The following is a 72,089-nucleotide window of genomic DNA, read 5'->3' as shown; positions in this document are numbered from 1 at the left end:
TTGTTCTATAGGATCTAGAGTTTGAGATTTATTAACTTTTGGTGGTGTACTTTCTTGATTTTTTGTATTTCTGGTATCTTTTTTTTGATGTTTATTCATTGTGGCAGGGGGTTTCACAGTCCACTGGTTTGAGACTAATGACTAACTAGGATGTTGCTGTGGTTGCCAATTTCGTATGGCTCCCTCCGTGGCTGCTCAGTTGGCCTCTAGTGCCTTGTGTGTGTGCTTGCCTCAGGTCTTGGGCTTCTCCGGGGAGCCACCTTTCTGGTCGGCTTGGACTCTGCTGGGCTGGTGGATCACGTACCACAGGGTGTGTGATCACTGTTGAGCTTTCACTTCCTGTGCAGGACTTCTCCCTGTTCCGTGTGCTCTGGCCCAGGCTGTTGGATCGTGCAGTGCCGACCCCACAGGGTGTGTGGTTTCTGTCGAGTCTCCGCCTCCCTGGCCACACGTCTCCCTACTCTGTGCGCACTGTGCTGGGCTGGGGCGTGTCTTCTGCAGCCCTCGTCTATCAGCTGGGCCTTCAAGACCCTGCTCGGCACCTCCTCGCCCAGGAAGTCTACCAGGTTTCTGCTAGGCACAGACGACCGGTCTCTCTGGGTGCCTTTGTAGCACTGTGTAGATCTTTCTCGGGACTTGTTCACCTTTGTATCTCCCCGGTATAAACCGAGTCTAGCGCCCGCCTGCAGCCAGCTCTCCGGCAGGTTCAAGCGGACCTGGGAACTCTCCTGCCACACTATTCCCAACCGGAGATTGGTTAGGCTTTTTTCCGAACTGGTGGCCACAGAGATGGTAACTGCCTCCCAGTAACAGGAAGTTTACCGGGGGCCGGAGTCCAGGGTGTGGTGGAGTGACAGTCAGCCCGCCCGTACTTCCTTGCCCTCCCGACACTGGCCAGGGACGCCCCACGCCACCAACCCGCCAGAGAACCGCGGAGGGAGTGGGAGGGGAGGCCAGCCCGCAGGCTCCGGAAAGCCCCGTGCCGGGCCAAGCAAGTGGGAAGGCTCAGTGACGGCCGAGCCGGGCGGAGCTGCTAGCACCTGGGAAAATGGAGGCAGCCCCAGGGTGGTGAGTGGCCTGGTGATGCAGGCAGGAGCCGGTTGGGCGTCAGCTCCCCAAACAGGGCTGGTCCAGGGGTCACTCACAGGGTTGTGCCAGGTCGGGTGCTCACTCTCTGCCTCTGGTTTGCCGCCTTTCCTGTTCTCGGCCGCTGCCGCCTCGGGCTGTTCAGTCGTGGCGCGGCTCGGGCACTCCCAGGGATCTTCTTTAATGCCGGCCTGAAACCTCGAATCCTGAATAGGGCAGCTGGCCGCCTTCAGCGCGGCCCCGGCCTCCAGGATCCTGTCTGCATCCACAGCATCCCTGGCGCTGTGTTCCCTGTTTCGAGACTCGCTTTTGCAGCTAAGAAACAGTTCTTTTCCTGCTCCACACTTCAAAGCTGTTGCCTGTAAATGAGGCAGCCTCTCCTGCCAGGGGGCAAAGTGGCAGTCACCCCCACGACCGGCCAGCAGCTGCGGTCCTCCCTTAAGAGATGGCAAGAGGAAGGTCCACCAGTTTCCCGGCTGCCTGAGGCCCAGTGGCCGCCTTTTCCACCTCAGCTATTCCGCGCCAGCTGCCACAGCCACCGCCATCTTGAAACGCCCTCTAATTTGTTCTTATATAAAGCACAGCTTCTTTTGTAATTTAAACTTTTTAAATAATAGAGAAAGTTAAAATAAAAATTAATTGAATATTAAACAAAAGCAATAAAGATGAGAATGAAATAAATCAAAATTAATCTAACATTTAGAAGAAAACTGTGAAATCTTTTTCAGATCATACCAAAAGCAGTAATTCATTAAGAGAAAGTGGCATATTTCAAATAGAAGCAACTAGTAGGTGCTTGGATTGTTTAAAATCTAAATGATGAGGGAAAATGAATTATTGGAAAATGTTTTCAATTTTTTTTTTCTGATTCAACATCTACAAAGGTATAGCAATAAACCAATATAATGAGGACATACACATCAAACTAGTTATAATGTCAATGACTGAGAGAATTTAAGATCAATCACTGCACAGGGAAAATTTTGACATACTGAAATCTTTCAACTCATAAATGAAAACAATTGGGGACAAGTTTGTCCAAATCTGACACAATGTTATGGGCTGATTTGTGCTCCTCTCCCCTCAAATTCATATGTTGAAGTCCTAATTTCTAGTACCTCAGAATGTGACCGTATTTGGAGAATAGCCCTTTAAAGAAATAAATTAAAATGGGATCATTAGGGTGGGTCCTCCCAGTATGACTAGTGTCCTTATAAAAACAGGAGATTAGAACACAAACAACACATACAGAGAGACAGCCACGTGAGGGCACAGCAAGAAGGATGACATCTGTGAGCCAAGGAGAGAAGCCTTGGAAGAAACTAAACCTGCTGACACCTTGATCTTGGACTTCTAGAGTCCAAAATTTTGAGAAAATGAACTTCTGCTGTATAACAATCTGTGGTATTTTGTTATGACAGCCCTAACAAACTAATAAAGACAACAATCCAAAAAGTTTAGTTGAAATTTCCAATAACAAGTCATGAAGCCGGAAGATACGTCTAAACCATCACCAATAAAGAACAAGCTCCAATCACCCATACTAAAGGAAAGACCATCTCTCAGTGGGTCCCAATCAGCATTGTTTTAATAGGATGGAACAGGTTAGCATATATCACAAGGTTGGTGTTCCTGTTAAACTTTTCAGTATCTGTGATACATACAACATATACATTGCCTTGGGGGATCCAGTTCTTAATACTGTGATCATTAGAAATTTCACAGCATCAGTGCACGTGGAGCAGGGAGACGTCCAGCAGGGGAGGCGGAAGCTCCACAGAGACCACACGCCCTGTGGTGCTGCCACGTGACCCAGCAGCCCGGCCGAATGCATGCTGACCAGAGAGGTGGCTCCCTGGAGAGGCCCAAGTCCCGAGGCAACCACATACACAAGGCACTACTGACCAACTGAGCAGACACTGAGGTAGGCATCCCAAAATGGCAACCCCAGCAACATCCTAGCCAGACAATAGTGTCAAACCAGTGGACTGTGAAACCCCCGGCCACAACGACTAAACATCAAAGGAAAGATAGCAGAAATATGAAAAATCAAGAAAGTACCACCAAAGGGTAATAACTCTCAAGATCTAGATCCTATAAAACAAGAAGACCTTGAAATGTCTGACAAGGAATTTCGAGTGATAATTCTAAGGAAACTGAATGAAATACAAGAAAATTCAGCTAGACAACACGATGAAACAAGGAAAAGTATACAGGACCTGAAAGAAGAAATGTACAAGGAAATCAATGCCCTGAAAAAGAATGTAGCAGAGCTTGCCGAGCTGAAGAATTCATTCAACCAAATAAAAAACACAACAGAGCATTTAACCAGGAGGCTTGCAGAAGCAGAAGAACTTCTGACCTTGAAGATAGGCTCTTTGAAATAACACAGGCAGACAAAAAAAAAAGAAAAAAGAGTTAAAAACATTGAAGAAAATCTAAGAGAGATATCAGACAACCTTAAGTGCTCAAATACCGAAGTCATGGGTATACCAGAAGGGGAGGAAAAAGGAGATTGCATTGAAAACATATTCAACAAAATAGTGGCAGAAAACTTCCCAGGTATAGGAAAAGGCACAGATCTTCAGATTCAGGAAGCTCAAAGATCCCCAAACGTATTCAACCCAAAAAGGTCTTCTCCAAGACATGTTATAGTCAAATTGGCAAAACTCAAAGACAAAGAGACGATCTTAAAAGCTGCAAGAGAGAAGCATCAAATCACCTATAAGGGAGCCCCAATCAGACTAATGTCAGACTTTTCATCACAAACCCTAAAAGCCAGAAAGGAATGAGATAATATACTCAAAATACTAAAAGACAGAGATTGCCAGCCAAGAATACTCTACCCTGCAAGGCTATCTTTCCAAAATGAAGGGCAAATAGTATATTTCTCAGACAAACAAAAACTGTAGGAGTTCACTACCACATAACCACCCTTACAGGAAATTCTCAAGAGAGTACTGGGTTTGGTACCTGAAAAATAACTACCACTGCCATAGAAACTCAAGAAAAATCAAAACCCACCAGTAAAATAAAAATGCCAACAATGAAGAGAAAAAAAAGTTTATCTACAACCCAAGGAACCAACAAATACAAAATCAACAGTAAATCAGAAAGAAAGGAAAAAAAGACACCTAAGGCATCCAAACAATAATCAATAAAATGCTAGGATTAAATCAACACTTTTCAATAACAAGTCTTAATGTAAAAGGCTTAAATTCCCCAATCAAAAGACACAGACTGGCTGACTGTATTAAAAAGGAGGGCAAAACTATATGCTGCCTTCAAGAGACCCACCACACCCATAAAGACTCACATAGACTAAGAGTGAAAGGATGGAAAAAGATTTGCCATGCAAACAGAAATGAAAAACGAGCTGGAGTAGCTATTCTAATATCTGATAAAATAGACTTTAAACTAAAAACCATAAAAAGAGATAATGAGGGCCACTACATAATGATAAAAAGATTGATCCATCAAGAAGACATAACAAGCATAAATATATATGCAACCAATGTTGGAGCAGCCAGATTTATAAAACAAACTCTATTAGACCTAAAGAAGGAAATAGACACGAATACCATAATAGCAGGGGACCTGAACACCCCACTGTCAATATTGGACAGATCATCTAGGCAAAGAATCAGCAAAGAAACACAAGATCTAAACAATACTCTAGACCAATTGGACTTGGCAGATATCTACAGAACATTCCATCCAACAACCTCAGAATATTCATTCTTCTCATCAGCACATGGATCATTCTCCAGGATAGATCACATGTTAGGTCACAAATCAAGTCTCAACAAATTCAAAAAAATTGGAATTATCCCATGTATGTTTTCAGACCACAATGGATTAAAATTAGAAATCAATAACAAATGAAATTCTGGAAACTATACAAACACATGGAAATTAAACAGCATTCTACTTAATGACATATGGGTCCAAGAAGAAATCAAACAGGAAATCAAAAAATTTATTGAAACTAATGAAAATAATGATACATCATGCCAAAACCTGTCAGATACTGAAAAGCAGTACTAAGGGTGAAATTTATTGCATTAAATGCTTACTTCTGAAGGATGGAAAGATAGCAACTGAACAACCTAATACTTCACCTTAAAGAACTAGAAAAACAAGAACAATCCAAACCCAAAGTCAGCAGATGGAAAGAAATCATTAAGATCAGAGCAGAACTTAATGAAATAGAAACAAACAAAAAAAAATACAAAAGATCAACGAATCAAAAAGTTGGTTTTTTGAAAAGATAAATAAAATTGACAAACCATTAGCAAGGCTAACTAAAAAAAGAAGAGAGAAGATCCAAATAACAAAAATTAGAAATGAAAAAGGTGATATTACAACTGATACATCTGAAATACAAGGAATCATTCGAGACTACTATAAACAACTATATACCAACAAATTTGAAAAGGAAATGGATAAATTTCTGGACATACATAAACTACCAAAACTGAGCCACGACAATGTAGAAAATCTGAACAGACAATAACAATAAAAGAGATTGAAGCTGTTATCAGAAGGCTCCCAACAAAGACAAGCCCAGGACCAGATGGATTCATAGCAGAATTTTACCAAACATTCAAAGAGGAATAGACACCAATTCTTTACAAACTATTCCAAAAGATTGAAACAGAGGCAAATCTCCCAAACTCATTCTATGAAGCAAACATCATCCTGATACCAAAACCAGGTAAAGATACAACTAAGAAAGAAAACTACACGCCGATATCCTGATCAATATAGATGCAAAAATCCTCAATAAATACTAGCTAACAGAATACAGCAACACATACGTAAAATTATTCACAACAATCGAGTGGGATTCATCCCAGGGATGTAAGGTTGGCTCAACATATGCAAATAAATAAATGTGATATGCCATATTAATAAAATCAAGCACAAGGACCATATGGTCATTTCTATAGATGCTGAAAAAGCATTTGATAAAATTCAACATTCATTCATGACAAAGACCCTCTATAAGTTAGGCATAGATGGAAATTATCTCAACATAATTAAAGCCATATATGATAAACCCACTACCAATATCATCCTGAATGGGGAAAAGTTGAAAGTTTTTCCTTTAAGAACAGGAACTAGACAAGGATGCCCACTCTCACCACTCCTATTCAACATAGTGTTGGAAGTACTAGCCAGAGCAATCAGAGAAGAGAAGAAATAAAGGGCATCCTGATTGGAAAAGATGAAGTCAAACTGTCCCTGTTTGCAGATGACATGATCCTATATATTGAACAGCCTAAAGGCTTTACAAAAAAACTTTTGGGTTTGATAAATGATTTCAGCAAAGTAGCAGGATACAAAATCAACACACAAAAATCAGTAGCAATTCTATTCTCCAATAGTGAACATGCAGAAAGAGAAATCAAGAAAGCCTGCCCATTTACAATAGCCACAAAAAAAATAAAATACTTAGGAACTCAAACAACTTTACCAGAAAAAAACTAGCAACCCAATTAAAAAATGTGCTAAAGAGCTAAAAAGGCATTTCACAAAGGGAGATATATGAATGGCCAACAGATGCATGAAAAAATGCTCAACATCACTCAGCATTCGGGAAATGCAAATCAAATCCACACTGAGATACCATCTCACCCCAGTTAGGATGGCTAATATCCAAAAGACTCTGAACGATAAATGCTGGCGAGGTTGTGGAGAAAAAGGAACTCTCATACATTGTTGGTGGGACTGCAAAATGGTGCAGCCTCTATGGAAAATGGTATGGAGGTTCCTCAAACAATTGCAGATAGATCTACCATATGACCCAGCTATCCCACTGCTGGGAATATACCCAGAGGAATGGAAATCATCAATTCGAAGGTATCCCTGTTCCCCAATATTCATCACAGCACTCTTTACAATAGCCAAGAGTTGGAACTAGCCCAAATGTCCATCATCAGATGAGTGGATATGGAAAACGTGGTACATCTACACAATGGAATACTACTCAGCTATAAAAATGAATGAAATACTGCCATTTGCAATGACATGGATGGATCTAGGGAGAATTATATTAAGTGAAACAAATCAGGCACAGAAAGAGAAATACCACATGTTCTCACTTATTTGTGGGAGCTAAAAATAAATAAATAAATAAATACCAAAAAAAAATGGGGGGGTGGGGAGGGAAGAATACATAACAATTGCAATTCCTTGAAGTTGATACAACAAGCAAACAGAAAGGAGATTGTTGGAGGTGGGGGAGAGGTAGGAGGGAGGGAGGTTTGGGTAATGGGCCACAATAATCAACCATATTGTATATTGACAAAATAAAATAAAATTTGGAAGAAAAAAAAAAAGGAAATTTCACAGCATCAATGTCAGGGATACTAAGTAAACTTAAACTGTTTTAAGTCAATAAAAGAATGACCTGGTGTTTAACTAATTGTAAACAGCCTATCTCGCTTATGCCATAAGGATAACTTTGTTACGGGAGTTGAGGGAAAAAACTTCAGAATAGAGGAATCATGACCTCACAAACTTTTTTTTTATGAGATGGTGACTGACGTGTGTGTGTTTTCAAATACTGGAAATACTGAAATCGTTGTAGAAGGAGGAAAGGTAACTTGAGATTTTTTTTTAAGTTACTGTTTTACTATGGAATGTGGTGGGGAAAAGAAATAGAAGTTTGGGAATGTTTCCTTCATGCAAGCAAAAGTTTCTATCTGTGTACTTTAGAAGGAAATAATAACCGCAGACAAAGAAACATGGTATGAAATCAAACTGTGTGACCATTCGTAGGGCACAAAGACCAAGTTCTTCATACTCAAAATAAAGTGCTTAAGTTGTGCTGTCTGGTGTAGCCCACTGAGAGTTTGTGATGTGCTTGTACTTGGGTATCTTTGTTTCCTGGAGTGCCTAAAAATAAAAGGATATATTCTATGTGGCATTTAGATTCAGACATCAACTAACCCAGGACTGTTTTCAGTAAGAACCCGCTGCATTTTAATTTGGCCAGCAATGAATCATCTTTTCTTGTGGCATACATAAGCATCAATCATGGATTTGGAAGACCTGGAAAAATTCAAGGTAGCAAGTTTTTCAAAGCATTTTAACAAGAAACTTTAAACTCATGGGTCAATAAGTACTTCTACACTTTTCTGTCAGACAGTTCTAGTTTCATTACTGGTGGGTGATATTAAGACATTGTTCTATTAATTGTGTTGGTATTTACTGGACATAGCACTGCAGATGAATTAAAGCCACAGGCTCAGGAAACAGACTGCCAAGGGTGACAATCCAGCACTGTACTAACTAGCTGTGTGAACCTCTACCTTAGTTTCTCCATTTGTATGTGGGAATATTAAGGAATAACTCATGAGATGTTGTGAACATTAAATAATATATACAAAGTGCTTAAAGTAGTTCCTGGCATGTATCAAGCATTCAATAAATTAATTTTAAACACACACAGAAAGATCAAAAAAGAGACCTTTAGGTTAATTCAGTATTCATCTAACTATTTTGTTCAATTTCAGTTCCAGCATATGGGAAACAAATAATGCCAGGAAAAATGGAGCCATTATTAAAGAGGGTCAAAAAGTGATTTTAAAACAGACTCTAACAATATTCTTAAGTTAGAGCACTAAGGAAACTGACATTTTATTTAACAATCCTACTGTTTTCTATTAAATGCTCTGCTAGGTTGTCTTTAAATATGTTACCAATATTTTTAAATTAAAATTAACATTTAAATTAAAAGTTAAAATTATAAATATTTAATTAAATACGTTATCAATAATTAATTTTATTTATTACTTTGTTAAAAAATTATAGCCTGAGATTATTTGAGCTACCCTAGGATAACCAAACTAGGAATCACTGCTGTATACAGGAAGTGTTTACTGATGGAGATGTGTGGGGTTGGAAGCAGGAAAAGGAGGTAGATTAGAATTGCTTAGAAAACTTTTTCAAAGTACAAATGCTCCTTCAGGTTATGAACGACCGATACAAAAGAAGGTAGAAAAAGAGAAGTATATTGGCAGTGGCCGTGAGTTCTCCAAAGTTTGGAACAAACTTTTTTATAAATTTACAAATTAAGTGAGGCAAGCCACATTCATTTTTGTTTTTTTAATTTTATCAATATACAATGGAGGCAAGCCACATTCTGTATAAGGTGGGAAATCCAGAGCCTTCTCCTACATTTTCCTATAAAGGAGGCCTTTGTTCTCCTGGAGGCCTTTGCTCTCCAAATCCCTGCTTCTGCAGAATTCTGGATCTCCATTCACTGCTTCTCTTCCTGTGTCCTCACCACATTCTACGGGTAGCTATCCCTGTATTTGCTTTCTCTTCATTCACACCAAATACCACTAAAATAAATCACTTCCACTCCTGGCTCACCCCATCTGTGCTTCATTTTTTGCCATAGCATTCAGTATCACCAGCAAAATTATACATTAACTCCATAAAGACAGCGAGTTGGTCTGTTTTCTTTGCTGCTATATCCCTAGTGTTGTACCCTATGTGGCAGAAACTCAGTAAATAAGTGTGTAATGAACAAGTGATTGAATGAAAAGACTTTTGTTCTTTATTATGTATTTCATTTATGTGGCAGAGTTTTACTGTGGGCTTTTGATAATGGAGGTTACTTACACCAGAGCTCAGAACAGGAAACAACTTAAAATGGACCCCTAGACATCTCTTTTCCTAGCTCCTGAACTATCCCCTTTCTCCTTAGACCACTTCTGTGATTTTCTTGGGATTTCTTTCCCCTTCTCTTTCAGACCCCACCCTGTCTCACCTCCTGTCCCAGGCCCAGGGCTCTTCTTGCACCCAATCCTGGTTCAACCAGAAACATCTCTGCACAATCAAAAATCCATTGCTTGTGTTTCTAAAGCCGGATGCCTACAATTTGATTGAACATTATGTTTGGTCCATGGCACAGTCCCATCCTTGGTTCAGGCGTGGCCTTCTTTTTATTTATTTACTTACTTATGTTTTTGTCAAACAATAAATACCTGTGTACACACCACCCAGCACAAAAATGAGAACATTCATCATTTCTAACATCTACCAATGTTCTCTCCCCTATCTTGTACCCTGCCTGCCTCCACCAAAAGTAACTGCTACCTTGCAACTTGTACCACTCTTCCTTTGCTGTTTGAGAACCACAGTTTTACCACAACATAAATATTTCTTAAAAGTATATTGGTAGTTTTAGTTGTTTGGAAATTTTTAAAAGGGGTATTGTGGTACATGTAGTCTTTGATGGTTTACTTTTTACTCAAATTGTATGAGCATTCATTTATATTTATTTCCTTTGCAGTAAAATATCTTATTATATGAATGTACCACAATTTATCTGTTCTCCTGTCATTGGGCATGTGGGTTTTTTCCTAAGTTTATGCTATTTGAAACAGGAATGTTTCTATAAACATTACTGTACATTTCTCCCAATGTACATATGCAATAATTTCTTTGGAGTATATGCCTAAGAATAGAATTACTCATCAAAGAGTATATAAATCTCCAACTTTAAGAGATAATGCTAAATTGTTTTCCAAAGTGGTTGAACCAATTTATACTCCTACCACATGAAAAAGCCCATCTGTTGATCTACGTCCTCTCCAATATTTGGTGGTATTAAACTTTTTCAACTTGCCAATAGATTGGGTTTAAAATAGTATCTCATTGTAGTCCTGATTTTTGTTTATTCATTTTACTGGTCACTAATGAAAGTGAGTGTCTCTTCATATGTTTATTGATAATATGTTTTATGTCTTCTGTAAAATACCTATTCATGGCTTTTGTGCATTTTTAGCTCATTTTTATGACCATTTCTTATTAGCTTGCAGATGCCCTATATATATTCTTGCTATCAATTTTTTGCCAGGGTGTTGTGAATATTTTGTCTCAGTTCATTTTTTCACTTTATTAAGGATATCTTTCAATATACAGAAGTTTTTGGTTTTCATAAATCAAATGTATTGTATGAGAGACATCTGCTATCATAGAAGTTCAAGGGATGGCCTTAAAAGGAAATCCCCCCAGTGGGTAGTTTCAGACTGTACCTGATCATCCACTTGTGTGAAAACGGAAGTGAACCAAGGTTAGAATATATGAGCTTAGGGACAGTGGCAATTGCCTGGCCAGCTGGTCTAGGACCATGCTAGTTTCTTAGAGCTACCATACAAATGACCACAAATTGGGTAGCTTCAATTTATACCCTCACAGTTCAGGAGGCCAAAAGTCTGAAACAAAGGTGCCAGCAGGGCTGGTTCTTCTGAAGAGTCTGAGGAAGACAGCATCCCATGTCTCTCTCCTATTTTCTGGAGGTTGCCAGCAATTCCCGGCATTCTTTGACTTGCAGATTCATCACTTCAATTCTGCCTCTATCGTCACATTCCCTTCTTCTCTGTGTCTGTCTTGGCCTCTTTTATGAGAACACCAGTCCCTGGATTTGGGGTCCACCCTAAATCCAGGATGATTTTGTCTCAAGATTTTTAACTAATTGCATCTGCAAAAACATTATTTCCAAATAAGGTCACATTCTGAGGCTCCAGGTAGACACGAATTTGGGGAGGGGACACTGTTCAACCCACTCCAGAGGCCTAAAAGGAAAAAGACTGGAACATCAGGAAAAAGGAGATCTTGGAAATAGGCATGTAGTTGGACATTAGAGGACAAGGATGAAGTACGAAAAGTTTCATAACACGTGTTAACACACATCAAAGAGCACCAATACGGAAGGCCACCCAACAACCATGTAGACAAAATGAGTCAGCCGGTTGACATTAGTCTCTGCCTTCAGTGACCCCACTGCTAGCACAATGGCCAAGTGGAGGAAGTAGCCATTGAGGCAGGGAGAGAGGCTATGCATGTATCCAACACAGGCTTCCATTTGCCAAGGCTGATTTAGTTGCTGCTCCAGCCAAACATACAACCTGCAAGCAAGAGAGACCAATGCTGAGTGCTCCATACTGCATCACACTCCTGTGCTGCTTGTTTTCCTCACTCAACAATAATTTGGGGAAATGACTTGGATAAGCTCTAATTTATTATTTTTAATGGCCACATAATATTCCACGCCATTGAGATCCATTCAAGGCTTTTCCTGCTATGGCTTCCTTTCACATTACAGCATCCTATAAATTTCCTCTTGTGGTAGGAAAATGGGCCACATTGCCAAGAGCAATAGATCTGAGGACACCTGAGAAGATCCTGTCTGACCTGTCTCCGGCGAGCAACATACTTCCTCTCCTCCTGCTCTAATTTTACATTACACGTTGAAATTTAACAGTTCAGCAAAGAGTTAAATTTCTGCAACTGACAAGTTTAATTCTGGGAATTGAGTTCAATTTTTAAAATCCATTTCTGGCCACAAGCTAATAAAGCTACTGTTCTCTCAAATAAATGATAAAAACAGAAAAACTCTTTGAAGAACTTTCCAGAAGACTTGGCAGTAAGATAAATGGCATTGTGAAAGCTGCAAAAACATTCTCAGAGTCACTGTAATTAGAGGAAGGTCAAAAGCAGGTATCCAAAATTCTGATGTGAAAGTTCATTTAGGTCCTTTTGAGGATTGTCATATACACACTAATTTTTTTAAATGATAAACTTCTAATTGATTTAGGAAGAGGTAGTGGAAATGGCAAAAGAGAACATGTCTTTCCAGTTGTCCACAGAAAAGCAGCAGCTGCTGCGGGATGTCCTTATACGGCATTTGTTTCCTGTTGTCCCTGAGTAAAGTCTGCCGGGACACACCAGGGCAAGTGGTACTTGCCATTTCCTGGAAGACAACCACAGGGCCAGCTCTGTAATTACTCAGACGCCCTGCCTAGGTACCACAGCCATTCTCAGGCATCAGTCACCGGAAGAAGGGGAGTATTGGGGTCTGGGTGGGTCTGCTGGACATGGAGAACGAAGGGTCCAACTGCCCTTGCACAGATCCTGCCAGGAAAGCTTTGCCTCCACAGATGCTACAGGAAACATTTCTACATGAGGCGGTGGACCACCACCTCACACAGCTCTGTGGTGCAAAATACCTGAGTGGGGGCAAAATTCCATGGAAGCCAACAGAGATTTCTTGAATATTTAGAGATGCGGTTTATATTGGCAACAAATCCTGTGTTAGGCTAAGCTAAATACACTTGTAACTGTCTTGTCTTGTGCATGTGAATCTCAGATCGAAAAATCACTGTTCTGCCAACTAACCACTAGTTTTGAATGATTTCTAGGGAGAGTCCACCAACAATTTCATTTTCCTGCAATGTAACAAACCGTATATCAGATCAACATCTGTAATTTCGTATCAAACAAACCAATTCTGATCCCATGTTTAAAATATGTGGCTTTTTGCAATCACTTTTTGGGGGATCTATAACACCTTCTTACAATAAACAATATATCAAATCACCTTCTAAAACATCTACTTTTCTTGATTAAAAATTAAATTATTTCACATGATTTCATTTTTATAGTCTCAAGAAGTTTCTACAACCTTTTAGAAGTAGTTTTTTTTTTTTTTTTTTTTTTTTTAAAGATGACCGGTAAGGGGATCTTAACCCTTGACTTGGTGTTGTCAGCACCACGCTCAGCCAGTGAGCAACCGGCCATCCCTATATGGGATCCGAACCCGTGGCCTTGGTGTTATCAGCACCGCACTCTACCGAGTGAGCCACGGGCTGGCCCCTAGAAGTAGTTTTTAAACTTTATTCCAGGAACTTTTTCTTTGTAAGAAATACTCCCAGAGGGATAAACAGATAAAAGCAGAACCATTCTGATTAGCAGTCTGGCATTTTCCCTTCACACTGCACTACCGCGCATTAAATCCATCAACCAATCTGTCATAGCTGATGAGCTAACGCAATCATTATTTTTAACTTATATATTTTGAAATAATTATAAACTCACAAAAACTTGCAAAAATAGTTACAGAAAGATCCTGTGAACCCTTCCCCCCTTCCTTTAAAGGTAACATCTTACACAATTGTAGTGCACTATCAAAACCAGTAATACTATTATCTGTGTTACAGACTTTACTCAAACTTCACTAGTTGTCACATGCAGTCATTGTTTCATACAGTTCTATGGAATTTTATCACATGTATAGATTTCATCACCATGAAGAAATTCCATTGTGATACTCTTTTTCAGTCACACCGTCCCTCCATCCCCATCCCAACCCCTGGCAACCTCTGATCTGTTTCCACTCACCACATCTCTGTAATTTTGCCATTTTAAGAATGTGATATATGTGGAATCATACAGTATGTAACCTGTTGAGATGGGCTTTTTTCACTTAGCATAATGCCCTTGAGATCCATTCAAGGTGATATATGCATCAAGAATTCACTCTTGTATTTCAGAGTAGTATTCCATTGTATAGATTTACCATAATTTCTTTATCCATTCATCTTTTGAAGGACAAACTAGGGATATTATTAAGAAAGCTGCCAAGAACATTTGTGAACAGGTTTTTGCATGAAGGCAAGTTTTCATTTCTCTAGAATAAATGCCCAAGGGTGCAATTGCTAGACTGTATGATAAGTGTGTAATTTTGTTAGAAACTGCCAAACTGTTTTCCAGGGTAGCTGCCCCATTTTACATTCCTACCAGCAATGTATGAGAGATCTGTTTCTCAGCATCCTCATCAGCATTTAGTATTATCAGTATTTTTTTTTCCCATGTTAATATGTGTGTAGAGGAGTAATGATTTTTAAGATCATTACCTTTCCTTTCTTTGTATGTCTAATTTAAAATTGAGACCTATTTAAATAATTATGAATAGTGCTTCCAAAACATAAAATTAGCATAAAATACATGCAATAATATGAACGCAAGGATAGCTATTCCAGACTGAATCTTGATGGATGGCTTACACCAAGGTCAATGATCTACTTGCAGTTTTAGCTATTCAGGAACTTCATTTTATTCATTGACCTAGAGATAAAAAGATATACAGGCATTGAGACCTACCAAACAAACTCTCAGGAGACTTAATCTACAAACTAGCATATCAGGTATAACAGCATCAGACAAACCTGGACGAGAGAAAGAGTATTCATTTCCTCTGGCTTGGTGGGTCTACTCAAAAGCCCGAACTTCAGAGCAAATGTTTACAGAAGTAAAGTACAGGATGTGGGTTGTTCTTACAGGTGTGTTCATGAAGCTATGCTAGCCTCATGGAAGGCTCCCTTCATTTTAGATATTCCCTGATGAAGCACAATCACAATCTATAAGAAGAAATCATCCTTTGGCCATGACAGTGCTGCAGACCAAGACCTACTTTTATTTCCCTTTGTACGAAAGGTTGCTTGCCTTCTTTTGGACCTGACATTGCAACATGAATCTTCTTTAAACTTCCATTCACATGCTAATTCCCAAGTGAACTAATTTTTATTGATTATATTTTAAAATGCCAACTTCCTAAGGACAATGTGGACCCATTTTTTTGATCACTAGACCTGGGCCTTCATCACGGCACAAAGAAATATGAGAAAAAGACTTGGGGAATGCTTGGAAGTGCAAAACTTAATGTGTTCTCTTAAATTTTAATGGATCTATCTCAAAGTCTGATGTATTTCCTTTCTGAAAATGTCTTCGTTACATTTAAACTATTTGAAATTATCTTTCTTTATTATTGTGGTTGAATAGAGTGCCATTTTTATTGAGTTAATTTGGCTGTATTTGTTATAGGTGAGATTAAGAGATCTCAAAATCCAGTAGCTAACACAAGGTACATATTGCTCTCTCACAGGTTCAAGTCCGGAGATAGATGATCGAAGGTTAGCAGTACAACTCTGTCATCTCCATTACACACCTTCCATTTCTGGCTCCACAGTGACTCTCCATCACATCTGAATCTCCGGCAGTAAGAGGAAAGAAAGGAAAAGGAGTGTACATTACCCATTTCTTTTAAGGGCACGGCATGGGAGTGGCACATATCACTTCTGTTGCTGTTCTGTTGCCAAGAACTTAGTAGTAAGGGTACAGCCAGCTGCAAGTCAATCAGACTATCCAGCTAAAAAGCAAAGTGACCAGCTACGACTCAAGAGTTTTAATAGCAAAGAAAAAGCAAAATAGGTATCGGTAAACAACTCTCAGTCTCTCCCACAGTGACCAGTTATTTCTCATTTATAGTCAACTCCTCATTGCTTCCATTATTTTCATTATCTCACCAAGTCCAGTTACAATTGAAATGAACTGGAAGACAGGGACTTTTGCCCTCAAGGATGCTGTCCAAATCACAATCCAAGGAACTACATGACTGCTGCTAGAGGCAAGAGCCTGAAATACATTCCCTCCCCTTACTCTAGTACCTTGACAGCATTCACCACTTTCTATGGAAAAGCGATTGCACATCATAGATAAACAAAAAAATATGGATAGGAAGTGAGAAAAGTTTTGAAAAAAAACTTATAAAAACAAGTCTGAGAGTAAAATTATGTGGGGTTTTTTTTTTTTTTTTCAGTCTTCTCACATTACCCAGTAAATGTAGGAGCAGCAGCAGTGGTTGTATAGCAGTAATAGAAGTAGTAGCAATTGTAGTTGTAGATAAGAGTAATGAAAGTTACCACCTCACACCCATTAGGATGACTACTGTCAAAAAACCCTGGAAAATAACAAGTGTTGACGAGGATGTGGAGTAATTGGAACTCTTAAGCATTGTCGGTGGGAATGTAAAAAGGTATAGCCATTGTGGGAAATAATATGGTGGTTCCTCAAAACATTAAAAATAGAATTACAATATGATCCAACAATTCCACTTCTGAGTATATACCCAAAATAACTGGAAGTAGGATCTCAAAGAGATATTTGTATACCCACATTAACATTTGTATAACCATGTGTTATTCACAATAGCTAAAACGCGGAAGCAACCTGCCTATCAACAGATGAATGAATAAGCAAAGAGTTGTGTATATATAAAATAGAATATTATTAAGCCTTAAAGCAGAAGGAAATTCTGACATATGCTACAACATGGATAAACCTTGAGGACATTATGCTAAGTGAGATAAGGCAGTCACAAAAAAACAAATATGGTATGTATGGTTCCACTTATGTGAGGTATTTAGAGTAGTCAAAATCATAGATACAGAAAATAGAGTTGTGATTGCCAGGGGCTGGGGGGAGGGGTAAATGGGGTGTTATTGCTTAATGTGTTTTACAAGATGAAAAGAGTTCTGGAGATGGACGGTGGTGGTGATTGCACAACACTACTAGTGTATTTAATATTGCTGAACTGAACTTAAAAAATGGCTAGGTTGGTAAATTTTATGTTATATATATTTTACCACAATAAAAATTTGGAGAAAAAAAGAGTAATAGGAGTTGCATTTTATTGCCATGGACCAGGTCTTTCCTAAGTTATTTACCTAAACTATTTCATTGGATCCTCCTAATAGTCCTATGCATTAAGTAATTTGCCTCTTGAAAATGAGAAAGCTGAGGCAATGTGAGGTGAAGAATCTTGCCCCAAGTTGCACAGCGAGTAATTAGTAAAGCCAGGACTTTAACATAGGCAGTCTGACTGCCCATGATAGAGAGCATGCCAAATAGATAGCCTTTCATTAAGGCACTGTGCTTTACACTTTACATGTATGTTAGTTCATTTTATCCTCACAATAATCTCCTGGTACTATTTACAGATGGCAAAATGGATTTAAAAGATTAGATAAATTTCCTTAAGTCACACAGTTAGTAAGTGAGGGAGTCAAGATTTAAACTCAGGCAGTCTGATTCCTATCCCCCAAACTAACACAGAACTCAGGCTCAGAGTCACACACATACAAGGTCCTTACTAGCAGCATCTGCAGAATGGGGGAAGAGAGGGAGGGGAAGGGAGGAGAAAGTATTAACTATAACTTTTTTCATCTTCTAATAACCTTTCCATTCTTTCTGTTAATTCAGCAGGAGCAAACTGGACTATTAAAACATCTCTACAATGGTGAACAGGTGGGTTTGCAAAACTAGATTTGTTTTTGTCTGATGAGTCATCTTTGTCTTGTGTCTGGTAAAAATGAAGTTGTTTTGTCTCATTGTGGCCCTGAGAGGTATTTAAGGCTCTGCCCAGAGATATCTTGAGTTTGTCATCTTTGTGTGACTATAAAAATAAAACCAGATGGCATGCTGCAGGTACAGCACAAAGGTTGAGTGTATGGAGGTGGAGGTACAAGAGATCGAGTGATGGGAAATTTCTTAGCCACAATTCTGTAGTCCCTTCCCTTCTTCCTTCTCCCTCTGTCTCTCTGTCTCTGTCTCTCTCTACCTTTGTCTCTGTCTCTGTCTCTCTCTCACAAACACACTCTCACATACATCTAAAATCCACCTCTGAGCACCTATGTACAGGCATTTTCCTATACCTCAGACACCTGTCAGCAAAGTTAACCCATGAAAAAATTGTCGAGTGCAACATATGTTGCCCCCATCTCTACTTTGTCTTCCTTCTGTCCTAGTTTTGTGGTATCTTCAGGCTATCCTCTTGACAGCCACAAATTCCTCATAGAAGCCCCTGCCCTAACTACACCTCTCTGTCCCTGCTCATGCCTCAACAACCCATTGGTTTATTCAGGAATTATGTATGGAGAGGCTACTATGACCAGGCACTGCTTTAGGCTCTTGAGATACATTAATGAACAAAACAGGCAAAAATTCCCACCCTTGAGAAAGTTATATTCTAGCAGGGGCAAGCAGAAAATAAACACAATGCCTTATAAACGAATACATTTGTTAGAAGATCATTAATACTATGTAAAAAAGAAAAAATACTGGGTGGGGAAGAAGGATCAAAAGAGCTAAGGGGGGAAAGGAAAGGTGTGGTTTGCAGTATTAGTTAGTATGGTCAGAAGAGGTCTCACTGAGGAGACATTGGAGCAAAGACTTGAGGTTGCTGAGAGTGAGCCAAATGGATAAACTAGGGGAGAGAATTGCAGGCAGAAGGAAGAGCAAGTACACAGACCCCAGGCTGGAGTGTGTCTGCAGGCTCTGCGGCACGGCAAGGAGGCCAGCGTTGTGGGGAGAGTGAGTGATTGAGGGGAGAGTAGTAGGAGACGAGGTCAGCAAGAGCATGGTGGCCACAGCCTCTAGACCTTGCAGACCAGTGTAACGACTCTGATGTTACTCTGAGTGAAACTAGGTGCAGATGGAAGGTAAATTTCATTTTCTCTTGAATTTAATTAATACAGGTAGAATATTTCTCCTCTTTTAAGAAAATATATAGAAGTCTAAGAAATAACATAATGGGAGGACCAATGACCGATCAAACTTAATCTTCTACTTCTAAAGTGTTTCCCCCTTGCTGAGTGCGAGACCCTTCCCTAAGATCACCCTCAAACCCTAGTGCTATATCCTAACTGTTGTAGAGCCAAACTTTGGGTCCTCTCACCCATGCAGCCAAATCTGACACAGGATTGCAGTGGGAGAAATTACACATTTAATTACAAGGCCAAGTAATTAGAGAACAGGCAGCTAATGATGAGAGGAGGGGGAGGGGGAGAAAAAACAAAACAAAAACCCTAAGCTCTCCCCTCACTTACAAGCCAAGAGATTTTTCAAGGGAGCAGGTGGAGTATGAAACTGCTTGAGCAGCCAATGAATGCTCCCGGTTGGTTGCTCCAGGTGAAAAAAAGAAAGAGCTCCAGGACTCTGCTTATCACTCTTCTGACTCCAATGAGACTGAGATCCGTGATTAGTTAAATGAGAAGACAACTACAGGTGAAACAAAGACAACCCGCATTGGTTCAGCACATCCCAGTAGCTAGGAAAGTTAGATCACCGACTATGATTCCCAGGTGCCCGTCCTGTTCTACTCAGCTGCCTCCTTTATACTCCCTCTTTGAATTGCTAATTGTGAATCACAACTCTGCAATTAGAGAGCCTAATTCCCAGACTCTGAATCACCCCACATATTAGGGGAGAGGCCAGGCCAAAGCTCGATTCATTTTTCTAAAAATTAATAGAGGAACGGAACCTGCTCAATGTCATAACCATTAACCTCACCTTCAAAACTATTAGGGAACTTTGTAGAAACGCACATAATTCAATCTTAAGACATATCCCTTTAGGGGCACAGGCTCCTGTGAGAAGATGTTCTGTGTGTTAACAATAGGAGTTCCGACCCCTCAGGCTTGTCAGTTGGGCCCTTCATTGATGTAGCAGCAACTACCACCCTGCCAGTCCTAGGTCCTCAAGAACCCAAGACTTCTATAAAATTAAAAACAAACACAGTTTATTCCAACAAAAATTGGGGGATTTAGGTGTCTAAGAGATCGGGAATCTAATTTAAAGCCACAAAGTTCTCTTTTCAGCCCTATATTCATATTTAAATGAAATGATTCTTTTCTTTGGTTCTCATTTTTTGTACTCATTATTATTTAGCCACTTAATTGAGACAGACTAGGTGCAATAAAATTATCAAACATCAAGGGAAAATATATTAAGATGGAGAACATTTTATTCATTAAAATTTATCTTGTAACGGCACTGTATTTATTTGGAAAAATTGTTGAAAAGCGACTTGGGTGAAGTGTAAGACCACAGGGGAATGCTTGAGTAACACAAGATGGTTGATGAAACACTGAATCAAGCAAATTAAGCAGGAAGGAATCAGAGGCTGGAGCAGGGATATCCTTTGGGATAAAGGCAGAAGCCAAGGAGGCCAGATGATCCGCAAGAGGACAAGGATGGAGAGAGGGAAGGGGGACAATCTGGAACAGGAGAGCCAAGACCAAGAAGAGCAAACACAGCAGCCATGGATTTTTTAAGAGGATGTCTGCAGCCTGTGTTCTGTGACCCCACAAAGGGACAGATGACATATAGGTTATAGGCTTCCTTATACTATTTAATATTTTTAAAGCAGCTCTGAGGAAATATAGCCATGAAATACGGAGGATGTAATTCTTTCCTGATAAATAGTAATAACACTTTTTCTTAGGCATTCTAGTGCTTGGGTGGCTCTCAGTGCTTTAGGTCATTATCTCCTCCCAGTGAAGGAGGAAAATGGGCACCATTATCAACCCCAGGGTGCAGGTAATGACACCTCCAAGGCAACAAGAAAGCAAATGACTCAGAAAGGAAAAGGGAGCGTGTTAACTACATCACAGGCAAGATTGCTTGACCTCGGCACTACTGACACTTTGGACAGGATCATTCTTCATTGGGAGGTTGGTGAAGGGTGGCGTGGGGGTGGGGCAGCACATCCTGGGCACTGTAGGATGTGTAACAGCATCCCTGACCCTCCACCCACTAAAAAGCCAGCAACATCTTCCGGTTGTGACAATCAGAATTCTCCAGACTTTGCTCACTGCAAAATCATTTCCAGTTGAGACCAGCTGTCACAGGGTGACCCAGTTTGCCATACATAACTCTTAGCTCATGCTCACCCTCAAAAACTACCTAAAAACAATAAGGAGGCTGGTGTATCTGTACTTTTGAAAACTACGACTGGAGAGCATGAAGTTAGCAGAAACAAAACATAAATTTCAGAATTCTGTTTAGATGCTATCCAACCTTAATGCTTTTGCAAGTGATTATGTGGATATTTCATACAAACAAGAGATTGTTTTATATAAATTGTTTTTTGTTGATGTGATCAAGAAATATAATCCATATGAAAAAGTTTTACCAATTGCTGAAAGCAACTGGAAGGCTGAGCCTTTTATTTCCTTGGTCAAAAGGTGAGCTTCTCCTTTCCCTTCTTCTTTTAAGTGAAATAAAGACACAGTTTGTAAACAAACCTGCCCATTTGGCTCAATAGCTAAGTCTTGTCTGGCTGTCGTGTAAAAATAGACATTACTCTGTCTGAACATAAAAATAGCACTTCCCCAGCAAAAGTCAAAAGTTTTAAAGCTACAAAAGATGTTTACTTTCATAAAAAAACCTTTTCCTCAAGTTTTTATTTTGGAATGGTGTAGGTGTTCTAGTAGAGGTAAGCAGGTATATAAGTCTCAGAGATAAACCTGTGAGAGCATGCTTCCTGCAGTAGCTGAGAGCATTGTGATATTCACAACTTTCTACATGTTAGGTTGAGAATGTATGCTGTGCTAATGCACATTTTTCTCCTTTGAAAAGTTGTGGTTATATTGAAATAATAATGATCATAACTAACCATCTAATCTTTGTGGAACACAATATTTATTCATTCAACAAATAATTATTAAAGACCTCCCAAGTTATGTTCTAGACTCAGAATTTATTGATGACCAAATAAAAAAATTTTTTAAATCTCTTCCCAGTGGAGATTTTAAAAAATAAGATATATACAGGTAGACATATATAGGTATATGCAATGGATTGAATGGCCTCCGCAAAGTCATCGTAGCTTAATCCCAACTGTAACTGTTAAGGAAGTGGGAAATCCTTTTATAGTAGTTGAAAGATGGGGCTCTGAAGAGGTGATTAAATTGTAAGGACTGTGCTGTAGTGAATGGATTAATAATGGTGATCATGGCTGTTGTTCAAGGGCTTTAAAAGGAGAGCACATGAGAGTTCTCTCTCTGCTCCACCATTTTCTGCCATGTGAGATCCCTGCATTGCTGTAAAGGCACCACTAAAGAAGACCCTCACCCAATGTGTTCCCTGGACTTTGGACTTCCCAGCCTCTAAAACTATAAGCAATAAATTTTGTTTTCTTATAAATCACCCAGTTCTGAGTATTTTGTTATGAACAACAGAAATGGACTAATACTATACACACAAACACACACACACACACACACACACACACACACACACAGTTAGATGGTTATAAATGCAACAAGAAAAAATCGAACAGGGCAGGATTGGCAAATTTTCTGTAAAGGACCAGCTAGTAAATATTTTAGACTTTGTGCTTTGTGGGCCATATTGTCTCTCAACTCTGCCATTGCTGGGCAAGAGCAGTCATACTCAAGACATTAAAACAAAAATGTAAGTGTCTGTGTTCCAATAAAACTTTGTTTACAAAAACAGGTGGCTAGAGGTCATAATTTGCCAATCTCTGAAATGGGTAAAAGGAATCAGGAGTTCTGATTTTAAACAGGGTGATCAAGGAGAGTCTCAATGAGAAGATAATATTCAATCAAAAACTAGGAGAAGGTGAACAAGTCAGACCTGTAATTGTAGAGAGGAAAAGCATTCCATGCAGAGGGAGCAGCCAGTGCAAAAGTCCTGTGGCAGCAGCATGTCTGGTGTGTTTTGAAGCTCTGAGAAGGAGCTCTGTCTGGCTGAGGCAGACAGTGAGTCACCCTGTCTGTAACCACTCTTGACTGGTGAATCCCATCCTTTTTCCTCTTTCTTCCTTCCCCTGGCCCCTCCTGTTAAATGAAATATATGTTACTGCAATGAGTGAGGACTCAGAAATAGGATTTTTCCTGGCCTAGGAAAGGTAAGAGGCATTGATATGTTTTGTTTTGTCTCCACTAAGGCCTTGGTTCAACTCAGTACCATGAACAGAAATGACAGACGAAGGTGAGAATACCTAACCACAGAAATTTCCTCTAGCAACCTTTTATCAACACATTCTAATCCCCAGAAAAGCTGGTCGAATAAAGTTTTATAATCAAAAAAGCAACTATAAAATACTGCCTTAATACTCACTTGATCTATTTATTATTCCCAGAGTGTTTTTAACAGGCAACTGACTGTAACGTTTTACAGGACCAGAAGGTAGGGCTAAATGATCAATAAACCCATCTTCTAAGAAGTATTTTATAACCTTGGATTCTGATACACTGTGAAGGAAGAATTTGAGCCTCCATATACCGTCAGAGCAAAGCCAGTCCATGTTCTCAAATTCACAGGCTCACCCAGGACAGTACACCTTGAGTCTACGAGTGAGAACCCATGCACTTGAGGGAGCCCTGGTGGTGGTGGTGGTGGTGGTGGTGGTGGTGGTGTGAGTAAACGGCTTTCATTTAATTCCAGATGCAGTCTGCTTGTAATGCAATTTGGAATAATAACTTTTCATTTATATCCCATTTTGTTCCACAAAATATGTTTATTAGGAAAGAAAGGAATATAGGGTAAAATAAGAACCTGAGTAAGATTAGCAAGCAGAAGTGCATATACAGGTCACCTAAACCTCACTCCCCCATCAAACTTTATTCCATACTTCCCCCACCCCCACAATGCACTTCAGCTCCCCTGGAATTCTCCAGTTGCCAGAATGCACGGTGCTCCCTCCCCCACAGGTGGTCTCCGTTCAGGTCAGGAGTGCCAGTGCCCAACCCCTTTCCCTTGGGTAACTCCTGCACATCCTTGGGCTCAAAGGACACTTCTTCAATGAAGTCCCATACTGTTATGCTCTCATAGCAAGGTTCCTTTCCTTTGTAGCATTTTTTAGTTTGTAATTTATTTGTTCATCTAATAAATAAATACCTGTTTCTTCCCCTAAACTGGAAGCTTCATGAGGACAGAAATCCCTCTCCTTTTGCTTCTCATCGTATCTCTAGCAGCCAGCAGTGCCTGACATACATGAGCGCTCCATACATATTGTCTGAATAAATGAAGCCCTCAGCAATCAAGGAAATAGAAAAGCATAAGTTAAAATATTTACAAAGTCAACACATAAAAACAAACAAGTTTTCCAAGGTAAGCACAGCTTTTCCTACATTCTAAGTTTAAGCAAAATCTCTTGCATGGATTCTCAAAAAGAGAACATTGTGTGAATTTGTAGATGACATCCATTCATTGATATAATAAAACATTTTAGATTACTGTTTCTCAAAGTGTCCCTCAATACAGGGATTTAGGGATGACAAATCACAATTCAGTATAAATAATTCTAAAGGAGCCAAAACGATGTGATTCCAAGGGCACAGTATTCTGCTTTAACGCAAAGGTGAAATAATGTTAGAGAAATCGAGGGAGAGGGATGGCATGTCATTCAGGCCCTTCTTGATAAACATTTCTTCCAGTCAGGGTTATGCTATGAGAGTTGAAGGTTATATTCTCTGTGAATACAGAAAGGGCAGACCACATTCATTCTTTGACAATCAGCTGGAAAGAGTATGATTATTCAATTGACTTGTTCAGGATCCAGCTTTCTCCATTCAGCTGGAGAAAGAATGACTCGTTAGTCCCATTCATCTGTAAAAGATGACTGTGGTTCACACTCCCCTCTTGTGGCCACTTCCAAGTGTACTGGCCCGTACACAGGAGCATTGTGAGGCAAATGAGGAATCAAATTCCTTTATTCAAGTCAGATAACCTGGGAATCGCTCATTCTTTAGTCCTTCTAGAATGTCAGACCAATTTTTTAAAATAGGCAGATGTTTAACAGCATGTTAAAGTAAGTGTCAATAGACTGTATTAAATCTTCAGTGATCAATGTTGTAAAATGTCTAAAAAGCTAAACATTTGAGCCAAGGTGGGTGGAGGGATTGGTGCAAATACATGAGAAACCTGATCCTTCCTTGTTCATTACCCTTCCTTAATAATATTTGCCTTCTCTCAATTTTGTCCCCTTCAAGTATATTTGGAACTTTTGGGAAATGTGAGAAAAAATGATCTGGTGAATGAAGCAATCAATGGAGTCGCTCATTTTACAAATATTTAAATTAAGTACTTTCTGCTGTGGGGAATCAAGGTTATATAAGAAATGATCCCTGCTTAAAAATATTACCTAGTAGGGAAGAGGAAGCCTGTATACAAACAGCCATGCTACATGCTGAAAAGTGCAAAATGCCAAAGAAAAAAATAAATTACTATGCTATTCCCCTATGACACAGGAAACAGCCCCAGACGAGAAGTGAAGGGCTGATGCTCCTTCCGAGCCAACAAATTCCAGTGCAGGATAAATATGAATATATGAATATAGTGCTTACTCTCTGCCAGGTGTTCCAGGAACTTTATCAAAGATAATATGCTATGAAGTTCAGAGAGATGAAAACTTCATATTAGACATAGCAAGGAAGACTTCTTAGAAAGGAGTCATTTAAGTTGGACTTTGAAAGGTTGGTAGGATTTCAGCATGAAAGTTTCAGGCAGAGGAAACCACCTGAGTAAAGCATAGAGGCAGAAAATAACAAAGCAAGGAAAAGAGAAAATGTTAATGTTCAGAGAACTGAATGGCAGATATTACCTGAAGTGGCAGATGGCTTTAAATGCTTGGTTCATGAGTTTAGAATTGACTTGAATAGGCAGTGGGAAGCTATTGAAAGATTTAAAGCAGGAAAGGGACATGAAGTGAGTTACACTTTGAGAGGGTTAATTTTTTTTTAATTTTTCTAAACTTTATTTTAGAGCAATTGTCATGATTAGAAAAGTAAATAACACATTTAAAAACCTTCTCAGGGCCAAAGGATGCCAGAGTATTTATAAACACATGGGATAGGGGGCAGCAAGACATGAGGGTCTGGGCTTCCAGGGCTGGGATTCCACCCAGGGTCCTGCCTCAGGCCCCGAGCCAGGCTTGGATGCTGATGCCTACCACCAGGACTGTCCCACAATAGGGTATAAGATGGAAAGGGGAAGTAACTGGAACTGTGATCAAAATTTAGTGTTTAGTGGCCCAACCCATCTCGTAGACCTGTTTTGTTTGGCCCAAAGAGTGTTGGTCAATATTTAATAATCACATAAAATTTTCAATTCCTGTCTTCTCTTTAAAACAGTGAAATGATCTGACAACACTGGACTGTCACTTCCCCATAACAGTAAGGCAGTAAGAGTTGAGTGGCAGCTGCCAACTTCAGATGGACAACATATTTTCCAGTTCCTAAGTCCTGTGAACTTTCTCAGGTCTTCCTGACACAAAGGTCAAGTGTCAGCTGCCTGTCATCATTGCCCGAGCATGCGTGCGTGTGTGCGTGTGTGCGTGTGCGTGTGTGTGTGTGTGTGTGTGTGTGTGTGTGTGCGTTTTTCTTACTTTTGATTCTCTTCTTTAATTCATGTGAACTGCCTGGCCCCCAAGGGCAATTACACTTGTAAATGTGAGTCCAGAGGCAGGGAAGACAGTCAAATGTGAGGTGATCAGGGTTTTCATAAGAAATGTGTTCACAGGAATGAAAAAGATCAGGTACAAGAGATATTTGTCCTGTGTTTTTGCCAAATCTCAACCATCTTAAGCCTACAACATGAGAAGTGCTGATAAGATGGGAAAAAAATTATAATTACAAAATTTTTGACTGCATTTCCTTGGAAAAGCAACCACAATATTTTCAGAAAGTTATTCTGTTTTGTTCCTTTATAAAAGTTTGTAATGTATGCTTATAAGTATTAGACGGAGTCCCACAGGAAAACTTGCATGATTCAGTTTCTTCAGCCATAAATTATAATTGTCAATTGGGTACACAATAAATTGTTTATTTTTAAGCATGAGACATGTTTCAGTCAATGGTTGAGGCTCATTAGCCAAGTGGGCAAAACTGGTTGTGGGGGTGGCTGAAACCCTATTCTTTCTATATATAAAACACAGATATAGATATAGTAGATAAATGGATATACAGTCTATCTGCAGTATTACACTTTCATGAGGGAGTGAGAGGGGACACAGAAAATAAATGTTCAAAAGGTCCCTTGGGGGAGTGATAACAAAAATAAATTATTGAGAAATGCTAGACTAGTGAGGACAGGCACTGTGCAAATCATTCATTTTGTCTCCTTTCGAGTTGCCCGCCAGCTAATGCCCATGTAGACCCTAAACAGTCCTAACTTCACTCTGCTGACATTTGCTAAAGGCCGAGCCTCAGTTGTAGCATGGATGTAGACAACCAGACCACACGAAATCACTATAACAAGCCCATTGCTCTTTCAAAACTGAAATATCAACAAAAATATGAATACCCTTGCTCAAAACCAAGAAGAAAACACAGTACTGGAACAAATTTCCAGAACAGGATTGCTTCATTACACAAGCAGTGCTTCTTAGTGTAAAACATCTTGCTCTGGGAACTTAACACTACAGCCAAGAAAACAGATGGATTTGGAAGAGGTCGGCTTTTGGCTAATAACAGCAAAGTGACCTCACCCATGAGAGGGCCTGAGTATAAACTTCTGTCGTGGTGGACAAGACACATCCTGCAAGTCAAACGCACAGAAATTTAAAGAAATCCAGCTGCATCTCACTTGGACAAGAGATCTAAACACCAGATAATTTGATAAATTGAGCTCTGTCTATCCAAGGTGAGGTCAGAACAAAAGAGTAGCTAAGCAGTTACATAGCTCACATTGCTAGTGCACAGCCAATCCAAATTCTCCCAAACTCAATGAGGGCTCTGTCTGAGCAAAGACAACTACATAGGACCCCAGGGACTGATGTGAGCAGCTGCTGTGTTTGCAGAGCTTGACTAAAAGGATATACTTCACCACTCTGCCTGCAAATTATCATTCCTCACAAAGCATATTAGCAGATCATGTGAAAAGAGGAGGCGTTCTATATCCTATTACAGAAGGCTCCATGACACAATCCCCAGCAGTGTTCAGCCTCCTTTTTGGTGGCCTTCATCATCATTATTTTTATTATGTTATTTGTTGAGCCCTAGTCCAGTCATGCATTGGACAAAGCACTATGCAAACATCTCTTTTCCTCGTGATTATCCTATGAAGTAGGTTTTATTATCATCCTCATTTGACAAATGAGAACATTGAGATACAGAGACATTAAGCAACTTGCCCGAGGTCACATAGCTAGAAGGATTTAGAGCTTGGGCTTGAATTTCAGTTTATTTGATTCATCATTCTCTGCTATATTTCCGTCAGGGAGAGCAATGATTTTTAGAACACATTGCATCCTCAGAGGGGTTGATTGGTGTAATTTAGCTTGAAAGGTGGTAGAATCTATTTCTGGTAGTACTCAGTGGCATCAGTGATTAACAAGGTTCCATCAGGCCTTTTTGATGTCCTTTGATACACTGGCACCTCACAGGGAGTTAGGCACAAAGAGCTGAAGGAACAAGAAAACAGCAGGCATCAAACTTTAGCTCCAAATGGCCTTCAATTTAGAATTTGTCAATTCCGAATCAAAGCATTGAATATATGTACCTACATGTAACTCTTTGGGTTGGGATTGAGACACGTGTGTCTTGCACCTTAGTAATGGATTTGACAGTCCATGTTCATAGCCGAATGCCACTCGGCTAGGTCTTTATGGAGTCTTTCAGAGAACAAAAAAAAAAAAAAAAAGATTTTTCACTATTGTGATGAAGGATGTAAAGAACACAAAATAGAAGACAAAACCGTTAATGAAAATCTACTCACATACCGGTGCAAAATGTCATCATGAACTAGACCACATAAAAGCAGCTATGGACTTTGATTGATCTGAGAATGGTCTTAAGTAACTACAGAAGAAAGAAATATGTATTAAAATCTCCTGTTTCCTTCCTCAGGCAACTACAATCTTACTTCTTTGACTTTCAACTTTATTTCTTGGGCACTCAGCTCTCCAGCTCAAAGTAATACTCAATCTTTATTTTCTGGACATCCTCAGAGATTTTTTAGGTGTCCACAGATTCCCAATTATCACCTGATGTCTCCCATTCTATGACTCTTGCTGTGCTCTTTGGGGATATCCTCTGCCTGGGAAGCTACATGAGGTCGGCCCTGCTCTGAGGCCCACGATTTGGCCCCTCACCAGGCATTTCCCCTGCCTGCTGAGCTCCACCGTTTGCCGTACACCACCACCTCTAGGGAGCGCCATTATCACTGCTGGATGCCAACAGGCTCACCAGGCTCACTGCCTCTACCGAGCTCTGCCACTGCCGGTCAACGCCACTACCACCTTCACCCTGAGTGTCTCCCATGGCAGAGCATGGCAAAGCACGGGGCATGACTGAGATGCCACAGTGGCTCTATGTGCTGTGGAGTCACTCAAACAACAAAGCGTGCTGTGATTTTTGTTACACTGAGTCATACGAGTATCAAAACAGGGCTGCTTATGCCCCAGCCTTTTCAAGAGATTCAGTTAAAATGGCTTGTTCCGCTTAAGCCTAGAGTCCCCTTCTTTCCACGACTCAGCCTAGTCCATTGAGTGCTGGACTGGAATCAAATCTAAGAGGCATGAATGATTCCACCACTCCAATGGCCACGTTATTGAGCTCATCCTGTCTGCTTAGCTTCCTGTTCATTTAGAATGAGTCTTTCCCAAAGATCCTTGGCTCCTCCTGGAGGACCCACCCCGCTCATCCTTCAGACCTGTCCAAATTTATGCAGTAGTGCCTAAAACTAGGCTCAGACAGATATCAGAATTTCATAGCAAATAGAAATTACATTTGGGCTTTTGCTAATGTCAAATTGAAGAATAAAAAAAACAATCACAGATCATTTGTTACCATCTAACAGAAATTTTTTTACTAAATCAGACTTTAGCCTTATTTCATTACTTATTCATCTACAGATGTTATAGGAAACAGCAAAAAGAAACTTGATCTGCTGCTTTGTGTGATGTCTTATAGGGGTTTTTTCTGAAATTTTTTTATTTTATAGGACATTATCAATTCTACCACTGATAATACTTTCCTCATTCCTTTCATCAATCAAATTTTAGAGTCAAATCTGCAACCTACCATGTATGGGTTGAATTGTGTCCCTCAAAAAGATATGTTCAAATCTCAACCCCTGGCACCTGTGAATGTAAACTTATTGGGACATAGAATCATTGCAGATGTAATCAAGTTAAGACAAGATCCTACAGGATTAAGGTTGACCCTAAATCCAGTGACTGGTGTCCTTATATGAAAAGGACACACAGAGATTCAGTGGAGACACACAGGGTAAGAAGCCTATTTTCAAATAGAGGTAGAGATTGGATTGATCCAGCTACAAGCCAAGGAATACTAGAGATTGTTGGGAGCCACCAGAAGTTAGGAAGAAAGGTAAGGGTGGTTCTTCCCTCAAGCCTTTGGAGGGAGCCCAGCCCTGCCTACACCTTGACTTGAGACTTTTAGCCTCCAGAACTTGGATAAAATTAATTTCCATTGTTTAAGCCACCCAGTTTGTGATCATTTATTATGGCAGCCCTTAGAAACAGACAGATTTTGGTACTGACAGCGAGATACTTCTACAACAAATTCCTGAAAATGGAGTGGCTTTGGAATTGGATAATGATAGTGTTTGGTAGTGGTTGGAAGAATTTTGAGACACATAATAGAAAAAGCCTAGATTTCCTTGAAGAGATTGTTGTTAGAAATGTGGACATTAAGGAAGATTCTTTTAAGGACTCAAAAATAAGTAAGGAGAACTGTAGATAAATCTATCATCTTAGAGAATACATATACAGTCATGCATAGCTTGACAACAGGGATATGTTCTGAGAAATGTCATTAGGTGATTTTGTCATTGTACAAACATCATAGAGGGTACATATACAAGTCTAGAGGGTATAGCTTACTATACACCTAGGCTATATGTACAGCCTATTGTTCTGACCACCGTCATATAAGCAGTTTGTTGTTGACCAAAATGTCTTTATGCAGCACATGACTGTGTTATCATGAACTGAATGTGGATAGAAACAAGAATGTTATACATGCTTCTGGTGACTACTCAGAAGGAAATGCTGAACTGTTATTCAACACTGGAGAAAAGATGACCCTTGTCATAAGTGGCAGGAACTTGGCTGAATGACATTCTACTCTTGGATGAAAAGCAGAACTTGTAGGTGATGAACTTGAATAGTGAACTGAGGATATTTTCAAACAAAGTGTGGGAAGTGTAGCCTGGTTTCTCCTTGCAATTTATAATAAAATGCAAGAGGAAAGATATAAATGGAGGAAGAAACTATTAAGCAAAAAGGAACCTGCCCTTATGATTCTGAAAATTCTCAACTTATCCAGAGAGCAAAAGATGAGAAAGCATGCTCTGAAGAGAACACCAAGGGTGTGGTGGGACAACCTTTTGCTGTAGAGATCAGGCATGTGAATGTGACCCAAGTGTCCAATCAATCTTCTCAGCAGATGACAGAAATACAGATGGGTTTATCCAGAAAAGATCTATGGAGCACCCTCTTGTCTGATGGCTCAGAACCCCATGAATTGCATGAGAGACCAATAAGTTTTTTAAGAATGTTATACCAACAGAAATACTGGCAGCCTAGGGTGAAAGGGACAGCTACAGGACAAAATGAAGTTTGTCAGACTTCAAAAATTCTATGTGGCTGCAAACATGTGTTATCCTTCAAATAAAAGGAGAAATGACTCCTGTTATGGGCTGAATTGTGTCCTCCTAAAATTGATATTTTTAAATGCCTCAGAATGTGACTGTATTCAGAGATAGGATGTTGAAAGTAATTAAGATAAAATGAAGACATATGGGTGTGCCCTAATCCAATATGACTGGTGTCCTTACAGGAAAAAGAGATGGGGACACAGACACACAGAAGAAAGATCATGTGAGGACACATGGAGAGAACAGTCATGTGCAATTAAGGAGAGAGGACTCAGAAGAAACCAACCCTCCCGACACCTTTATCTCTGACTTCTAGCCTCTAGAACTGTGAGAAAATTAATTTTTATTGCGTAAGCCACCCAATCTGTGGTATTTTGTTTTGGCCGCTCTAGCAAAATAATACAAATCCAAAGGTGGTTTAGGGGCTGGTATGTCCTCCACAGGCCCAGAGGGCAGAGCCTCGGTGGGGCAGAGGGCAGAGCACTGAGCCACAGAGGATTAGTCTCAGACCTGAAATGTAATGGAATTTGACCTGCTGAGCTTTGCTCTTTTTTAAAAGATGACCAGTAAGGGAATCTTAACCCTTGACTTGGTGTTGTCAGCACCACGCTCTCCCAAGTGAGCCATGGGCTGGCCCTGCCCTGCTGAGTTTTGAATTTCTTTGGAACAAGTGACCCCTTTATTCCTTCCATTTTCTCCTTTTCAGAATAAAAATATCTATCCTATGTCGTTGTATTTTGGGAGCAGATTACTTGTTTTCTAGTTTCACAGATGGAGAGAAATTTTCCTCCAGGATGGATCATACCCACAGTCTCACACACACCTGGTTTAGATGATTTAGATTATATTTGTGAGTTTTTGAGTTGATATTTAGATGAAATTTGGGACTTCGAGTTGATGCTGTAATGGTTTAAGAATGTTGGGATGGGATGAATGTATTTTGCACATAGGAAAGACATAAACATTGGGAGGGCCAGAGAGTGGACTGTAGTGAACTGAATTATGTCCCCCGAAAAGATATGTTCAAGTCTCAATCTCTGATATCTATGAATGTGAACTTATTTGAAAATAGGGACTTTGTATATGTAATCAAGTTAAGATGGATTACGGTGGACTAGTGTGTCCTTATAAAAAGAGAAGAGGACACAGAGATTCAGCAAAGACACACAGAGAAAGAAGGCCGTGCGACAATGGAAGCAAAACTTGGTGTGATGCAGCTACAATCCAAGGAATACCAAGGATTTCTGGGGGTGACCAGTAGCCAGGAAGAGGGAAGGAAAGTTCTTCCCTAAAGCGTTCAGAAGGAGCATATGCCTGCTGACACCTCAATTGCAGACTTTTAGCCTCCAGAACTTCAAGAAAATAAATTTCTGTTGTTTAAAGTTACCCAGTTTGTGGTCATTTGCTATGACAGCTCTAAAAAACAAATGCAAACCTCTTACGACTGTATTGAACCATGATTGGTATTTCTCTAAGCTAGTCCAACTCCTTATATTTCTGTTGTCCCAGTTCTCTCAATTATTTATTTGTGTCTTTTATAGAGCTGCCTGTTATTTTTACCCTACTTTCTTCTCTCTTCCACCCTTTCTTTCTTCTATCCTCCTCTTATTTAAACTTTTCTTCTCCCTCTCTTCTCTTCTTCCTTTTTCCCTAATACTTTTTTTCAGCAGAATCTCCTATCCTTTTATTCCTGATTAAAATCTATTTTCTGCTTCTCTTGACTATGGTTACTCCTCTGAGTAGGAGGAATATTCCCCCCCTACTCCAAGGAAGCCAGGAGTGGATACATGACTTACTTTGGTCAGGTAAGGTAGGCAGAATTGATGTGTATCACACCTAGGCAGAAGCTTTAAGAACCAAGGATAGTTTGCCATGTCTTTTTTTCTTCTAACAAGGCAACTGCTCTATCAGCCTGGATCCCACAGTGAAGATGTATAACAGAATTGCAGACGATCTGCAATAAAAATGCAGCATGCGTAAACAAAAACTAAAACAAAAACTTTTTTTGTTGTAATCCCCTGATATTTGGGGATTGTTTGTTACTGCAGCATAGATACTTCCTACATTGCATAATCTTCAATGGGAAACCCTTCCAGAGCTCCCTTTTAACTAATGAATGAAGGCCAAACTGCTTAACCTAACATCTAAAAATGACCCAGTCCTAATATATTTTTCTCTCTTTATTTTCATCTCTTTTGCTTCAAAGGTTATTACTAGAAAAATAGCAATTAATTATATAATAACATTATATTTAGAAAAATATTGTACACATTTTGCTACTCTCTTACTTGTTAATTGCTTCCTGTGTGTCAAGCCTCTGCCTAACACCTAATAGAGGCTATGACTAAGCCCATGGAAGGGCTGGGTTGGGAAAGGATGGCTAGAGAAAACTGCAAGAGCCTGTAGTCAGAAATTGACCCAGTGGATGATAACCAAGGTCAAGCTGAGAGATCTGAAATGGTTCAGTGCCAGGATAGGATGGTAGTACTGGGGGTTGGGGGAGATTGTACAGGCAGAGGTCAGTTACTAAGCCTTAGTAACTTGAGACCTTGTGTGGGTCCAAGAAGCAAGACCCACAGAGAGCTAAATATCAAAGCCTAAAAGACATAATGGGGTGTTCTGGACTGAACTGTTACCCCCAAAATTCATATGTTGAAGCCCTACCTCCCAGTGTGACTATTTTTGGAGATAGGGCCTTTAAAGAGGTACATAAGGTTAAATGAAGCCATAAGGGTGAGGACTGGTGTCCTTATAAGAAGAGGGAGAGACACCAGGAGCACACATGCACAGGGGAAAGACCATGTGAGGACACAGAAAGAAGGTGGCTCTCTGCAAGCCAAGGAGAGAAGCCACCGGAAAAATGAAACCTGCCAACCCTTTGATCTTGGATTTTCAGCCTCCAGAACTGTGAGAAAATAAATCTCTGTTGTTTAAGCCACCCAGTCTGTATTTTGTTATGGCAACCCAAGCAGACTAATACATTGGGAAAGCAGGGAGAGGGTCCCAGGGGCCGGGTCCCAACCCAGATTGCTATGGACATTCCATTTGCACTGCAGCTTTCCTCCCCCCATGCTCACTTCCCACCCGGGCTCTCCACTACTCTAAGGGAATCATGCCACCTCTGACAATGCATGCATGTCTCATCTCTTAGATTCCTCATGGGCAGGAACTATGATATTTCTCTTATGTCACCCAGAGATTTGTGCTATGTATAACAACAACAAGGCTTATTATATCCTTCAGGATTGGCTAATGTGTTCTCTCTTTCCCCTGAATCAGGGGTTCTTAACCTCATAGAACCTCTATTGGCGTGGGCAGGGAGTTGTCATAGATGGGCTTCAGGAACTTGTCCACAGCTTTCATCATCTTCTCAAAGGGAATTCTAACACAGAAATGTTAAAAAAAAAAAAAAAATACTCCAGCTTAGGTGTTGGAATTTGTCAGAACCTCTAACCGATGCTGATGGTGTGTGAGCCAGTTCATACACAGTAATGTAATAATCTCTTTGTCAAAGTTCTCCCACTTCTGCAATGTTTAGACATTGCATATGTTTTCTAAATCTGATCTACAGCTCCATCTGTTAGGTGGATATTGTTGTAGGTTTATTGTCCTCAGCTTTATGAGCTGTAAACTATTTTAGAAATGACAGCTTCAGAAACAAGAGTTTGGATACCTGCCAAGAAATATTCCCAAAATAAAGCCACACTTAAAAGACATTGTAAATTCAAGGGCCTTTTATTTTTTTTTTAATTCATTTTTCTCCCTTATCTAGTTATAAGAAATTCCGTGGATCTTTTTAATCATGTTATAGATTAATAAGACACCTTATAAAACTGAGGGGCAAAATTCTCAAGCTTTGCCACCTGCAAATGAACTCTCTAGGTACTTATGTACATTTAAGAGATTAATCCAGTTTGCTTTAACCAAATTATTTTTATGCAAATATAATTTTCTGTAAGAAATTTTATTTTGGTCATTTCATAGAAACATAAAATACGAATTTCAGTATTAGAAAAAAATATTTTAGTTGGTCAAATCTTTTTTCATGGCTCTCCAGCTAAAACTTTTCTCTACGTTCTCAATGAATTGATGTAATTACCTGAAATCAATCTCATAAAGCCATCTCCGAAATTAGGGAATGCTAGTTACAATAAGAAGTATAATATTTTGGGTCTCTGAGAAAATTTCCTTTAGCTAAGTAGGGCAAACTCCTAAAAACTGCTTTTTCTACATCCCTGCGACAGTGCCACAACTCATGAGATGCCAACCCTCAGGAGATGTTGGAGAAATGGTGCAGGTGTCTTCACACGTCTACCAACAGATGTGCTCAGAGGCAGGGGAGAAGCACAGTCCAGCGCAGCCCACCCCTTTACCCTTCCTCTGAAGAGACTGCTCACACTTCAGACCTTGGCTAAGTAAAAACATCCCATTGTCGGAGGCAAAAGGGTGTCACATCCTTTCCTCCTGTCCCTGGAAAGGCGGTTTGGAGCAAGTAATCCTGATTCAAGAGACGGGAGATGGTTCCCAGATGCACCGTGACTTGTTTTCGGTTTCTAGGCAAATTGCCCAGTTTCCTCTGCTCCCAAATTTCCCCAACTGCAAAATAAAGATAATTTTTGTTACCTTTCTGTTACATTGTTCTGAAAATAAATAAGGGCAAATGTTTCTAACGTGCTTTGAGAGATTTGGCTGAGGGCATATTTCCTTAGAATTACAGGTTGGATTTTTTGTTCAGTTTAGTTTTGTTTTGTTTTATCAGTTGATTTTGTTTTTGGCCAGACTTTGACGTACATTTAGAAAATCTAAATTTAATTTAATTTAATTACAACCATTCATCTAATGTTAATTGAATATCAACAGTATGCAAAGCACTGTGCTAGGCACCTGGAGAATACAGGGCGTACATCCCTACCTTCAAGGAGTCTATAGTTTGCTCACAAAGCGGTGCTATAGCCTAGAGGTGAGTAACACAAGTGTGGCTGTTGGCCAAGGTAGCTGGGTTGGAATCCCACCCTATGACTTACAGTTAGAGACCTTGGAAAAATCACTCAGCCTTACCAAGCTTTGATTTCCTCATATGCAAACCATAAAAACTAACATTTATTGAGTGCCTATTAGGTAGCAGAGTATTCTATGCAGTTTACTTGTATGTATTAACTTAATTAAAACTCAGAACTGCCTGACATAGATACTATTATAGTTTCCATATTTGTAGTCCCATCTTGTGGCTAAGGGTACTGAAGCTGGGAGAAGTTACATAACTTGTCCAAGGTCATACAGTTAGGAAGTGGTAAAGCCAGAATGCAAATCCAAGCTGCCCGACTTCAAATTCTGCAGACTTAACCATGATACTACATTATCCCTCAAATGGGAACATAGTGAAACTTACCTCAGGTAGACTTGTGAGAATCAACTGATATAATGCATAAAAAGCTGTTAGCACAGCATCTGACACATAATAAATGTGCAATAAACGTAGAAGTAATAGTGGAAAAGATTAGGCACATATGTAAATATCCAGAATACCGAGTCAAAAATAAGCACAAACCTACAGTCTTTTTCATGGGAAAACTTCTCACAGACAACCATTATAAACATGGGGTTATAGTATAGGGAGCTATGTTGAGAGAGAAAAGTCTATGGATTGCAACATCTCTGAATTGGCATACAAACGATCTATAATATAAGGAGTGATGGTTCATATATTTGTAAATTTCTGAAGCTCATTCAAAAAAGGTTAAAATACTTGAAGTACCCTATTATTAAAATTCAGACTATATCCATGAGAAAAATTTCCAATAGAGCAATGTAAAAATGCATCTGCTGCAACTATTCTTCTCCCCTTCTGTAACCCCTACTCCCCAATTTCCTTTAGGAAAAAAATCACACCATGGAGTTTCTTTTCAAAGTCTTAAAATAAAAATCCCCAAAAAAGGGATCCTGCTGGGAAAAGCTCTCAAAGTTGTTTGAAAAAGAAAGGGGGAAAAAAAATGCAGAAAGAGCCAGTGCTTATATTCTGGCCAAGTTATGAGCCTCTGAGAACAAGAGCTAGAGGGGAAGACTGTTAACCCCATCCATGCCAGCAGTATTAGTTCTTTCCCTTTTGGTTTGCACTGCCTGTAATGCTCATCGCGTCCTCAGAGTGAGAGGCCAGCCTGCTAGAGAAATCCAGGAATCTGCAACAAAAACGATGACAGTTTGAAATACTCCCTGGTGCCAACCTCCAAATTCTCATCTATCACTTCAGACCCTGACTAGTTGACAGAGCAGCAGAATTTCAACTTCAGTAGACTTGAATGTGCTTCTGGGCAAAGAAGCAGAGCTAACGAGGAAAGGGATTTAGTTTCTCTTGGGTGTTTGTCAAACTTTTATTTCCTGGCTGTGTGCAGAGAGGGGATTCAACTTCAATTTTCTACCGAAGCTCTGGGTCCAGCCACCTACCTGAAGGTAAATTTTAATAAGTTTACTGTTTTGTCTAATTGCATTTTTAAAACTGATTTGCATGATCTGATAAAGCTGTCTAATATTTTATCCTAAATAATACAAAGTCATTTATTTACCAAAAAAAAAAAAAGCCATCTTTTGTGTGATTTACCAAAAAGCTACTTAACAGGGAATTTTTCCATTTGCATTCACGTTTCTTTTTTTTCTTCCAAGATTAAATAGCAAGTACTAATAAATGATGGTAATTTTAGTGGAGACCAAGAACACAAGTGTAGAACTGTTTTTGGCCTGAGTAGCATTCAGACCTTGGTGAAATCTGAATCCTGAAAAGTATTCTGTGGAAATACTTTACTAAATGTATGAAATAAACCATGAGGAAATTTGATTTTAAAAAAAAACTTTCAAATCAAATAATTTGTATCTTTTCCATGTTTAAATTACCTGAAGTTATTTAATTACCACCCCAGTACCTGTCAGTACCTAACAGCTATGTAAAAATGAAACATTTTGCTTTTCCGAAAGGTAGGAAAATACCTCTAATGCTATATTCTTTTTTTATTACTTTTAAGTTATTGCAACTATCTCTTTCCTCATTCATTCCCTTCTATGGGTTTATAACTGTTTCTTGCCTCCTACTATCATTTGTTAAGATATATACACAAACAGAAAATGTCTCTAATTTCTGATGTCTTATTTAGAAAAGCAAAAGGGACGGGGGGGTGTAAAGAGCTAAAGAGATTATAATAACTCATATATTATAAGGTACTATCATTTGTGGCTCACTCGTCTAAAATAAAACAATAATACAAGTCATGCTTACTCATTCCTCCCAGGTATTAAAGGTCACCCTTCAAGAGAAAATCATGCTTTCAACTGCAGATCAATGCTGTTGAAACTGTACACCAAGAGGTACTGCAGAAAGAGCATCTCTTTTGCACTGCCTTTAATCTGCAAAGAGGTTAAATATGTCACCTTGGTATTGTATTTGAGCTCTCCTCTGGCCCAGAGCCTAAGCACAGTGAATAGAAATGTTCACGCAGTCCAACTCGGCAGAAATCTTTTTTTAAAAATTCTCCCTTTCTCATGGATACCAGCTTTTTCAGTTTACAGCTTACTCAGTTAAACCTTGATGGTTATGACTGTTGTTAACTGCAACTATTAAAAAAAAAAGACACCGCTCTTAGGAAAGATTTAGGCTTATATTTTTGTTCATTCAACAATATCTAGCAAAGCAGAGCCATCTATTTCACCTATTTATCATCCAGTCAACTAATGCTGCTTTCCACATTTTGGAAAAGAATACATATGTGTTATTTATGAATCTTGCCTTTTTCTGAGGATTTTTGTACAGCCATTGAGCAATTAGGGCACTGGGATTTCCTTTCCATGTCCTTTGGGATTTAATCCCCAGTAGCCTCTCATGGCACGGTTTCACTTAAGTAAGTAAAAATAATAAATAGTGATGACAGATATGAAATGAGTAGTGATATATATGCACAACTCTAAAACATTATTTCATTTCCTCTTGACTTATTTTTATTCAGTTGACTTGTAACAGTACATGACAATTGCTATTTTAGTTCAAGTTGTTAGCACAATGTGTCAGAACCTTTTTCCACCAAGAATAACGTGAACAACTTGTTAAAAAAAAAAACTTGAGGTGCATTTTGCCCTCATGTATCACTCTGGAAGGATCTTCGGTGGAGAAGAAGGGGACCCCAAAAATCCTCAAGAATTCCCCGGTAGGCCTTGCTGCCTGAGAGATTCCCAACCAGGCTAAGGTCTGGTTATCATGGGCTCACAGAGCATCTTCTGCCAAAGGCTAAGCTTGCCATGGTAGTACCACCTGGAGCTAGTCTGGCTTTTGTCTTGGTGATCAAAAGATGAACAGAACTCTGGAAAACAGACTGTGTGGTCTTGGCTGATTGCTGCAAAGGTAGGCAGATGGTCTAATAACATGAATAAGACCATGGGCTCTGGTTTATATCTGACCATATAGGCCTGGTTTATATCTGATCTTTACCACTAAACAGCTCTGTGACTTTGGGCAAACAACTTAAACTCTTTGTGCCTCAGTCCCATTTGTGGAATGCGATTATAAAATTAATAGCTACCTCAGAGATTTGTTGTAAAAAGCAAGTGAAGAAAGAAGCTATGCCTGGTATATATTAAGCAATCAATTAATCATAGCTAATATGAAAGCACCAACCTACCTTTATGTCCCTACCGAAACTCTGTAGAAAGGAAATCAACGTTAGGTTTTCCCTCAGGGTATCTTCCCTGTACTTACATATTTTGCTCTGTAGTAAAAAGTCTATGACTTTGAGTCAGCACAGCAGAGTGGACAGAGCATGGGCCTCGGAGTCTAATATACCTAGGAGGGTATCCTGACTGCCTCTTACCAGCTGTGTGAGCATGGGTAGTCACTTCACACCTCCAGGACTCTGTTTACCCATCTGATAAGCAAAATGAAGACAATAATACCCACAAATGGGGTTGTTGTAGGAATCAAATGAGATGTTTATTTTATGCCAAGTGTAGCACCTGGCAGAGTACTAGACATACAGGAAATTTTACTGGTTGCTTACAAGAAATCATGTATCAGTGAATTATCTGTTACACACTTGGAATGATTTTTCTGGTGGTAAAATTGGGGATCCAGAAGGAAATATTTTTTGAATTGTCCTCTCTTTTTTTTAATCAAAAGAAATGTAAAAATAAATCTGACACTACTGTATTCCCTTGGGCAGGGTGGGATGGCGGGAGGCTCAAAACGAGGGATTTATTACTGTGAGTCTTTACTCTTTCATCAGTTAGTAGTTTCTTAATGGTCAAGTTAAATGAAACCAAAGAAAGCTTTCTGTTTCAGCTTGCCATTACACACAGTGAGAAGAAATGCTGCTTTGCAGTCAATTCTGTATTATTGGCCTACTTGAACAGGGGAGAAGGGCCCTAACAGTTTTCCTTTCTTATCTTTTCTAAAAGCAAGAATAGGAGTTTTGACTTGCTCTAGAGGGCATTTTCTTTCTGTCTAACTGAAATTCAGACAAAGGGGGTGTTTTTTTATTGTTTTTTGTCTGTTTTTTGTTTTCGTAACCCTCTCCCCTGTGTTCTCAGCATTGAAATGTCAGCTGCTTTTTCTGGCTGCATGTAGCAGAAGCTGCCTGTCGTCATAGCGATGAAAGGGTATAGAGAGACTCGCGCTTCGTGACCTGCTCTGTGAAATAACTTAGTCTGCTTTTAAATCCTTCTTTAGAAATGAAGTCGCCAGTCCTGGCTTGTTTCTTTCCTATTATGCAACCAACTTATGTACACCAATTGCAGTAGCTAAGTGTTTCCTTTAAAGATTCAGTGAATCTTTTAATTCGGTGAATAGGTATTAAGAAAACGAAACAAGAAAGCTACTAAAACAGTGGCCAGTTTACTGTGGAGTGCAGGGAAAAAACAACCTGGAAGGAAAAGGAAGAGGACTAGAAAAGGCCTCAGTTGATAACACATACTGCACACCCCGCAATGAATCCATTTTCCAAGTAGCCACTGCCCCCTCCTGTCTTATGATGTGCTGTTGCGTAGTGGTTATCCGGGACGATTCTGGGGCAGGCTGCCTGGACTGGAATCCTGGCACTCATGCTGTCCTGTTTTTTAAATCTTACCCACTCCGTGCCTCGGTCTTCTCATCTGTAAAACAGAGAAAACAATAGTCATAAAATTGTGGTGAGAATTGAGTGAGATAGAGCATAAAGGCACTTATTAGAGGATCTAGCCAGTGGTAAAGTTCGGCTGCTATGCTTGACAGCCTCGGTTTCCCCAATTTGTTAAATGGGTAAAACAATGAATTCATAAGATCATTGTATGATTAACTAAAATAATGGATGTAAATGCTCAATAAGTAGTGTTATTATAATTCTTTTCACAGTTAGGTCTAACTTTGATAGAAATGATCTTTTGGAACCTGGAATCTCCCAGTGAGTAAATTGTAATGAACAGAGACCTCAAAATTATCGTTGCATAAGTGTGAACCATTAAACTTCTAAAGAGAAAAAAGGGAAATAATTATGATTCTTTTCATTCAAAAAGAGTAAAAAGACTCTTCTGATCTTGATTAACACTAGGACGAAAGTTATTAAAACATCTTATCTTTCATAAGAATGCTTTTATTAAAGTTTCTGTTTTAGTGTCTCCAATGTTTTCCAAGTCATGAAATTATGTAAATAAGTAATATTTTTATCTTAAGACTCAAACGACTAATGTATTCAGTGTTCTATATCATGCAGAGATGCAACTGGGAGCAAAACTAGAGTAGGGGCTATGCTCTTCTGGAGTTTACTGTGTTGTTAGAGAGAGAGTCATTAATCAAATTATCACATTAATAAAAACAGCATATGCCCAAACATAAGGTGACCTTCAAAACAAAGCCGTCTTCATTTCCTAATGAAAAGACTCTCAACTAAAGTTTTTGACCAACCTTAATATACACATGGAAAATGTATTATATAATGTATATTTAGGATATTTAAGCCATTGTTATACATACCTATTTAAAATGTCAGGTTACTTTAAATATTTTATACTTATAAAAATAACTTCTTCCTGTCTCACATTTCATGAAACAATTTTTTAAAAATTCTTCATACTCGTGTTTAACATCAGGGTGTGTGTTTACTGGATCCACTCTGTAATTATCTAATACACAGCACATCATCAATCTTTCTGCAAGTTGTTTATAACACACTTTTTAAAATCTGCTGATACTGCAAATTTAATTCCCAAACATAAATCCTCATTCCGCGGTGATGCTCTCCACATTTTAATTACTTACTACATTGCTTTTTCCAGTGCTCTCTAAAGGGCTTATTTAAAACCACTTGAAAATATAAGTGTGGTTTTCTAAAGTTGTGTAATTCTAACACTTGCAATAATGAAGTCATACCTCAAGAATAATGACTAACTCTGCTTTAAATATCTTTATCTCCTTTTATGTCCATTCTGTCAAGGTGACCTTCCTAAGAACAAAAATAAGCATTGCTTGAGATCACTTCAGATTATTTTCCTAAATAGTACTTTGTTGCTCAAAGTGAAGTAATTGAGACAGTGGCCTTTAATGTGAGAGACCTGAGAGGCACAAGAATGTAAGGCAAATCCCTCTTTTTATTGCATGAGTTTTGGAGGGTGAAAATTCACATTATGTTTGAACACATATTGTATATAATAATATGTTAAATTTTTTTATGAGGGAGAAGCATCTTTGTACTAAGAAAGTTTGTAAGGGGCCTGATCTCTGCTCAAAGTCAGTGATACCTTTCCCTCATCTGAAGGCTGAATAAAGGTTAACTCTGTAGGGGAAGAAGGGTGTGTGTGTGTGTGTGTTTGGTGGTGGTGGCTGGGGGGAGTTGGGGCTTGGCAAGAGAATTCCGAGGCTGAATAAAGGTTAACTCTGTAGGGGAGGAAGTGTGTGTGTGTGTGTGTGTGTGTGTGTGTGTGTAGGGGAGGAAGTGTGTGTGTGTGTGTGTGTGTGTGTGTGTGTGTGTGTGTGTGTGTGTGTGTGTGTGTGTGTGTGTGTGTGTGTGTGTGTGTGTGTTTGGTGGTGGTGGCTGGGGGGAGTTGGGGCTGGCAAGAGAATTCCAAGAGTGTGAGCACCTTGTGCAAAGACTCTAGCAAGAGGGGCCATGGCCTATTTGGGGAACTGAGAGATAGCCAGCTCCTCTGAGAGCAAGGGCAGAGCCATGGGAGATGTAAATCTTAAGCAACTCCCCATAAAACTCTCTTCCCTGAGCACTAAATGCATGTCCCCTCTGCTTGATTCAGGTTTAATGTATATCTTTAACATCTCTGTGGAATTCTGGTTAAACTCAATGCCCTGACAGGCGTGAACTATCCCTAGCTCAGAGCCACATGGAGGTAGGTTCGACTAGGAAGGAGGACAGGCATTTGAAGGTCAGAGGTCCAGTATAGTCTGTGTCATTGAGTCTGAGTATATCATATCCACTCACAGGGCTAGAAAACCTTGGCATCAATGGTGACTCAGTGGAGAACTCAAAATAGAAGAGTGTCTTTTTCCTCATCAGATGACTTTAACACCAAGCTACAGAGCTCTCCCCAGAGAGACTCACCAATACTCTAAAAGCCCTAAGGATTAATGTTAACTCTGGATCAGGTAACAGCATGTATATGTTAGCCAAGATATGACTAAAGGATTTACTCTCCCATAAGGAAGCCTTTGACTATCATGTAAAGACAAGGTGAAGGGGACTGTACTGTTTGAACCTGGTTATGAAGTACCTACAATAATCATTTGTTTCCCAGAAAGGAAATTTTTCTATAGTTACAATAATTACTAAAAATAGCAGCCTACAGGCTTCCTCTGATAAACGAATTCAGCAGAAGATACCTGGCCTTATTTGGAAGTGTAGATATACAAACTCCAGAAAATGATATGCCATAGTAATAAAAAGAAGAAAATAACAGCAAAACCATCAATACAAACCTCTCCTTTTTGTAGGGTACATGGTCTGTCTTTCTCAGTTCGTTTGGTTTTAGACAAGCTGAGGTAAACAGATCAAGTAGTCATCATCTGCTTTGAAAACCAAAAACACTGAAGCAAGTTTCCTCGGCCTAGGAGGGAAGGACGAGGACTCATAAGTTTTGCTGAGGCTGCGAAGGAACCAGCAGCTACCTGAGGGCCTCACAGTCACAGAGGAGACTCCAGTTAGAAAACTTGAAGCAGTAACTACCAGCACTAAGATGTCCAAGGAGTTGTTGGTGTGGCCAATGTAAAGGTGGAATCCTGTTTCTCCTTTCAGAGGTACGGATGACTTTGTTTACACTCTAGTTCAGTGTTCAGACATCTTATTATGCTTAGAAGAAAAGGAAAGAGACAGGACATAAAAGAAGAGGTACAGCCAAGCAAGAGGAGCCCCGTGGAGACGGACGGTTGTGCTAACTAGATTTAAGTTGCAGGGCAATATGCACAACTTCAAAAATCAAATTTATCTTTTTAAACTTAAATTTAAATTAGTGTTCTAAATTAACTAATTAAATTAATGTTCTGCCAAACTGTAGGAATTGAAAAGAAATCAAATACAAATATCTACTCTGATCTAACATTACTCTAATTTAAATTTCTAGAAAATACTATAGAAACTGAAATGGAGCCAATTACAAAAAAGAAGGTAAAATGAACCACAGTACCCAAAATACATTCTGGTTGTTTGTGTAGGTTCACTGCTAGATCCAGATGGAGAATGATGTTTTAGGGTGTGCCAAACTTTAGATGTTCTCCCCTTCTCTAGGAGACAGAAATTTCAAGACAAACAGACAGAGATGAGTCAGAGGGTTTCAGTCAGAGGACTGTCCTGTGTTCTCTACTACATGCAATGCCCAAGCAATATTTAGCCATTACATGCACAACTTTCCACTCTCAACCTAGAGGGACCATGTGCTTGGTCTTAGAGGCCAGAGCTGGCATTGCTCCATTAGGGACTGGAGGTGGCTGGCACATGCATGGCCCATACTGCCCATGTCTTCAGGCCCATCTCTGCAGGCTTGGCTGGGATATGTTTTCAGCCAGAAAAAAAGATATTACAGCCGCTTTCTTACTTTTCCAGGGACAGAGCTCATAGAGCTGTCGAGAAATCTAATTATAACTTCCTTTCATGGTGAAATCCAACTATAAGCTTTCCCATGGTGACAGCCAATTCCTCTGATACAAAAGCTAAACAAAGGGGCTTCAAGCAGGGTATATACCTGTGTTCTACCTTCTCTCTTAGGCAACTATGCAGAAAGGTTGCTGTGACCTTGGCTTACCTTGCTTAGGAACAATGGTCATATCTGTTACTACTCCCCACTCTCATTAAAAGAAAAAACAGTTGTATTTGATGCCAGGAGTTTGGGGATTTTCTTAAGGATTCCTTAGTTGGACAAAGCAAATTTTGAGCCAACACCGCTCCCTCCACACACACACATTTTTTTTTTTTATTCAGTAAGATGCCTTTTTTTATTAAACTTAGAATGCTGTGTTAAACAAGAAAAAAAATCGTGGGTTATGTGGGTTAATATTCTTCTATGATCTGCTCCCGTCACCTTTAATGCTGTGTGCCATCCTTTCAGCCAGCCTGTTTGCTTGTGGATAGAAAGAAACTGCAGCACTGCTTGGAGAAGGGTTACCCCAAATTCCCAATTGAGATAAATGGAGACAGTTCTCAAAATAGTAATTTATGGAAATGCATAGTTTATAAGTACCAGGCACAAGTCTATAACTAATAAAATAATAAAATTACTAACCACATTCTACCCAAATCTCTATCAGTACTACATAATCACTGTGCACCATTGAATGTGTATAAAATCCAGATTTGCAGCTTATAAATAAAAAATGAGCAAAGTTTTGGGAGATGCATCCAGTCAACTAATAGATTTTTAATTGAAGATGACTGGGGTGGGGAGAGGTAAATGGTTATTTTTTTAAAAGATAAGATAAAGTTTATCTTAGGATCAAATAAAAGTGCTTTGCCCACAGAGTTAATAAATCCACATTCAAAGTGACCCTCAAGTAGCTTTGAAAGCAAAGCATTTCTGCTATATTTGATTTAACTTGAGTTACCTAATCACCTGTATAGTATAATAGGAACCCAGTGGAAAAGTGGCCTGAGATCTACAAAAATCAGAACTCACCCTAGTTATAAGTTGATGAAAACCTGGAACTGGTTTCAAGATGCCATGTTTTGTCAGATGTTCATGCTCTCTTAGCACACTGGAATTATTTTTAACTCTTAAGCCAGTAGTTCCATGGATTCCCCCCAACCTTTTAATGGGGACCAAACAACTTTGAGCTAACTCCCTAAATCCATGCAGCATGCTATTGGAATTCAAAAGAAACAAAACACGAATGCTGAACTCCAAGTGTCTTCTTTTCCTCTCTTTTTCTTCCCTGACCTCCAACTCCAGCACATAACAGAAGGCTTTGAGGACCTCAGAGTGGGGTGGAGGTTAATCTCTTTCTAGAAAAACTTTTCAATAATTTCCTAAAATATGGGAAGAGACAAATACTAGAAGCCTTTGTTTTAAACTGGAAAAACTTGGTTTAAACCTTGGTACTCCCAGTGAGTTTGTATTCAGTAGTTTTGGGGATAGGCGTGGGGGAGGAGAGGGATGTACCTGCATCAGCTCACTGCCAAAAACATCTGATTGATGTCTTCCTGTAATATGAAAACAACTTAAAGTGATTGATTTCAAAACCCAATGTTTTCTTATTGTTTGGAAAATACGCTGGGTAGGAATGTATAAGATTGCTATAGCCTGAGATCTGGATATCACTAACTTTTTTTCTTTCCCGCAAGGTGACACACACAAATCCAGCCCATGCTTACATTATGTTTGGTTCTTTGTTTTATTTTTCTCAAATCCTATGTGTTTGGATGGCCACAGTAAGGCCTGAGGTTGTGGTCACAGCTGAAGGTGGCCAATTTACCTCACTGCTTCCTAGCACCTTGGTAACAGGCCTAATATCTCTAGGGATCGATAGCCTAGTTCTTGAATGTGGTGTATACATTTTAGTGCCATGCAGCCCAAAACAGTCACTGTCCAAAAAAAATTAACAACAGATTCCCATGTAAAGTGTTATTCATCTAAAATACAACTTTGTTCTAATTCGGTTAATTAGACTACTCTTGATTAGGCAAATTTCTATATGTTCTGGGACTAACCACCCAAAAACAATGTTTTTATCAGACTGAGCTAATGCATTGGATTTTGGGTGTGGAAAAGGACTAGAATGGAAGGGGAAAGAACAGGACTAATTTGCTTCCCGAAGACCCAAGATTAATCCTGGTTTCAAAACTTTCTAAAGACTGCATGAAAAAAAAAAGGGAAGGAGAGTACTGTAAAGTAAAAAATGCTATTTTCCAACACAAAATGCTTCCAGGGCTAGTTGTCCATTTTTCTTTCTAAAGCTCTTCTATTCCATAGCATCTTTAAATCTTATAATTATATAAGCAAAGTCGTCTTTGTGGGGTGCTAACAACATTTGAATCCTTGTAGTTTCTGATTCTCTCCAAAGATGAGGACTCCTATGATCCATTTTAAAATAGAAATGTGCATCAACTAAGGCAACTCTAGAAAGTCTTAACATGGGGCGGCACTGGGAGGAGGCAGCTCTGCTGGCAGGAGATCTGGAAATATTCAAATCTGTGAATCCTAAATTTTGAATCAAGGGTTGTATCGATCAAGGACCCAACAAGAAAATGATGGATCCCAAGAAAATGAGGAGGATGTAATTAAGGAGTTATTTACCAAGGTGTGGGCAGGGTATAGAGAAGCCACAAGGGGTTGTATGAACAAGCTGATAAGAGCTAAGCTTGTACATGTGAAGGGAGGAAACATTTCCCACGCCCAGACAGGAAATGCTGAGTGAGAGGGTCATTGAGAGGGGCTGTGACCTTCAGGAGGGGGACACAGACACAGAGAGGGAGCTAAGAAATATATACCCCAACTCTCCTATCTTCCTTCCCTCAGATCCCTTCTGCCACTGGTCCCAGTTGGCTGGACCCAGTAGAAACCACTGGGCAAGAGGACCTGTTGACACTATTCATACAAGCCCTGGACATCTCAGGGTAGAGAAGAGGAGGTGGATGTGAAGTGGATTTGGAAGAGCAAATGGAAGATATCTAGATATCCAGGGGCGAAATCTCTTTCCAGAGTGGGAGAGGAGGAATTAACAGCTGTGGACCAACTATGTAACAGCTGTGTCCTTTCCTTGCTGTGGGTATCTTCCTAGAGCTTTTCCTCTGAAGGCATAAATAAGCTTTGGTTTTTCACCATATTTTTAAAGAACTTTTCAAATTCCAGCCATAAAATCCACTAGGGTTTATTGTATCTACTTCTTTCAGGGAAGGCAAGTAATTAGTAACACTGCACCACTGGGGTGAGCAATTGTTTCTCCTATTAAATGCACTGGCCCTCAGCAAGGTACAGCATGAGAAGCTTAGACCACGTGCTGAATCCTGAAGGGACTTCTGCTGGGAGTGAGTGCTTTCATTAGTGGTTCACACAAGAATTAGATACTCATCAAAGCACACAGTTGTTCCCCAGAGGGTCCCAACACCATGAGAATGAGGCTACTTGGAACTATTCTTAGGTATTATTTGCTGTTTTTCTTAATCCTAGAAGAGAACTACTCCCGGTGAATAACTCTTGGCCCATTCACAGAGCCAAAAGCACTTGAAATTCCTCTGCCAACTCGCGAATTTAACAACTGACTTACTCTATTAACAAAAGAGAGACAATTTCCACTGAATCCAAAGAGATCTTATATTATACTCAGAGAATTTAACCAATAGGGAAATTCAAATAAGAGCAGTCAGAAGAGAAGGCCAAGAACCAGACATTCGAGGGAAAGAAATTCTGAGAAGGTAAAGAATAAAATTAATTAAGGGGTAGAGAAAAGAGCTAAAGGCAGAAAAAGAATAGGATTAATCTATCTGATCATTTTAGGGGCTAGGCTTCAGAAGGTAAATTGTCATGCTATTAACAACATGTAGCAAATCATTCTAATACTAAGTCCTGCAACATTACAAATGCCACGCACCTTCAGGTGAGCCATACTTAGGAGTAGATTCAGGATTTGTGAAGCCAGGAGTTCATACAAATGTGCTGGGCCTTCTTTTTAAAAAATAGCAAAGTCAAAATCAGGTACAGGACTTTGTATGAAGCCTGTGCAAGTGAGGGGTCCTGAAACTTTACCTTCTTAGTTTTGTGGTACATCTATTCTGACCATAATGTACCCCAAAGAAAATGCATAAAATAGTGTGAGGGGGATAAATAAATGCCAATATGAGAAAACCCTGAATTCACAGAGAAAAAAGAAACAGAAGGACAGTTATTTATAATAGAATTTGAGCAAAGAAAAATAAATATGATCAAAATAATTTCTCCCACTACCTCATGGAGCAAGGAAAGGTGGAGACCTTGTAAAGGGCAGGCAAATGCTTGAGGAAAAGAACAGAAAACTGCCTACATGGATCCATGCCCTGTGGAGTTCTGGAATGAGACACAGTGAGATTAGTGCGTGCTACAGTAAGATGAGGAACTCTGAAAGGAATGATGAAGAGGTGTGGAAAGGTGGCTATCACACAGTCTTGCCTAAGATAAGTCTGTGGGGAGCCTGCAAATATAATTAAAGTAATCCCTCAATTACACATTATAGAAGAGGGGGAATGTTCTAATTTCTCCTGAGTAAGAGAGAAATAGAGCTTTGAGAATGTGCCTGAAAAGCCATCCCTTTGGATATCCTTTGGCTTCCATGCTCCTCAGTCATGACTAGGCATGGTGGCCAAGAGGGATGTTCAGAAAACTCTCGTTGAATGGATACTTCTGTGAAATGGAGGTGAGGTCACAATGGGAATGCATACGTGGTACATAGATGAAGTGCTTAGCATAGTACCTGTCATATAGTAAAATCTCAAAAAGTATAAGCCATTGTATTAACTACTATTGAATGGTCAATTTAAAAAATGTACTTTTTTGATAAAATAGTACTTTAATGATCATAAGTGATTCTACTACTACTACTCAAATGAATCTACTTGAGTGCTATTCCACGCAAAAGTATTTAATTTTATTTCAATTATCTACTGCTACTTACAAATTTAGTGACTTAAAACAACCACTGTTTCATGATGTCTCAAGATTTTGGGGGTCAGGAATTTGGGCAGGTCACTCAGAGGTATTCAGCTGGCAGATGAGTTGGTCTGGAATGTCCAAGATGGCTCCAATCACATGTCCTGTGCCTTTGCAAGGACAGATGGGATCTGGGATTGGCAGGGACTGTTGAACAGTGTCTTCGGTGGCATGACAGTCTCTTACAATGTGACTTGGGAATCCCAAAACCAGTATAAAAAGATCCAGGTAAAAACCCCAAGACTTTTTATGACATAGACCCAGAAGTCCCAGAACATCACTTCTACCTCAATCAGTTGGTCAAAGTAAGTCACTAAAGCCAGTCCATATTCAAAGAGAGAAGTAGACTCTACCTCTCAATGATAAAAATAACAAAGAATTTATGGCCTTTACCACAGTATTTACACATAGTAAATGAGAAATGTAAGAAACTGTCTCAAGACAGCTACCCATGCGACTTAGAATGGAGTTGATATTTGTGAGTGTTTGATTCTTAATGGGAGATCTATTTCTGCCACCCCAATGATTCATCTGAATATGTGTTTTAATGGTACCTGGACCAGCCAATAGAAGAACTCTAGACATTTGAGATTCCAAATGCTAGATTTTCCCAGAAAGATCATACCTATAAAATTCAATGTAGCTGTCATCTTCTAAAATTCCAGATAAAGTTGTCTTGAAAGTTTGGTAATGAGACACCCTGTTCCTAACAGAATGAAAAAGCTCTCCTTGAGGCTTCTAATCACCCTTCATCTTTAACCCTTCTAAATCCATGTAAAGAAACAGTGGTATAAAGTAAAGAAAGAAATACCTTAAGGACTCTAAATGAGGGGATGAATTAAAGTCTCTGCTAATTATTAATTATTGGGATTATTAAGCCATTTTCTGCCTTAAGAGTGTTTAAAGAAATGATAACATCTTTCATTTCATTTTTATAGCTCGTGAAATTACCAAATGACTACATAATCACATTTGAGTCTCAAAACAACTCTAGAAGATAAATGAGAAAGGTACTATTATTTTTCCTGTTTTGTAGATGAATAAACCTGTGACTTGACCAGTCTCTTGGCTGGTAAAAGGAAGTTCAAGTCTGGGACTTGGATCTTCCAATTCCATGCAAGTGTTCTTTAAACTGTGCTGCTGCCTTTGAATAAGCTCGCACATTTGGGCAGAATAATATTTCTCTACTTGTACATTAATACTGCATATTTAAGTGTTCAAGAATAATAACCCTGTGTATTCAAAAATTGTCTCATTTCTACATTTTTTCATTTAGAGTTTTATTTTCTTTCTGAAAAAATAATCTGCATTTTTGTAGCAAGTGCACACCAAATTTGAATATCTCAAAATAAACGACTTTTTACTTATCCAAAAATAAATGGCATTCATCATACTTAGTAAGGACATCATGATTTTTATTGTCAAAGTACTTTGCAAGCATCAGCTAATTAAGCTTCCCTTAGTTTTCAGTACGACAGTTGTTTTCAAAATATCTCTCATTTCCCAGGAAAGTTCTCCACTCTGTCTTACTTATTCAAATCAGCACATTTGTTCAGTTCTTAAAATAAGAAGCTAAAGGCCATGAAATTGTTTTGATCAACATGTGACAAATATAATTAGTTCCATGAGACAAAAATGCACAGTGACTGGTCTGAAGGACAAAGTGAACACAACAGAACTCAAGGCCTTCTGAATTCTAGATATTGGATTGTTCACAGAGTCCATTGAAAATATAACACAGGCATTTTCCTGCTTGGATCATTCTAAATGACATAGTTATGTTCTATCTTTAATACCTTTTTTTAAATTTCAGAATGGAAATAAACATGAGACTCCTGAAAAATAGTTCCGTCCTTGGACACAGTAAACAATCACACAGGAAATGGCGAGCCTGTACAACTAGCTACCTAAAGTTATATGACAAACTCTCTACTTGTCCTATGCCTTAAAATGTCTTCCCTACAGCTATGCCAGGCTTCTCAGCATTCCAATTGCTCTTTTGGGTTAAGACCATTGTGAAAATACCTCTTACCTGAGAATAGAAAGATATTAACTCAAGAATATTCTTATCACCTAAGTATGAATTAGATGCATGTTAAAAAATAAAAAACTAGGATTTAAATGTATTGAATATAGGACAGATGAATTTGTTTCTCATGAGTGAACTAAATGTAAATATGTTTTGGAACTAGGACTCTGGGCAGCTTGAAATCACCTAGGGGAAGAAGGTGTGGAAGGAGGGGGACAAAAAAGTAAGGTTCTTTTCTCTTACACCATATTTAATACAAGACAATTTTTATTTCCCTTATTTAAAACTTAATACAAGCCATAAATGGCTATAGTGATAATATTGGTGAGAGGCAGCAGGCAGAGCATGGAAATAACAATCACTTACATGTGTATGGCACTTCAGAGTTTGCAAAGAGTTTCCCAGTGGCTCCCTTTGACATTCATAGAAATTGTTATTCCCATTCAGTAGATGAAGTTTGGGGAGATTAAGTAATTTGCTCAGGTAGCATTTAGTACTTGGCAGAAAAAGGGCCTGAAACCAGAGCTTCTGACTTCTAGTATGTAGCTTGTTCCAACTGGCTGTGCTGTGAGAACACAGGATACTGAGTTGAAAGCTCAGCTCTCTAATTCAAGCTTAATTTTTCCTAAGCCTTGCACATTTGGCCAAATAATAGATTCTTTGATCTTCTTTTTCTTTATATTCAGTTATTATCTACCCTCCTTTCCTCATTGAATCAAACGAGACATTATACAGGAAAACACTTTATAAATTGTGAAATGCTATATAAATATAAGAAAGGCATAACTAAGTCCATCTTAATGAATTGATATTCTTGTGCCCTGCCTCAACACATCCTTACAATTAATCTTTCTTCCTTCTTGTCTAAGGAATCCCTCCTTCTCTTCAAAGTTAAACCTTCATCTAACATTTTAAAATTAGGTCAAGGGCCGAGCCTGTGGTGCACTTGGGAGAGTGCGGCACTGGGAGCGCAGCGACGCTCCCGCCGCGGGCTCGGATCCTATATAGGTAATGGCCAGTGCACTCACTGGCTGAGTACCGCTCACGAAAAAGACAAAAAATAAAAATAAAAAATAAATAAAAAATAAATAAAAAATAAAATTAGATCAATACTGTCTTGCCAATGGCTCAAGGACCTTATCTAGTTTCTCCTATTTCAGTTACCTATTGCTGTATAACAATTCACCCCAAAATTACATGGCTCAAAAGCATATCCCTTTACTTCTTTATGATTCTACAATCTGGATTGGGCTCAGCTGTGTGGTTCTTCTGCTGATTTTGTCTGGGGTCACCCATGTGGCTTCAGTGAGCTGTGAGCACATCAAAGATGATCTCATCCTCCAGGGTCCTCTCCACATGGCCTTTCATCATTTTGTTTCCTGTACACCATTTCTCAGGAAGCTTCCAGAGAATGTGCTCCATCAAAATGAGGGAGAAAACTAGGAAAGAAAAACACGGGGCCCAAAAAGCAAGAAATCAAGCACAAGAAAAATGCAAAGGTCAGGGAAGTGGTGAATAAAGATCCCAGGAGAAAAGAGTACAGCAGCCTGGGGTCCACCAGTCCAAAGGGAGCAAGAAAACTGAGGCTCTAAAAGTGACCTCCCCGAGATGAAAAATGGAACCAAGGGGTTTCCTTAAGGGGTAGCTGATGTTGTTTTGTTGTTGTCATTGTTAACATATTAAGAGGAATTTTAAAATTTTGTTGGAGAATTTAGGAAGAGTAAGTGATGCGTACAAGGAAAAGTATATAAAAAACTTAGAAAGGGAGGTAATTTCTAGGTCCAGGCTCCCCAAAAAAATATTGTTCAAGAAAAGAAATTTAATTATGATTCAACATAGGAAATTACTACTTGGCTCAGTTATGAAGAATATTTACATTGTCATGAATGTTAAATAAGAATTTAAACAAGAATTGTGATAAAATTATTTTAGGAAAAGAGGAAGGGAAAGAGAAGTGTGTGTGTCGTGTGTGTGTGTGTCGTGTGTGTGTGTGTGTCTGTGTGTCAAGTGGTGGCTGTTGCAGTATTAAACCAATAGGGTAATCTTTAACATACCCTATTAATAATCAATAATAATAAGACTTAAAATATTCATATATTTTAAAACATCTGTTTGAGCATGTTATCTAGAAATATTGAGGTAAGTAGCAAAGGAAACTGCTCACTTTCTTTATAAGCCTTAGAGTCTTATGTAAAGCTTGGTAGATACATATATAAAAGGGTACTTCAAAAAGTTTGTGGAAATATATAATTAAAAGATAATATGAATCTTTCCATGAACCTTTTGAAGTACCCTCTTAAGAATAAAATTTTGATTACAAAAAAATAAAGAAGTCATCCACTATTTCTGAGAGAGTCATGAAAACTCTATTAAAGACTAAAAACTGTATCCTTAATCCCAGAGTTCAGACTTTCAGTGATACCCTGCAAGAAAATACAAGCGCCTGACTACTTTTAAGAACCATAATTATATAATTGGTGTGGAAGGAAATGTCTTGGACCCAGAGTTCTCCCAAAGGACAACTTACTTAGCCTGTTTGAACCTCACTTGTCTCATTTCTGAACTTAAAAAGTTTGTTCGGAACTAACTAAATTAAAATGAAAAACGAATAACAAAAGTGAGATGGACCAAGTATAAATGCCAGCATCCCTTACAGAAAATAAGCCTTCACTCAGATCTAGCCGACTGTTGTCACAAAGGCCCATTGTTGCTAAGAGGCACAGATGGTTCAAGAGAAACAGGAAATCTGGATTTTAAAATGCTGGTTTAAAATGCACAGAGCCTACCAAACCTGACATACCATATTACTTCATTTTGTGACTTTTATCTTCACTATGAATATTCACAAATCTTAAGACCCAAGATCTGTGTAGAGCCTTTATTCAAAGCAGCATGGTCATAAAAGGGAGATAGGTTCTGCCAATCACAGCTGGGCCAAAAAAAATTTTTTTCACAGGGACACAATTGGGTAAGAACTGTCATTAATCTGTCTTTTCAGGTATGGTAGTCCACAAAAACAATCACCTTTAAATATAGAAAACAATATCAAGCTCAGTATTTGCTAAAATTATCTTTCAATCTTTTACAAGGAAACTTTTACCCACCACTGATAATTATCTTCTTGGTTCACAGGTCTAAAAAGCATGAAGACTGTGCTGCTTTTCCTATACTTTTTGGGAACTGCAGCTGCAATCCCGGTAAATTTCCTTTCTTCTGATGTTCCATCTGTCCTTCCTGACATTTAGTTTGGAAATCCTCTATTTAAAAGAAAATGTTCTTATATATTTTAACCACTTATAGAGCGATTGAAATGATCTTTTTTTATTTTAATTACATTCTTTATTGCCCAAGCAGAGAATGGATGAGTAGAAGAAACCAGAAAAAGTTACTTCTTGTAAATGTATTTTTTTCAGAACTATCAGGTTACACGAGTTGCAATAAATATGCATCTGAAAGTGTTAGCTATCAGTTTATTAGCCACAGAATGTACCCAAATACCAAATGGACAGGAAGAAATAAATTATCTTTCAGAGGCTCATCACATCAGTATGAGAAATCTAAGAATTTAAGTTGGAGTGCATATCCACACTCCCCAGCAGGATTTTCTTCAAGATCAGATACTGGCTGAGAAATTCAGAGTCTATAAAAAACACTGGAACCAATGGGTGAGGGTGAGGAAATGATATGGTAACCACAATTTGGCTCCTAACTCATCCTTGGGGGATTGTCCAAGCAAATACGTGGAAAGTAGACAGGACTAGAACACTCTCTTCTTCAAGGTCAGGTAAACTGACCTCACCATTCACACAGCAATAGAGCAGCCATACACAAATCAGATCATTTGAGACCATGTCAGCAGCCTCAAAGCAACTTAAAAGTTAAAAAAAAAAAAAAATGGAACCATGGCTTGTATGATCATTTTGGATGTCCCATAAATGATCTGTATCATCCTTAATTAAACCAAAGGACTTGTGACTTTTTTTCTCTTTCACCAAATAGAGGAATCAGCCTTCTCTAAATAGGCAAAGCAATTTCTCTATTTTCCCTTCCGTCCCTTACCTTCTAGGTCTAAGATTCTGTCCTTGCTTCTCGGATAACTGGTGGCTAGCTTCTGCTTGACAGCTAAGACAGCAAAAACAAGCTCCACACCACCCAAACCAAGCAGCTCCTAGAAAACAGAATTTATGACTACTACTAAGAATTGCTTAAATCTGGAGCTACTCCAACTGAAATTATACATCATACTCCGAAATTACAAAAGTGGGACAAATTAAAGTTCAACACAGAAAGAGCTCCCACAGAACCATTGTTTTCTCCTGAAAGTGTGTTTTGCCCTTGCAGTGGTTGCTGCTATGTAAATGGGCATCAAAAGTGTCTTTGAACCAAATGTTTGAATGACGTGCCTATATACAGACACATTCCAGGTATTTCCTCTCTAGGACAATTTGTTATATGCAAACCCAGCCACATGCTAAAAAACTAAATTTCTTCTCACAGAATTGACCTGTTTAAAATCCTGTATCACTTTCCTCACCTGCCTGAATTCTCCAGAAGTTAAGTGGATTCTGTGTTGTTGGGAGATTACAATTGAATTTCCAGAAGGCATGTTAAATAAATATACATGCGGGCATAATCATAAAACAGAATTTCAATTTCAGAATATTTCTGAAAGAAGATAAGCTGCCAATTTTTTTGTGTATTTCTTGCTGCTTGTGGGGTTGGGGGAGTTGAAGAGGAGGAGAGCAGAGAGGGAGAGCAGTTATCCTCTAATAAGCTTAAAATCCACCCATCCATTGCCTTCCATGATGCCCCTGTCAGCAACTCACCAAAGTTAGTTAAAAAGGAGATAGGAAGCAAGAGAGCAAACCAAATCTAAAATAAATTCTGTACTCCATAGCTTTTTTTACATTGCACAATCAGCACTACAGGATCTGTTAATGGAGTAAAAATGAATCAATCCAGTAGAATCTGAGTTGTATACTTACACCTGGATATGTCTGCCATCTGTGTGTCCATCACATCTCTATAATAAAGATCTACGGCGAATACCAGCCTCAGATATCGGACAGTCCATTTATTTCCACTATATCATATTACTATCGTAATAGTAATTTTAACTGGGGTAACTCCTTAAAATTTATGAAATAGTGTATATGTATAACTTTATCTTGATATTTCTGCTCACTTCACCTTGAGAGATGGAAGGGTAGAAATTAACAACTTGTCAAACCACAGATAGAAAGTAAGTAGCAGAGTCAAGACTCGAAGGGAGGCTTCTTACCTCTGAATCCAGTTGTTCAGCTTCTCATCATGTATTACTGTCCAGCTCTTCATCTATGACTCCAATCTTGCTAGAAATAGAGCCATCCTCTAATAGAAATAATACACCATAGCTACCCTTCCTACTGTGTTTGGTGCCCTGTTTTGAATAGTCTTTGAATTAGTTCAAAGATTAAATTGCTTTTTATTAAAAGATTGTCTAGTCAATGTGAAGGCCAATACTATTAAGAAAGCAAATGAAGAAAAGTTTTATAACGTTTTCTGCTAATTATCAGTAAGTAGTTAAATGTCAAATTTTAAAAATATACATGCTGTATCCTAAGAATATTTTTATTTGACTTCAACCTTCTTTCTGCTAAACAATACTACAAAATTCTAAAGTACAAATGCTTTGCAAAAGTTTGAAAAACACAGAAAATAATTTTAAAATTCAAAGATCACCATTTTTGAAATCTTTCCTGCTGTATTTTCACCCAGTCTCTGCATATACAACTTTTTCTTAAACGTGATTGGGATTCTGCTTTCACTGAACATTATATTCTGGGCATTTGCTTGTATCCTCAAAAATTCTAGAGAATATCTTTTAACTGATGTTATGAGTGAAATATATTGCTCCTAATAATGATGACAACAAAAGAGTAGCTAGCAATTTTTAAATTTAGCATCTAGACATAAATAACACAAACCAGTTTTTAATTTTTTCAGACAAATGCAGGGTTCTTATCTGATTATTCCAAACCAACTGCTGAAACATTGGGAACATCTGACAACACTGCAATCCCCATTTTAAGAGCTGAAGATGCAGAAAATGAAAAGGAAACTGTAGCATCCATAGAAGACTATCCCAACCATAAGGTAAAAGTAACATCATTATATTAATACAATTTTTTAATTCTCCAAAGTTCTCAGTTTCAAAGCATGATCAAAGAGATTACCCTATTCATGTCTCAGTTTAATTTCTCTAAACATGATGATCACATCAACTGCCTACAGTCATTAGAAGAACTGTGATGGTTAGTGAATTTTACTGTTCATTAACATGGGTGAAGGGCTATAGCATTGTTTCACTTTACAAAATTCAAGTTCAGGCTAAGCCTGTGGCATTTACAAGATATGTATGAAGAAAAAGAATAATGAATATTTAAGTTTGGCTTAGGAATTATAAAATATGATTACATTATCATTTTTTTAAAAATAAACTTTTTTTCTTTTAAGGCTGAAAAATCTTCAATACTAAAGTCAAAAGAGGAAAACCATGAACAGTCACCAGAACAGGATAAGAGTTACAGCCAAGAGGTGGGATTGAAAGATCAGGAGGACAGCGATGGTGACTTAAGTGTAAATTTGGAGAATGCACCAACTGAAGATACATTGGACCTAAAAGAAGAGATGAGTGAGCCTCAAAAGAAAAAACTCCCAGAGAACATTGATCTCCTTGCTTCTGATGTTAGTTCCTTTGTGGATTCTAACCAAGAAGAAAGTGTCACAAAGAGAGAGGAAAACCAAGAACAACCTATAAACGATTCACATCATCAGTTGAATAGGAGCAGTAAACATAGCCAAGACCTAAGGGGTCAAGTAAATCAAGAGCAGGAACCAAATATTCTCAGTAGAGAAAAAGAAGAAGAAGATGATCCAGGTGAAGTTGGTACCCACAATGATAGCCAAGAAAGGGAGAGAGAATATCCCAAGGAGCATTCTAACAGCAAACAGGAGGAAGACATTACCCCATCTGGTATTTTGGAAGAGTTCAATCAACCAACTCAAGTAAGCAAGATGCGGGATGACTTTGAGCAGGGTAACCAAGAACAAGAAGAGGATAACTCCAATGCAAAAATGGAAGAGGAAAATGCATCAAGCATCAATAAGCACATTCAAGAGACCAAATGGCAGAGCCAAGAGGGAAAAACTGGCCCTGAAGTTATCAGCAACCATGAGGAAATAGATAAAAAGACTGTTTCTAAGGCTTTGCTCATGGAACCTACCAATGACGGTAACATCATGCCCAGAAATCGTGGAGGTGCTGATGATAGGGGTGATGATGGCCCCAGGCACAGTGCAAGTGATGACTACTTCGTCCCAAGCCAGGACTTTGTGGAAAGTGAAAGAGCTCAATTGAATTACTACCACATCAAAAACGATGAGCAAAGAGAAAGAGCTCATGAAAATGAAAGCATTGATACCAATGAACCTGGAGAATCCCAAGGGGTGAGATTATTTACAATGATGCTTATCCAATAATGTTAGCATTATCTATAAGCAGCCATGACCTTTCTCTGTGCTCTCACAGTCTCCTCTGTGTATCTCTATTAGTACATTACTAAAATATATCACAATTATTTATTTTTCTGTCCATCTCCATCATTAGGCTGGGAATGCCTGTTTTATTTGGGTTCCTCTAGAAGTAGATCCTGGATCTGAGTGCTGTTTAAGAAGTGCAGAGAACAAAGAGAGGAGTGGAGAAGTGATACAGAGAAGGAAAGAAAGCTAATAAAAGGAACATCATTAAAGTCATGTAAATAGTATTCTTCAGAATTATTCCATTTGGGGAGTGAAGGAGCTAGGACATTTATTTTGGCTGATGGCTGCTAGGAAGATATTAATTTCCCAGCACTTCCAGTCTGTCTTTTTATCAGGCCAGGCAGATTTTCATGGTTTTCCAGGCACAGAAATGCAAATACTGGCAGTTGAAAGTCCCTGGAGCTAGCTGGAATGATAAATTCTGACAGATCTGAAGGATGGGAGACACTAACCATTGCTGCTCTAATGCCTTGAAACCAGGTGCCATGCTATATTCAAGCTGAATCACCAGTATCTACCAAAATGCCTCTGACATAGTAAGAGATCCAGCAATGTTTGCTAAATTAGTTACGAAGATTAATGTACTACTTTATTAAGCAAACACATGCCAAAATTATAATCTGGAAACTGCAGTGGGGTGGGAGCAGGGGGAAGCATATTGCTGTCTGGTTGTTTAATCATTTGGAGCTTTCGTGCAAAACCCTGGCAGCCACCTGTCAGGAGGACTTGGCACAGCTTTTGGGAGCAAGGTTAATGTTAACCTCAATCACTGAGAACTTTGCTGCTGTTCAGGTAGGAGTTTTCTTACCCTTTAAAAACCTGCTAAGAAAGCTTTACCAACAACTTCATAGAGACTACTCATGTAACTCTGTCTTAACTACAACATCACAAGATAATATTATAATTACAGTGTTTTCACAAGTCCACAGGGGAGATTCCAACTCTCATTGAGTAATCACCTGAGAGACAGCACTGAATCCGGTTGATGAAGGTAGAAATGGGTCCTGTTTGCCAAGTGTTACTGTCTACCTTTGCAGTTGCACCTGGTTTCTGTTTTTGAGATCTGAAATGATTTGGGCATGAAAAATGCTGTGAAGGTATGCACGGTGGGAATAAAAACTAAGTAACTGCCTTTCCATGACTAGATTTAAACCTTTGCTCTTGTTATTTTAAAGGCCAAGAAAGCAGAGAGCTCATCCAATGAAGATGAAACTTCAAGTGAAGGCAACATGAGAGTGCACAGTATTGGCGAGTATATACTAAACAAGCTGTTTGTGACTGTATCAAGGAAGAGATGGAATCTGCCACTTCAGGCTTGTCTTTACCTTCCCTTTATGACTGCTGCACAGAATTTTTCCTCTCCCCGTTCCTCCCCAAGGAAATGCTCCCATAAGTTGTTGACATTTTCTTGTGCATATTTGATATACAACTATGGGTAAATGTGTTTACAAACTGGAAGTCCTATTGAGATATGAGTGTAAAAGCTAGAATTCTTTTTCCCTAAATCCTTTTGTCTCTGAAAAGAATTAGTTCTACTTTATTTATTCTCAAATCCACAATTTACTTGTGAATTTAGATCCCATACTTAATTAAGGGCCTAACTCCTACCCCAATCACAAACATTTTGAATTTCCAATGAAATTCTCACAGCTTATTTAACTTCTGACCAACTTCAGACTATAACCATCTCAGGCAGGCCAAGAAGGGCTGATTGTTTTATAGCTGTAAAATAATCTGATGTCAGGGTGTTTCATCTGGAAATTAACACATTAGTTAAAGCAGTTTCTAATGTTTTCCCACTTTCAAATTTTCAAATTTAACGAGTTTCAAAATTTCTCCCTTACTAAAGAAGATGAAGCTGATTGGATGAATCTGCATTTACATACTTAATTTAGCTTTGTCCATGTTTCCTGTCCAAACTTTTCTGTTAGATTCTTGCATGACCTTCCAGTGTAAAAAGGGGCTCACCTGTAAGGTAGACCTACAGGGAAAACCTCGCTGTGTTTGCCAAGATCCAGTGACTTGTCCTCCAACAAAACTCCTTGATCAAGTAAGTATTCTACAAAATAGTCTTTAAGAGGCATCAAAGGTTTAGTGATTTGAATAAAAATAGTTGGCCATTAAAATTTTTTGTTAAAAAAAAGGTAGATGTGCAGGTTATCCTCTAATATTTGAAGTAATATTTGAAGTAATGTTGAACAGGAACAAATGCCAGCAAAGTAAAAGAATTTCAACTGTGCCATAAAAAGGTAGTAATGGCATTTGAGCTGTTAAGACTCATTTTAAAATTCATTCTATCCTTGGAACATCTGCAGTTTTCATTCTATTGAGCTTATCTAGGCTAAATTGTCATCACCATTGGTATAGTTTAGTTGATTTTTTGTGTGTGCCATATGGAAGAATTATGACTTTAATAGTCTTACATACCTGCTCACACCTTTGTCACAGCAAAGTTTATCAGACAGCCTATGAGCTTTAAGGAGCAGAGTGTTTTCTAGGGAGCATTTGGCTCTATCAGCTTTTTCTCTTGCTTGTTTTTCCTAGGTTTGTGGCACTGACAACCAGACCTATGCTAGCTCTTGTCATCTGTTTGCTACTAAGTGCCAACTGGAGGGGACCAAAAAGGGGCACCAATTGCAGCTGGATTATTTTGGAGCCTGCAAGTGTAAGCTTCCATTACTACTCCGAACCATCATTTCTGAGAAGTTGTTGGGTGAATATGTACACGCTTTAATTATATACACACAAACAGGATAAAGCTAACATAGTCTGAACTCAGGCTGCACATTAAAATCAACTGGGGAGACAAAAAAATATAAAGAATAAATCCCAGACCTTAACCATAGGGGATTCTGATTGAATTGGAGTGGGCTGGAACCCTGTCATTGTTTTTTCACTTGTTTTTAAAGTAACCTAGACAATTCCAATGTGTGGCCAGGGCTCAGAACTACTATGATAATGTTATCCACTTAATAATAGAGATGAATCACTGAAATTTTGCTAAATTATCTGCCCTCTTCCCAATTTAAGTTAAGCCTTTTCCAAGAAGTTTTATGACAACACAGTCTTCCAGAAGTTTTTAAAAATTTTCTTCCTTCCCCAGGATGCTCTCAACTGTATTTGGCTCCTCTTATCGCTAAGTGATTCTCCACACATAGCAGCGCTCACTAATATTTCCAGTTCTCTCCTTCTGTGCACACAGAGGATTAAATTTGTAAGCTCCCTTGATGTTAGGTGTGGCCATATGACTTGCCATACGAAATGTGAGCAAAAATCATCCTTGTGAGTTCTGGACAGAAGCATTTAGAACTGGTATGTGGTTCTCCATGCTCTCTTCCCTTGCCACCACAAACCCTGAAGCCTTGTATGGAGATGGCACCTCAAAACATAGTGGAGTCTCCATCATCCCAAGCCCCAGGGAGACGGCAATGAGCAGAGCCCTCCTGCCAACTCACACAGTATTGGACTTGTAGCAAGATCGAGAAATAAACTTTTGCTTTTTAAGCCACTGAGATTTAGCCTTATTTATTACCATAGTATAAGCTAACTTCTACCTTGTCCTCTTTTCCTCTGATAAATAGCTCTTGTGCTCTCTATCTGTAAATTCTAACCCTCAGGTTCTACAGCAATGGTTCTCAGCCCCAGCTACAACAAAATTAGTTTTGGAGCTTTTAAAATATCCTGATGCCCAGGCATCACCCCAGACCAATCAAATCAAAATTTCTTTGAATGGAAGCCAGTATTTGGTATGTTTTTAAAACAATCCAGGCAATTTAATCGTGCTGCCAGGGTTAAGGAGCACTGCTGTAATAATGCGGCGGTGAGGATGGTCTGCCAGTCACCAGAAGTTATTAAGCTTCCTGTTACGAGGACTTGCCATAGAACAGGAGTAAAGCCCAAAGATTACAATATATTTTCTGCTTGTAACAGCTATTCCTGCTTGTACGGACTTTGAAGTGACTCAGTTTCCTCTACGGATGAGAGACTGGCTGAAGAATATCCTCGTGCAGCTTTATGAACCTAACCCTGAACATGCTGGATACCTAAATGAGAAGCAGAGAAATAAAGTAAGTGATCCATGGGTCCGCTACCTAAGTGTCTGTCTACAGGGCCAGAGGAAGAAAGTTGTGGTGGGGGCTGCCTACTTCTGCACTGTGGCAGAAGACCACTCTGCCACCCCATGTCTGGTTAGCCCACATTGATTAACAGAACAGTAGTGGTCACCATTCATGCCACAAGGTTTGGAACACTACCAAACTGCCCTATTTTTACCCAAAGGGCAGTGGCCTGAGTAAGGGCTCTTTAACTCATACCTAGAGCAAGCTCGGTTGAGCAAAGTGAACATAAATTCGGCATTTATATAGTCAGGTCCAAACATGTTATTTAAATTTAAACATTTTTGCCTTCATAGGCCAGACACAGATGTATGATATAAGGGAAATCCATTGCTCATAATGTCAGTGATATATTAAGATTGAAAAGTGCAGAATATTGATTCCAAAAGCCTCCAGAGAAAATTCATTCATCAGGTAGTTTCAAGTGTATCCTAGGTACCAGGAATTATCTAAGTACTGAAAACACAGCAATAAACCAAACAAAATCTCTGCCTTCACAAGCTTACATTCTAGGGGAAAAGACAGACTCTAAACAAATGTGTGTGTGCACGTGTATATATGTGTTCATATGTGTACACACACATGCAAATATATAAACAAGCAAATATATAAATATATGCAAATAACAATTTATAAAAACATAATCAAATCAGCAAATACATGTATAAGATATGTTTGATGGGATGAAAAACTATGAAGAAAAATAAAACAAGGAAAGTGTGCATGAACAGTGTCAAATGTTGTTTATAGGTTGTAAGATGAGGACTGAGAGTTGGCTGCTGATCGGACAGGTGGCAGTCAGAGTTAGACTTGACAGGAGCGTCTAGGAAGGTGGGTCCCACGAGAGGGAAAGCTGACCAGGTTCAAGCGAGAATAGGAGGAAGAATGTGGAAGCAGCAAGTAGCAAGTACAGACAATATTTTCAAGAAGTTTTGCTGTAAAGAGAAATGGGGTGGCACCTGGAGAGGAAAGTGAGTTCAAGAGTCCTCCCGCCAGTGGGAGATGGTAGAAGAGGTTTGTATGCTTCTGGAAATTACCCAGTAAAGAAGAAAAATTAGTAAGAAGCAGAGAATGTGCATAACTCCCAGTATGTTCTTGAGTAGGTGTCCCAACCAGATGAGAGTTGGGCTTTGACAGGGGAAGCTCATCGCTGGTAACAGGGAAGGAAGTTGGCAGATGTGGTCATGACAACAGGTAGAAGCTCCGTTTGATTGTTTCTAATTACTCAGTGAAATAATAGGTAACATCACAAGCTGAGAGTTTCATATGCATTGCTCAAGAATAACTTCTATCCTCCCTCTTTAATACATCATCACAGAGAACCATGAGAGCATTAAATATGAAACAGGGGAATTTCAGCAGGGGTGGCTAACACACTAGCCTAAACCCAGACTGAGCAGGCACTGGATAGAGCACATAGAGGATGAAGAATGGAGTTTGCCAACGGGGGAAGGAGCAGGGCTTCTCTCTAACTAATCAAAAATTTTGCCTAAGTCAGTTCAGCCCTTTCATCAAAACCTTCTCATAGTTTTAAGGAATGTGAAGAATGTTACCTGCTTAAAAGAATAGATCAAAAAAAAGACTTAAATTTCTCTGAAAACCATAGTTTTTTATATCAGCTGTTATTCTATGTACACATAAGAAAGGCTATAGTATTGATTCTAAGGTATTTAATTTGGTTGTGCATGATGTTCTGGGCTTGTTTTCCCATCACATTATTGCCACTCTTCAAGTAAAGTTTAGCAAGTGACAATTCCATGACACATGTCTGATTGTCTGATAATCTTCTCCCTTCTTAATCCCAGGTCAAGAAAATTTACCTGGATGAAAAGAGACTCTTGGCTGGGGACCACCCCATTGACCTTCTCTTAAGGGACTTTAAGAAAAACTACCACATGTATGTGTATCCAGTGCACTGGCAGTTTAGTGAACTTGACCAACATCCTATGGATAGGTAAAAACTTTTTACTTTGCCATTACTAGGTCATCTCTCTGATAGAATGTCTGCATATCTATGCAAAAGAGAAATTTAAACAGATTTAGGAAATTTTCCAGGTCCACTTTTGAACGCTGAAATGCCAAACAAACACTGTCATGAGTCTAAACACAAAACTGCTTTGAAAAAAACAATATGGCTATGCCACAGCTCCCAAGTTTACATGTGAGGGCCCAGCTTCCCACAGAGAGTCCTTCAATATTTTTCATTCTTGATCCTAAATTCCCAAGATAATCTAACTGGCCCAACTTGGATCAAGTGCCAATATCTGGAACAACCAGGTATGGCCAGTGTGTAAGAACCAGTTTGTACAAACATGATTGCTGGGTGTACCCCTATAAATTTAGGGCGAAAGGAAGATAGTTCCCAGAGAAGAGAGAAACCTTGTGAATTAACATCCCAAAAGGTGTCAACCTTATCCACAAAGAGTTTATTTATTTTGCAGCTCTTATCAATATACTATTTATTTGGCATACACGAAAACCTTATGGAAGAAAAATGCTCCTGCTGATTCTAAGAGTTAAATCTTCATACACAAGCTACTCGGTTAATAGGCTGCCATTTATTTCATTGCAGAGTCTTGACACATTCTGAGCTTGCTCTACTGCGAGCATCTCTTGTACCCATGGAACACTGCATAACTCGCTTCTTTGAGGAGTGTGACCCCAACAAGGATAAGCACATCACCTTGAAGGAATGGGGCCATTGCTTTGGAATTAAAGAAGGTAAATTCATCATCAGCCAAAGGAGAGGGGTATCCTCTTCCGCAGACAAGCCCTAACTAAGCTTTGCAGGCCTCATAGGTCCTGCTGTATGTTCAGATTGAAGCCTAGATACAAAAATGTGGCAGCATCCCAGATAGAACCCAGACCCATATGAATGATGTCAATTTCCTTTCTAACATCTATTCTACAAGCAGAATACTTATAAAAATTCAAACATATTCCTAAAAATGGTTTAAATTGTCTTTTCCAACTCCTATATTAAAAAGACAAAACATATCCAAGTACATCTCCCCCCCACTCTGTCCCACTATAATCAAGGGGGGGAACTTATCTGGGATAGGACATATATATGTATGCCCTTTTACATGACGTGCTTTTAAAGGACTGATAAAAAGGCAAATTTGAACAGAAGCCATTTATTTAAGGAAACCAGTTGCACTTCACTGTTCCTTTTGGAAACTTCTGACAGCTCTTCAGTATGTAAGTTCATTCCTGCTCTGTGCTGGGCGGTTATCAGGGAGGAGCAGGAAGGGCTTAAAGTCCAGAGGCTTGCAAAGCTACTAATGATCTTGTTTGTGCACTGTGGTTTGGCTGTCATTATGTTATTTTGAAGAAGGGAAAAAATTATCACATAATAAACCAATAAAGCAGATATTAAATATTCAGTCAGAACAAGTAAACAAGTTACTGCTTCGGGATGCAGCTAGGGAAAGAAAAAAAATCTCTATTTATAAGTACACCCTTCCTTCCTTCAGGGCTGAGAAATCCACAAAAGAAGATAAATTTTAGCCAGTGTTTTCCTGAATTTTAACTGCCTGTGATCTGAACTAGATGTGTTCAAATATTCCAGCTGTGTCATTAACTAGCTATGTGAATCAGGGCATGCCACTTACCCTTCAGTGAGTCTCATTTTCCATATCTGTAAAAGTGTGGGCCAATCAAGAGGTGGAGGAGTCTTCATTGATTTAGCACCCATGACATACCATGTGTTGACTTACAATCATGTCAATCTTTAGAAAAATCTTCCAAGTAAGACTGATAGGGTAAACAAGTCAGATCATGCAAGTCCTACTAAGCTATATAAAGATACCATCCTAGGAGTACTGGGGAACCACCAGTGTTTCAAATAAGGGAGTGATTTCCCTGAGTTTATATTTAAGAACAAATCTTCCAGTTACATTATGGTGAGGCCAGAGAGGATTTGAGATGTTGCAGTAAATTCAGGCAAGAACTGATGAGAACTTGAACTAGGGGAGTGGAAGTAGAGAAAAAGAGAAGTAAACATATTCGAGATATACTTAAAAATATAAGCATACTCAAGTTGCATAGCATGTAGACATAAGAAGAGTGTCTGACAGGAAATATGGGGTGGGGGGAAGCAGACAGGTGAGAGATTGAGAGAAAGACAAGTGCAATGCCCAGGTTCCTGGCTCAGGCCAAGCAGGATACCTAGAGGACCTTTCACTGAGACAGAAAAGACAAGAACAGAAGACGATTTGGGGGAAATGACAAACTCCATTTGGACACGTTAAATTTTTAAGTACTTGGGAGACAATGTACCATTGGTAGCTGAATATATGGGTCTCCATTTCAAGACAGACCTTTGGAACTGAAATACATATTTGGGGATTATGAGCACACAGAGAGCAATCAGCACCAGGGAAGGGAATTAATTCCCCCAAGGAAAATGTGTTGAGTTACACGGAAAAGGGTCTAAGGTCAAACACCCAAGAACAACACTTAGATGATAGAGGAGCAAGATGGAGTTCACCAAAGGGAATGAAGAGTCTCTCCTAAAATGAAAGAAAATGAGGTTAGTGCCATGTTAATGGTGTTTCAGAGAAGAGGGAGAGAGCAACAGTGCCAAATGCTGCTGAGATGTCAAGGAAGATAAAAGACTGAGAATGATCACTGGACGTACGAATAAGGATATCCTGGTGGCCTTGGTAAGAACAGTTTGGGAGGAATTGTAGGGATGGAAGCCGGATTCTACAGGTTGAGAAATGGGAGATGGGAAAGGGTAAAGAGTGAATGTTTGAAGGCAGGAAAGAGCTAGAGGGGGATATAAAGTTGAAGGAAGCATTTTTGAGAATAAAAGAATCTTGAACACTCCATTCATTCATTCGTTTATTCATTTATTTGCTCAATGGATTTTTATTGATGGTCTACATACCTCCAGGCACTGTTCTAAAGGCTGGATATACAGCATATTTAAATGCTAACGAGGAGGACCCAGTGAAAAAGCAAAGGTTGAGGATATATATTAAATAAAAAGAGAGAGAGAGAGAGAGAGGAATATAGAAGGAGAATACTGAGGTCAGAAGAGATCTTGAGCACAGGCAAGGGAATTACTCATAAGATCAACATCTCTCATCCTAACAACAGAAAGAAGACAGAGTATATGTGCAACCATAAATAAATTTATAAGTAATAAAATTATTACCCCATTTTACAAATGACGCCAGTATTCTAAAGAAATACAGTTGTCCCTCAGTACCCATGGGGGATTGGTTCTGGGGTTGGTTCCCACACATACTGAAATCCATGGGTGCTCAAGTCCTTGATATAAAATGGCGTAGTATTTGCATATAACCTATGCATGTCCTCTATATGTTTTAAATCATCTCTCAATTACCTGTAATACCTAATACAATGTAAACCTATGTAAATAGTTGTTAGGCTGCATTGTTTAGGGAAAAATGGCAAGGGAAAAAAAGTCTGTAGATGTTTAGTACAGATGCAATGTTTCTTTTCAAATATTTTCAAACCATGGTTGGTTGAATCTATGGATGTGGAACCCACAGATACAGAAGTCCATAATCTTTCCCTCTTTCTGAGCTGGATGAAGACTTGTATCCGACAAGAAAATTACCTGGTGCCCCAGACAAAGTAGTAGTTTAGTATACTTCAAATTAATCTGCTTTAATTATATGTTTAATAATTACTATACTGGTAAGAAGCGTCTTACATCCACTAGAGGATGCTGTCTTTTTTCAGATGTGACGAGTTCTTGTACAAGTCACTCAGTTGGAAATGATTTAACTGGCACTATACTTCTATTTAATTCATTACATTTTAGCTCCCTTACAGATTAGTATACTTGGCATTTCTTGGCTGGGTCTTCCTTTAACCTGGTGTTCCTCTACCTCTGGTTCTTAACTCTGCAGCAGAACTACCTGCAAAGTTTTTTACATGTATACACTGGCCCACCCTTGGAATTCTGACCCCAGAGGCCATGGGTGGAGCCTAAGAATATATAGTTTTTAAATTTCATGGGTGATGTTGATGCCTTACAAGGTAAAGAATCACCGTTGTACTGCCTTATTAGATGGTTTCCCTAGTCTCCCAGCTCTAACATTGTTTTTTTAATGCTACTGCTCTGGCTGCTTTCTAAAAGTGTTTCCTGTTTCGTTTTTTACAGAAGACATAGATGAAAATCTCCTGTTTTGAATTAAGATTTGAAAGAACTCAAACTTTCCAGCATTTTCCTCTGTTCTGACCACTTCTGAAATATATGCAGCTGTGAAACTTGTAGATTTATATTTAGCAAAATGTTTGCATGTATGAGAAGACAATGAGAGTAACTGCTTAATAACAATATATGCATCAGCCACTTAATGTAACTTTGGAAAGAAAACTTTAAAGTTAAATAAAGTCAATATATGTAAAATATTGTACACTGTTTGCAAATAGAAGTTTAACTCATAGTAATTTCACTCTCTGCATCAACTTATGTGATAATTACTAATTATAAAACTTGAAAAGATAGTATGTTCATATAGTCCATAATATCATATGTACTTTAAGAAATGGAATATTGCTCTTTTGTGGTTAATGTGTATTATTTTCAATACCTTAATATCTTAATAAAGAGTCCATAAAATCCAAATGCTTATTCAAGTTTATTTCCAGGTATTTATCTAAACAATCAAACATGAGAGACCAACCCAGGACTTATTTCATATCAAATTATAATTGCACTCCCTAGACCCCACTACTTAAAAAAAAAAAGGTGTGAGTATGGTTGGGGAAAAAGAGTGAGATATTTCTTATGAGAATCAAATACTCACTGGTAAAATAGTAGCTGTTCATGAATGTCTTTTGTCATGTAAGTTTCAGGAAAAAAATTGAATTCAAGTTCTTTTTAACAAAATTCCATTTAAATGTGGATGATTATGCACTGCTTGATTTAACTAATTCTAACTTCTGTGCAGTTGTGCATGTGTGTTAGGGGAGAAAGAGGCCCTGCAAAAATTTCCACACATTTTATTCCCTCAAAATAAATGTAAAGGTAAAATAGATGAAGAGCCATGAAGTTCAGTCTTGATGTGCAATGTAGTGAGAGATAAATATTACTACTATAAATTAATAGC

The 72,089-nt window shown here is 38.9% G+C and overlaps 1 protein-coding gene across 8 annotated transcripts; it reads left to right on the top strand.

Moving 5' to 3' along the window:
- The first annotated feature begins 38,213 nt into the window (after window positions 1-38,213).
- SPARCL1 (SPARC like 1) lies at window positions 38,214-71,502 on the top strand. Of its 8 annotated transcripts, none has more exons than XM_063108405.1 (14): window positions 38,214-38,601; window positions 49,108-49,353; window positions 52,209-52,280; window positions 56,432-56,496; window positions 59,285-59,434; window positions 59,795-60,787; window positions 62,056-62,128; window positions 62,812-62,930; window positions 63,425-63,545; window positions 64,811-64,947; window positions 66,801-66,949; window positions 67,568-67,716; window positions 69,557-69,662; window positions 71,138-71,502. In XM_063108405.1, exons 4-13 carry the CDS (start codon window positions 56,443-56,445, stop codon window positions 69,616-69,618), a joined length of 2,007 nt encoding a protein of 668 aa, XP_062964475.1. In that variant the 5' UTR covers window positions 38,214-38,601; window positions 49,108-49,353; window positions 52,209-52,280; window positions 56,432-56,442; the 3' UTR covers window positions 69,619-69,662; window positions 71,138-71,502. The 8 variants fall into 8 exon arrangements, with proteins under 8 accessions (XP_062964475.1, XP_062964476.1, XP_062964474.1 ...); XM_063108406.1 differs by lacking the exon at window positions 49,108-49,353 and adding an exon at window positions 45,215-45,400; XM_063108404.1 differs by lacking the exon at window positions 49,108-49,353.
- Window positions 71,503-72,089: the final 587 nt, after the last annotated feature.

This window comes from Cynocephalus volans, chromosome 9, assembly GCF_027409185.1.
Source record: "Cynocephalus volans isolate mCynVol1 chromosome 9, mCynVol1.pri, whole genome shotgun sequence".
NCBI classification, from domain to species: Eukaryota; Metazoa; Chordata; class Mammalia; order Dermoptera; family Cynocephalidae; genus Cynocephalus; species Cynocephalus volans.
Note: the sequence above shows the minus strand (reverse complement) of the source record. Positions and strands in the feature narration are given on the sequence as shown.

Bases quoted from the DNA above. Each gene is read 5' to 3' on its own strand.
- SPARCL1 (XM_063108404.1), top strand. From the start codon at position 56,443: ATGAAGACTGTGCTGCTTTTCCTATACTTTTTGGGAACTGCAGCTGCA. The intron at 59,435-59,794 runs GTAAAAGTAACA...TTTTCTTTTAAG, and splicing joins AAGACTATCCCAACCATAAG to GCTGAAAAATCTTCAATACT. The intron at 62,931-63,424 runs GTAAGTATTCTA...TGTTTTTCCTAG, and splicing joins CAACAAAACTCCTTGATCAA to GTTTGTGGCACTGACAACCA.